The 60,948-nt window shown below is 37.7% G+C and overlaps 1 pseudogene; it reads left to right on the top strand.

The window, feature by feature from the left end:
* The first annotated feature begins 15,927 nt into the window (after positions 1-15,927).
* On the top strand, positions 15,928-40,277 carry LOC143666004 (succinate--CoA ligase [ADP-forming] subunit beta, mitochondrial pseudogene; annotated as a pseudogene).
* Positions 40,278-60,948: the final 20,671 nt, after the last annotated feature.

The following is a 60,948-nucleotide window of genomic DNA, read 5'->3' on the forward strand; positions in this document are numbered from 1 at the left end:
TACCAGGGCAGTTGTTGCATTTCAGCCTCAGGTAATGTCAGCCACCTTTTGATCAATGTTTCAACCAACCATCCAAACAAATTGTCAATACCTTTTCTAACCCCTCAAATTGTAACACTGAATGTGGAATCTCTGCTTAGTGGGCCCATATCAATAAATTCAGCTTGATCCAGCTTTATATTCCTCCCACCATTATCCCACACCTTTAAAATCTATTGCCACATGTATTTCCCTGATTTTTGTCTATATAAATTGGAAAACTCACACAGTTCTTTTGGAGCATAACATACCTCCTCATGTGTGATACTTTGTACCTCACCTTTAGGGGCCTGTTGGGACTTAAGTCTAGTTTTAGTTCTGGAAGAAATGATGGGTGGTGGGGGTGGGTCATGAAAAGAATTAGAAGTATTCCCCCAAGCCATTTGCTTCAGGGCATTCATTTGCAGTTTCATCTGGTGAAACAGGATTAATAACTCTAGGGCTAATCCCTTCAGGTGGAAGTTGGGTGGCCAACTCCTCACAGCAGACTGGAGGTGGGCTGGCTATGTTCTCAGGGCAGACTATTACAGGGTTATCTAGAGAAGACTCAGCATGGCCTAGGGTTTCAACCTCACCCCTGACATCATTATCCATCCATACGTCACAATCCCATTTTTCAGGGTCCCAGTCCTTTCCAATCAATGCCCTCACTTTAACGGCAGACACCATGCAAGACTGAGATTTCAGTTTACGTTGTAAAGTTGCTACTTTAACAATAAGATTCTGAGTCTGATATTCAGAAATCTCAAATCTACGGCTACAGGAAATAACATTTTCCTTCAGGACACTCACAGAAACGTCTGTATCTGTCAGACGGTGCTTAAGCTTCTCGTTTGAAGCCTTAAGCCCATCCCTTGCACTCATTAATGTATACAGTGTATCTAACAACAACCAGCCAACATCTCTATACTTAACTATTTCCACAAAACTACATAAAGGTGTCAAAAACATTATCCCCTGTTGCCTGGCTTTGTGCAAGTGAAACATTAGAAGAATCGAATGGTGATATTTTGACTATCTCTTTTGGCAACTCACTCCATGGATTGGCATGTCATTCCAATTATGGGAATCAAAGCCGTTCGTGCCTTTGAGTCCAGTCAGAGCAGAAAACCATTCATAAAAACCTATTTTTATGATTCTGCTTCTTAAGGACTACTCCTGGTGCCAAGTCATATTAGTTATTAGTTAGGGTTCTTAAGAGAAATAGAATCAACAGGAGCTATTCATAAATGCAAAACTTATAAAAGTGTCTCACATAACCATGGGAACTTAGAGTCCAAAGTCTGCAGGGCAGACTGTGACGCTGACAATTTCAATGGAGGGTCTGGATGAATTCTACAGGAGAGTCTTGCCAGTTGAAGCAAGAAGAGAACCTGTCTCTTCTGAATCCTCCTTAAAAGACCTCCAGTGATTAGATTAAACATCACTCATTAAAGAAGACACTATCCTTGGCTGATTACCAGTGGAATCAGCTATGGATGTAGCCAACATGATCATGATTTAATTCCATGAAATGTTCTCATAGCAAAAGACAGGCCAGCATTTGCCTAACCAGACAAACAGGTACCACCACCTGGCCAAGCTGACACATGAAACTGACCATGACATGCTGCAACATGAGAGAGCCTTGCAAACATGTTCAGTGAAATAAGCAAGATGCCTGAGGAAAAATATTACACAATGTCACTTATAAGAGATGTCTAGAAAAAGTAAATCTGCCAAAACAGAAAGTAGGTTAGTTACCAGGGAATTAGAAGAATGGGAAAAGGGGGGGGAAAAAAACATGGACAAGAATCAAAAGCATATGTCAGCCCTTGACAGATATTTCCACCAACTTTAGTCTTGCAGCGTTTGGATGAAGAAGCACAGTCAGTGGCCTTCAGGCAATGTGCAGTCTGAACTAGAATGGCACAGCTGGAAATGAAATAGGAAGAGATTTTGGCTTATTTTTAGTGCTTGTTTTTTAAATGATAAATGCTACTTTTTTTTTTTTTTGAGATAGCCAAGATCTTCTCCCACCTTCCACAATTGTTCTCATCACACAAACTATCTCTTGTTTAACACGGCCAGGGATAGAGAAGAACGGAGAATGGCAATCACATCCTGGGAAGACGACTTTTCAGATACAACCAACAGAAGTGGAGATGAGAGGGGTCCCAGAAATGAGGCATGCTGGGAAGTATAATTTTTGATGGGTTATACCTGATTAAACAATTGCAGTTTGCCTGGGAATATATGTTATCCCTTTTATAGTAAAGAAACTGAAGAGTTAGAACTGAAGGCCCCACTTCAAAGCTAGATTAAGTTTTCTGAAGTATCAGAAATTGGATTGAGACTGCACACAGTTGAGAGGGTGGTTTTTATCAACACACAAATGAAAGGGAAAATGCCCATGAGCAATCTGTGCAGTGAGGCATTTGCAAACCTAGACCTGGACAGATCTCATGTTATACAAGAGTGAAACGCTGGAAAAAGTAAGATAACTGCAGGATCAGATAAAAGAAAATACTGAAGAAATTTTGAAAACTGTAACTGGATAAAAAATCTGCATTGGAACCAAGGTAGGACAGAATTGATCCCAAACAAATCAATTCAGTGAAGCATGCCAACAGACTTCAAAGTTTTTCCAAGAAAAAAGGGAGACATGATTAAAATGACGTGAGATAATTGATATAAAGAATAGACAGAAGGGACCACAGTATACAGATAAAAACTGTTTTAAAAATAAAACAGAGAGCAAATTATAAATATTTTTTTTGGGGGGGTGGTGGTATAGGGTCTGGGAATTGAGTCCAGGTCTCCTGAATGGAAGGCAAGCATTCTACCACTAAACCACCCATGTACCCAGAGAGCAAGTTAAAGAAAAACTATAATCAAAGATATAATAGAAGTCACAAAAGATCAGAATCCATAGTGTTCCAGGACAAACTAATAAAATATTTTTAATTAAAGGTATAGAGTGTGTACTGTCTATTTGAATGTAAAATTCAAATAGAAAATAGAACAATGTCTATGGAGATCTAAGAGAAAAAGTTGGGGAACCTAGAATCCTAAATCAAGCCAAATTATCATTCATGTATGAATGCAAAATCTTGCAAAAACATACCAATTCTTGCCTTTCTCCTACATGAAAACAAAACAAACCACTCAAAGACCTATTACCCACAAATGGGAATTTAATCATCACAAAGATCTCTAAAATGAGGAGGTACTTGTGCATAAGGGATTGCCATGAAGCAATAAAACTGGTTACAAATATTATTATAGATTTAATAAAACTGTTTTGAGAAAATTCTCAAAATTAAAGTGGAAACCCCCAAATATTCCTGTAACTAAAACTTGGCATTTTTTTTAGGAATTCACGATCAGGATCTAAAATGCCAGATAAATTTAAGGCAAGCAGAGAAAATGGAAATAGGGTTGGATGTGAAATAAGGGAAATGAATACATGTCAAATTCCTGGGTTATAATACTAACTAAAAAGTTATTGTTTTACTCTTGATGTTGACAGTCAAATATCAAATCGAGTGGGTTATTCTATTTTGAGATATTAAGAGGTAATTATTTCTCTATTAAAAATAGGATACCTATCTTCCAAATTGTATAGAAAATGAAAGCAAATAAAACATGAAATGTTACTGTTTTTCTTAGACTGAGAGTACAAGTGAATAAAACCAATGTTCTAAGCTTACAAACTGGGCTTCACAGTATGTTTGATGCTTCCTGGAGTCAGAGTTAGGACTGCAGGCATCAGAGGGTGGACAGCTGGGTGGGCCAGATGTCTGATATCCGTCCTCTGTCTGATGAAGCAGAGGAGTTTTGTTTGGTTTACAACTGGGGCTTCTGGCTTAGCTAGCCATTGTTTTGTGGGTAAAAAATGCTTGAGAAACATTGCTCAAATTACAACTCTGTTGCCCTCTCACTGGCCTAATTAGCAGAAAGAACAGTAGTTCAAAAGCAGGGCAGGCTTCATGGGTGTGTGACCAGGGCAGTCACTAGAACCCCATGCTTGGAATGGCCCCATGTTTGGGATTTAATGCTCTCAGGTCAAGTCTTACAATTCCTAATTTTACTTTGTAACTGAAGTCCAATGGGACAATGGAGCCTGAACTGGGAGCTTGTAACTTTAGCTCAAACAGTCCTGATCACATGCAGTTGACTACTCACTGCCTCCTTACTTGCACTGGATGTGGTCTCAACAGCCCATCCTCTGACCCACGGCATCCCTGCCAGCCTCCTACTCCCCATCCCTGCCCAGGAATCACTGTAACTCTCTGACATCCCCCCCTCCACACACACACACACAATAGCCTGGTGTGGATGATAGGAAGATCCAAGTCCAAAACCACCCTGTAGCATCTCAAATAGACATGGCAGCAGCTGTCCCTGCCCTCGGCTGACAGTGCCATATTGGCTTCCATGGGACATGCAACCATCACTGCAATCCTGTTTGGGAATATGCCCATTGTCCCACACAGTCATTGAATCTAAAAATCTATGAGCAGTCATACAAAACTACAGAAAAATATAAGCACAATCTCTGCTAATGACAGGAAGCAGTCCAGTGGCTGTCTGTGGCCCAGGTAGAAGGGGATTGACTGAGAAGAGCACAAGGAACTTTCAGGGGTGATGGAATCTCCCATATCTTAATTGTGGTGGCAGTTACAGTGTGTTTAGAATTGCAAAAACTCATGGAAATATACACTGACATGGGGTGCATTTTTACAGTAAATTATTTGTCAATAAAGGTGATTAAAATGTGATGAGCATTTTAAACAACAGATTAAAATAATTTTGGAGGAATTAGTGACCTGGATAAACAAGTCCAAGAAAACTATCTTGAATGCATGCAAAAGGACAAAGAAGTGCAAAATAAGAAAGATCAGAGTGATTTAGATCTCATGTGTCCTTCCTCCTGGCATTAAGGCCCTTGTGTAATCCCTTTCCCTTGGATGTGGAGTGGACTGGTGACTTGTGTCTAAGGAATAAAATATGGCAATACTGATGAGAGTTCACTTCCCCAATTAGATTACAAAAGACCATGACTTTCGTCTTGCAATCACACTCTCAGCAGCATTCTCTCTCTTGCCCTCTCACTTGCTTCTGCTGAGGAAACAAGCTGTCCTGCTGTGATGTGCTCTCTGAAGAGTCCCATGCAGTAAATAACCAAGGGAGTTCTCTGCCTAGAGCTTGGAGATAAATGAAGTTTCAGTCCAACAGTCTATGAAGAACCTGCCAACAACCACATGAGTGAGCCAGGAGGCAGATTCTAGCCATAAGTGCCGGAGGACTGCAGCTTTGTGTCAGAACCAGAGTCAGAAGTCCAGGGAAGCCATACCAGATTCTTGGCCCCCAGAAACACTGAGATAGTACGTACGGTAGTTTCAAGCCATTAAGTTTTGGAGTAATTTGTAACAGAGCTACAGGCAACTAATAGAATCAATTAAAGACAGAAAATGAGAAAAGACAGCATTTATCTTTTAGGAACTCCAGAAAGAGAAGTAGTATTTGAAAAGAGAATGACCAATTTGGGTAGAAGCAGTATGTGGAGAGGAAACTATTGAAGTTTTTCAGAATAAAAGAAAAAGTCATGTCCTCAGCTCAAAGAAATGTACTAAGCACCCGGAGAGATAAATAGAAAGGAATTCACAATAGCTGCACCGTGGTGGAAGTGCAGAACATTAAATAACAAGACTTAAAAACAACCAAAGAAAAAAGTACCTTGAAAGGAGCAACAATTTGATTGATAGCAAACTTTTCTTTAGCAACAATAGGAACCAAAAGAATAAAATAATATCTTCAAAAGTTTCAGGGGAAATAACTGTCAACCTAGAATTTTACATGAAGCTAAATCATCAATCTAGAGTACAGGAAAAGAAAGACATTCTCAGGTGATAATATAAGGCTTGCCTTTTATAGAATATAGAATGAACTTTGGAAATCATAGGCTTTTCACAACAATAAAAAGAATCGATGACTTTTACCAGTGCTGGTTCAATAGAGAGGTGATGGTGGAAAACATTGAACTGGCTCAGAAGTGAACAGAAGGACGGGAGTTTAGAGAGTTCTGAACGATGAAGCTCATCTGCTCTCCATATCTTATTGTAGTAGAGTGGGAGAAAATGCCCTTTAAAGAAAGTGCATGATTGTGAACAGAACAGCAAAGTTCCCAATAGCTCTTTAAATGAATAGGGTGGTGAGCTGACTAAAGGCAAGGAAAAGGGTTATGGACAAATGTCAAAAGTCTAGCTGAGAAAGGAAACAATTACAGCCATGAATCCATAACAAATTATCTGGGTAGAAAATATTGCTCCTTAAATTCTATGGAAATGAAATTTAAGAGAAATATTGTTAGGTCTTTTGTGATAGCATTTTTTTAACTCAAGATTTTAAATGATCATTCCAAAGTGTTATTCCATGCATGGCAAGTCATATTTTCAATAGCTTTGCTGTAAGAATCAAGAGGGTAGAGAAAAGGGCAAGAAAGAGTTAAAATATTGATTTGCTTGCCATTCCATTTGGAATGTTTCTTTTGAAAATACTCTTGAATGTTTTCTAGGTAGAAGAATTTTAAAGAAGGTCCTTTTTAATATATAGATAGATAGATAGATAGATAGATAGATAGATAGATAGATAGATAGATAGATAGATAGATAGATAGATAGATAGATAAGTGAGTTTCTGCTCTGTAAGAGACCTGTTTTAAGTACACTGATGAAAACAAATTAAAAACAAATGTTTTCTATCTAGTGGAACATGAAAAGGCATGTCCCAGGATTTCAGTATAACAATTTTGAATGTGCATTTTCCAAGGTCTGTGGCATTTTGGACCTCTTCTATTTCTGAACAGGACCGAACTCATTTTCATTTTTATGGCAATGAAACTGTCATTTCAGGATGCCAAAAGGTACAAATCAAATAAGGGCTTCTCCAGTTCCATTATTTATCAGCAGAAGCTAGTCTCACTCTGCTTCCTGCCCTCTCTTCTTGGAGATGAGACTCTTCTGTGTCCTACTCCTTGTGGGGCCCTTGAACTGGCATTGCTTTCTTAGTGAGTGGCATTGTCCTCACCTTACAGCCCAGATTCATCAAGTGGAACTCATTCCAATAAATGTGGGAGGGTGCACTCAAGCTTTACATTACTTTTTCTCAGGCAGAAACTTGTGGGTCCATGGTGAACTCCAGTTGTAATTTCATTTTGTTCTATTTAGCATAAAAAAGGTTCTAAACAAAAGAGTCCCCTCAATCTAGACAGTTTATCTTTGAAAGAAATATTCAGCAGATTTAGTTCATCTTGATTAAGAATATTAGTCTTAATTATTCTTCTGTAATCTTATAAGAAGAACATATTATAAGAACATCATTACATGGAAGTCTCAGACCCCACTGGGTGATTTTCCTCGGGCTCCTCACAAAGTGCAAAAGGAAACAACACAAAAGATGAACAAAAAGCTAAGATGATCATTTAGTGACTTGTGAAAGTGGTGAAATGTTTGCACATCTGAATCACAGGTAGAAGATTAACAGCTTTGATTTCCATTCAGAGATCTGGAGAAGCAATTACAATATTAGTAGTTATACTAGGTAAACAAGGTTATATATCAGAATTAATTGATCTTAAACTTTGAATTTTAATAGTGAAGAATCCGTTGGTTTTACACTACTCAGGTTTTATTTGGAAATACCCTTTGTCCATTAAAAGGCCTGTCATGTTTTGCTTGGCCATAACATCTATGTGAGTACACACTTAGGTGTCAAGAAATAAGAAAGTGAACTCAGTAGAGAGCATCTCTACTCAGGAACAGGAATAGGAACATTTATTTAGGTATGAGGCAGGGATGTGCATTTCATGACGAAATTAGAAAGCATGAAAACTTGGCATAAACTTGACTAGAAACCCAAATTGAAACTTAAATCCAAGCATAGATAAGTAAAAAAAGATAAGACAGAATCATATAACAGTTACCATCTATTAAGCTCATTTTGAAGTTGAGACTCAGACAGTTTAAGCAAGTGCTTAAATTCACACAGCTGGTAAGCAGTCAGAGCCAGAATTCAAAACCCCACATCTACCTGACCCAAAAATGTTTTCTGCTTAGCTCCCCTACCTGCCATGCCCTGGAAATCACAGAGCCAACCTGAGCAGAAATGTCAAGATCAGCAGGTCCTATATCTGGGTAGGGAGATGTGTCTGGAGAGGCAGGTACTGCTTTGGAGCTTATTCTGTTCACTTTCAGGCAGTGTCAGCCAGTCTCTGATGGATTCACACCTCCATGTCAATGAAAATTCATCTTATTTAATCAAGTTGGAACGTAGCTCCTCACTCTCTCAGAAAGTGAAATCTTCCAATTCAGAATTATCCAATAAGTGTTCTCAGCTTCACCCCTGGACCTCTCTTTTATTACTCAGGATATTCAATTAAATTCAGTTGAGCTGTTAGTAGGTTTTATTCTTGTGTCTCTGAATGTACTAAGTCAATTTTAATTTAATAGTTGTTTTCTTTCCACTGCTACTGTAAATTTTCAGGAAGTACATTTTATTTTGAGAGGAGGTCCACAGCCGCTAATTTAAGGCTCACTGCTCTTTCACTTAGATTTTCAGTGCCCTTTAACTCAAAGTACATTTTAGACAATCTGTGTCCACTGAAAATGCCATACCTTCCCACAAAAGTTTGTTTTGTTTATGATTAGTACATCTGAGATTTGTCTGTTTCTTAGAATTAGCAAGGAATTTCGAAATCACCAATCTACCATCCTCACATTACATGAAAAGAAACAGAGTATTGGAGCAGTTAAACAACTTGGCTGAAGACAACCCCCCGGGAGTCTTGTCAATCAATGAGAGCTCCAGCCTTCGCCCCTTCTGCTGCCAAAACTAGAACTGCTAACATCAGAGAAGCCTCCAGTACCATGCTAATGTTACGTAGATATGTACTTCAGTCACAAATACACCTAATGCTGTATTAAAAAAAAATTCAGTGGAAAATAGGAAAATTCAGAACCATATAATGTAAAATAAACTCTATTCTACTCCTGTCAATCCTATTCATTAGCCAAAATGGCTCACAATTTGACATGTGTCCTAAAGGGCCTACTGTGATACGAGGCTCTCCCTGCTGCATTGAAAGTGGTTGAACCTTCCCCATTCTTAAATCTCTCTCTTCTTTTAGTTACCGTGACTCGATTAACCTTCAGGCCTGAGAAAAACTAGTGTGCATCTCTATCATCTCATTTCCTTGGTGGGCTCTTCTTCAAACCATCTCTTAAAAACTGCTATTCTCCTGGGATCCTTCCTTTACCTTCTGTGGTAGAGTGAATTCTGTATCCCAATTTAGACACGTTCTTATTCTTAAATTGCATTCCTATGGATGTGAACCCACTGTAGACAGGATCTCTTGAAGATGTTATTTTTTTTTAATTTTTTTTATTAATTAAAAAAAATTAACAAAACATTTAGAAATCATTCCATTCTACATGTACAATAGTTAATTCTTAATATCATCACATAATTGCATATTCATCATTTCTTAGTACATTTGCATCGATTTAGAAAAAGAAATAAAAAGACAACAGAATAAGAATTAAAACGATAATAGAGAGAAAAAAAAACCTATACCTCACATGCAGCTTCATTCAATGTTTTAACATAATTGTATTACAATTAGGTAGTATTGTGCTGTCCATTTCTAAGTTTTTATATCCAGTCCTGTTGCACAGTCTGTATCCCTTCAGCTCCAATTACCCCTTCTCTCTCTTTTTTTTTTTTAATTAACGGAAAAAAAGAAATTAACCCAACATTTAGAAATCATATCATTCTACATATGCAATCAGTAATTCTTAACATCATCACATAGATGCATGATCATCGTTTCTTAATACCTTTGCATTGGTTTAAAAGAACTAGCAAAACAACCGAAAAAGATATAGAATGTTAATATAGAGAAAAAAATAAAAGTAATAATAGTAAAAACAAAACAAAACAAAACAAAAACCTATAGCTCAGATGCAGCTTCATTCAGTGTTTTAACATGATTACAATTAGGTATTATTGTGCTGTCCATTTTTGAGTTTTTGTATCTAGTTCTGTTGCACAGTCTGTATCCCTTCAGCTCCAATTGCCCATTATCTTACCCTGTTTCTACGTCCTGCTGGACTCTGTTACCAATGACATATTCCAAATTTATTCTCGAATGTCCGTTCACATCAGTGGGACCATACAGTATTTGTCCTTTAATTTTTGGCTAGACTTACTCAGCATAATGTTCTCTAGGTCCATCCATGTTATTACATGCTTCATAAGTTTATCCTGTCTTAAAGCTGCATAATATTCCATCGTATGTATATACCACAGTTTGTTTAGCCACTCTTCTGTTGATGGAGATTTTGGCTGTTTCCATCTCTTTGCAATTGTAAATAACGCTGCTATAAACATTGGTGTGCAAATGTCCGTTTGTGTCTTTGCCCTTAAGTCCTTTGAGTAGATTCCCAGCAATGGTATTGCTGGGTCGTATGCAATTCTATATTCAGCTTTTTGAGGAACCGCCAAACTGCCTTCCAAAGTGGTTGCACCATTTGACATTCCCACCAACAGTGGATAAGTGTGCCTCTTTCTCCGCATCCTCTCCAGCACTTGTCATTTTCTGTTTTGTTGATAAAGGCCATTCTGGTGGGTGTGAGATGATATCTCATTGTGGTTTTGATTTGCATTTCGCTAATGGCCAGGGACATTGAGCATCTCTTCATGTGCCTTTTGGCCATTTGTATTTCCTCTTCTGGTAGGTGTCTGTTCAAGTCTTTTTCCCATTTTGTGATTGGGTTGGCTGTCTTTTTGTTGTTGAGTTGGACAATCTCTTTATAAATTCTGGATACTAGACCTTTATCTGATATGTCATTTCCAAATATTGTCTCGCATTGTGTAGGCTGTCTTTCTACTTTCTGGATGAAGTTCTTTGATGCACAAAAGTGTTTAATTTTGAGGAGCTCCCATTTATTTATTTCCTTCTTCAGTGTTCTTGCTTTAGGTTTAAGGTCCATAAAACCGCCTCCAGTTGTAAGATTCATAAGATATCTACTACATTTTCCTCTAACTGTTTCATGGTCTTAGACCTAATGTTTAGATCTTTGATCCATTTTGAGTTAACTTTTGTATAGGGTGTGAGATATGGGTCTTCTTTCATTCTTTTGCATATGGATATCCAGTTCTCTAGGCACCATTTATTGAAGAGACTGTTCTGTCCCAGGTGAGTTGGCTTGACTGCCTTATCAAAGATCAAATGTCCATAGATGAGAGGGTCTATATCTGAGCACTCTATTCGATTCCATTGGTCGATATATCTATCTTTATGCCAATACCATGCTGTTTTGACCACTGTGGCTTCATAATATGCCTTAAAGTCAGGCAGCGCGAGACCTCCAGCTTCGTTTTTTTTCCTCAAGATGTTTTTAGCAATTCGGGGCACCCTGCCCTTCCAGATAAATTTGCTTATTGGTTTTTCTATTTCTGAAAAATAAGTTGTTGGGATTTTGATTGGTATTGCATTGAATCTGTAAATCAATTTAGGTAGGATTGACATCTTAACTATAGTTAGTCTTCCAATCCATGAACATGGTATGCCCTTCCATCTATTTAGGTCTCCTGTGATTTCTTTTAGCAGTTTTTTTGTAGTTTTCTTTATATAGGTTTTTTGTCTCTTTAGTTAAATTTATTCCTAGGTATTTTATTCTTTTAGTTGCAATTGTAAATGGGATTCGTTTCTTGATTTCCCCCTCAGCTTGTTCATTACTAGTGTATAGAAATGCTACAGATTTTTGAATGTTGATCTTGTAACCTGCTACTTTGCTGTACTCATTTATTAGCTCTAGTAGTTTTGTTGTGGATTTTTCTGGGTTTTCAACGTATAGTATCATATCGTCTGCAAACAGTGATAGTTTTACTTCTTCCTATCCAATTTTGAAGCCTTGTATTTCTGTTTCTTATCTAATTGCTCTGGCTAGAACCTCCAACACAATGTTGAATAATAGTGGTGATAGTGGGCATCCTTGCCTTGTTCCTGATCTTAGGGGGAAATTTTTCAATTTTTCCCCATTGAGGATGATATTAGCTGTGGGTTTTTCATATATTCCCTCTATCATTTTAAGAAAGTTCCCTTGTATTCCTATCTTTTGAAGTGTTTTCAACAGGAAAGGATGTTGAATCTTGTCAAATGCCTTCTCTGCATCAATTGAGATGATCATGTGATTTTTCTGCTTTGATTTGTTGATATGGTGTATTACATTAATTGATTTTCTTATGTTGAACCATCCTTGCATACCTGGGATGAATCCTACTTGGTCATGATGTATAATTCTTTTAATGTGTTGTTGGATACGATTTGCTAGAATTTTATTGAGGATTTTTGCATCTATATTCATTAGAGAGATTGGTCTGTAGTTTTCTTTTTTTGTAATATCTTTGCCTGGTTTTGGTATGAGGGTGATGTTGGCTTCATAGAATGAATTAGGTAGTTTTCCCTCCACTTCAATTTTTTTGAAGAGTTTGAGGAGAGTTGGTACTAATTCTTTCTGGAATGTTTGGTAGAATTCACATGTGAAGCCATCTGGTCCTGGACTTTTCTTTTTCGGAAGCTTTTGAATGACTAATTCAATTTCTTTACTTGTGATTGGTTTGTTGAGGTCATCTATTTCTTCTTGAGTCAAAGTTGGTTGTTCATGTCTTTCCAGGAACCCGTCCATTTCATCTAAATTGTTGTATTTATTAGCGTAAAGTTGTTCATAGTATCCTGTTATTACCTCCTTTATTTCTGTGAGGTCAGTAGTTATGTCTCCTCTTCCATTTCTGATCTTATTTATTTGCATCCTCTCTCTTCTTCTTTTTGTCAATCTTGATAAGGGCCCATCAATCTTATTGATTTTCTCATAGAACCAACTTCTGGTCTTATTGATTTTCTTTATTGTTTTCATGTTTTCAATTTCATTTATTTCTGCTCTGATCTTTGTTATTTCTTTCCTTTTGCTTGCTTTGGGATTAGTTTGCTGTTCTTTCTCCAGTTCTCCCAAATGGACAGTTAATTCCTGCATTTTTGCCTTTTCTTCTTTTCTGATATAGGCATTTAGAGCAATAAATTTCCCTCTTAGCACTGCCTTTGCTGCATCCCATAAGTTTTGATATGTTGTGTTTTCATTTTCATTCGCCTCGAGGTATTTACTAATTTCTCTTGCAATTTCTTCTTTGACCCACTCATTGTTTAAGAGTGTGTTGTTGAGCCTCCACGTATTTCTGAATTTTCTGGCACTTTGCCTATTGTTGATTTCCAACTTCATTCCTTTATGATCCGAGAAAGTGTTGTGTATGATTTCAATCTTTTTAAATTTGTTAAGACTTGCTTTGTGACCCAGCATATGGTCTATCTTTGAGAATGATCCATGAGCACTTGAGAAAAAGTTGTATCCTGCTGTTGTGGGATGTAATGTCCTATAAATGTCTGTTAAGTCTAGCTCATTTATAGTAATATTCAGATTCTCTATTTCTTTATTGATCCTCTGTCTAGATATTCTGTCCATTGATGAGAGTGAGGAATTGAAGTCTCCAACTATTATGGTATTTGTGTCTATTTCCCTTTTCAGTGTTTGCAGTATATTCCTCACGTATTTTGGGGCATTCTGGTTCGGTGCATAAATATTTATGATTGTTATGTCTTCTTGTTTAATTGTTCCTTTTATTAGTAGATAGTGTCCTTCTTTGTCTCTTTTAACTGTTTTACATTTGAAGTCTAACTTGTTGGATATTAGTATAGCCACTCCTGCTCTTTTCTGGTTGTTATTTGCATGAAATATCTTTTCCCAACCTTTCAATTTCAACCTATGTTTATTTTGGGTCTAAGATGTGTTTCCTGTAGACAGCATACAGAAGGATTCTGTTTTTTAATCCATTCTGCCAGTCTATGTCTTTTGATTGGGGGATTCAGTCCATTAACATTTAGTGTTATTACTGTTTGGATAACATTTTCCTCTACCATTTTGCCTTTTATATTATATATATCATATCTGACTTTCCTTCTTTCTACAGTCTTCTCCATACCTCTCTCTTCTGTCTTTTCGTTTCTGACTCTAGTGCTCCCTTTAGTATTTCTTGCAGAGCTGGTCTCTTGGTCACAAATTCTCTCAGTGACTTTTTGTCTGAGAATGTTTTAATTTCTCCCTCATTTTTGAAGGACAATTTTGCTGGATATAGGAGTCTTGGTTGGCAGTTTTTCTCTTTTAGTAATTTAAATATATCATCCCACTGTCTTCTAGCCTCCATGGTTTCTGCTGAGAAATCTGCACATAGTCTTATTGGGTTTCCCTTGTATGTGATGGATTGTTTTTCTCTTGCTGCTTTCAAGGTCCTCTCTTTCTCTTTGACCTCTGACATTCTAACTAGTAAGTATCTTGGAGAACGCCTATTTGGGTCTAATCTCTTTGGGGTGTGCTGCACTTCTTGGATCTGTAATTTTAGGTCTTTCATAAGAGTTGGGAAATTTTCAGTGAAAATTTCTTCCATTAGTTTTTCTCCTCCTTTTCCCTTCTCTTCTCCTTCTGGGACACCCACAACACGTATATTTGTGCAGTTCATATTGTCCTTGAGTTCCCTGATACCCTGTTCAAATTTTTCCATTCTTTTCCCGATAGTTTCTGTTTCTTTTTGGAATTCAGATGTTCCATCCTCCAAATCACTAATTCTATCTTCTGTCTCTTTGAATCTATCATTGTAGGTATCCATTGTTTTTTCCATCTTTTCTACTTTATCCTTCACTTCCATAAGTTCTGTGATTTGTTTTTTCAGTTTTTCTATTTCTTCTTTATGTTCAGCCCATGTCTTCTTCATGTCCTCCCTCAATTTATCGATTTCGTTTTTGAAGAGGTTTTCCATTTCTGTTCGTATATTCAGCATTAGTTGTCTCAGCTCCTGTATCTCATTTGAACTATTGGTTTGTTCCTTTGACTGGGCCATATTTTCAATTTTTTGAGCGTGATCCGTTGTCTTCCTCTGGCATCTGTGCATTTAGACAGATTTCCCTGGGTGTTGGATCCAAAAGTTTGGAAGATTTTTCTGTGAAATCTCTGGGTTCTGTTTTTCTTATCCTGCCCAGTAGGTGGCGCTCGTGGCACACGTTTTTCTGCGGGTCCCACCAGTAAAAGGTGCTGTGGGTCCTTTAACTTTGGAAAACTCTCGCCGTCCAGGAGTTTCGCTAGCCGAAGCGGCTTGGAAGAGTGCCAGCCAGCCTGGGGTCCGAACGCGGGGAGGGTCGCTGGCCACCGCAGCCCAGGAAAGCGCCCGTCCAAATTTCCTAGTCGGCCTGGGGCGCCAAGCATTGCAGGAGGGCACCAGCCACAGCAGCCCGCCTGGCAGAGTGCACCGTTCCCGGGGAGTCACGGGTTTGGAAGGGCCCCCCCCGTCACCGTTCTCCGCGGCCTGGGGATTTCCAATCCATTTTTCTCAGTTGGTCCGGGGGGCCGCGTGTGGTGTGGGCGCCAGCCACCGCCGTTTGAGGGGACCGCCTGTCCAATTCTCCCAGCCGGCCCGGGAAGGGGGAAGGGAGTGACTCCGGCCGTTTGCCGCCCCGCCCCGTGAAGCCCACGCCCCTCGGCGATCTCACCAGAGTGGGTTCTCTCAGCCAACCAGCCGTTCCAGGATGGGGTACGCTGTCTTTCTTATCTCTGTCGTGGCTTTGGGAGCTGTTCTGTATCGTTTCTACTCCCCTAGTAGCTGTTCTGGAGAAGAAACTAAGATCCGCGCGTCTTACTAAGCCGCCATCTTCTCCGGAAGTCCTTGATCTGTGTTTTGATAGCTTTCCTCATCCACATAATGAAAGAAAATATTACCTCCTCATAATATAGTTCTTACTGAGCGATGCGGTCCAGCCAGGCTTCGGTCAGGGGCGTGGAGAGCCACCGGCTGCTTAGAGCTGGGCGATCTCCGCTCCAGCGCAGCCGGGGCGCCGTTTCCGAGGCCGAGAGGCAAAGTTTCTTTATGTCAATGCAGCACTGGGTTCGGGACCCCCCGGCCCGGGTCCCCTCCCTCTTCGTGCTCTCTGCCCCTCCCGCCTCTTCCTAATCGGCTGAACCAAAACTGGCGCTGGCGGCGGCCGGACTCGGGACTGGGGACTCCGGGTCGCTCCCAGCTGGGAACACCGGGCTCCCCCTCTCGGCCAGAAAGGAGCTCTCCCAGTCTCCGGCTTGCGCACTTCTGGCGCTCTCCTTGGACACTTCCAAACAGGACGCCTGTGTTCCAGCTCACGGACTTTCTTTCTTTAATTTTTGGTGATCGTCTTCTGTGGGTCCACTAGGCCATCCCACGTTTGCACACAAAACCAGGGGCGGGGGGAGAGGCGGGGGGAGGTGAGAAAAACCCAATGGTAGAAGGAGGAGCCGGTCATACCTTAGCCGGTCCTCAGCAGGAGAAGAATGGAAAACAAGATGTTATTTTTAATTAAGGCGTGACCCAACTGAATGAAGGCGAGTCTTAACCCAGACTACTGGAAGCCTTATAAATAGACTAGGGAAGTCACAGAAGTCAGAAAGGAGAGGATATTGCCATGTAACATGAGGCAAGGATTCAAGCCAAACCCCAAGCATTGAGGCAAGACATCACCCAGATGCTGTCAACCCCAGGAGGAAGCAAATCACCTAGCTAATCAAATCTGTGGGACAATGAAATTCCATTGTTTAAACCAACCTCACTGTGTGTCATAACAGCCTGGCAAACTAAGATATTTTCTTTTCTTGTTTTCTATCCGCTCTCTTTGCAAACTCTTTCCAAGTCCAGGGTTTTAATATTCTTAACTATCTTTGATGGAAGAACTTTTCCAGTTCTCCAGAACTCCACTCTGAGCTCCAAAATTATATTAAAAATCATATTCTTGAGATTCTTATCTGAGAATACCTCAAGGAATCTCAAGATGAAATGCTAAAATTTAACTCATTGACTTTCCCTTCAATATCTACTCCTTTTGTATTAACTATTGTCTATCCCAAATGCCCAAGGAGTGAAATTTAGACTTCTCCCTTTCTTCAGCCTTCTTAGCAAGTACAGCAACAGATTTCATAAGGCTTTTGTGGCTTTGTTTATACAACAGGTAGATAAATGAAAAATGGAATCCTAGTAGTCCACATATCAGATTATTTACTTCTTGAATTAAATTTTTATATCTCTACCTTAACTTTTCAGCTTCCATGTCAGTGTTCTCAGTATTTTGATGGGACATTTGTAGATGTTCTTTCTCCTAAATATACTTCCATGATCTAGAAAACCTTTCAGGGAGCATATCCATTGCATGTGGATGTATGCAAATTAACTTTAACCTTTATCTTAAATCAGCTATTGTGGAATAGCTATAGGAAATGGTGACTCATGAGAAATCTATTGACCATGTATGAACACAAGCAAAACTTGAATACTCGCCCAGCCACACAAATTTCCAAATATCCCCCCTAATTTGGCTAATATAAGTGACTTCCGCTTCTTTGCCAATTATAGCTTTAATCTCAGTCCAGTGTTCCTTCCTTCTAGATAAGATATATTAACATATCCAATCATAGAATTAGCTGCACTTCCTGACAGCATCCAATCCAGAGCAAAGGCCTGCTTCCTTAAGCACTTCCCAAAATTACCAAGCACAAGTCCCAATGCCCTTTCTAATATTCTTTTACTGAGACGCCCACAGTTCCCCACAGCACGTGGTTTCCCTTGCAGCAATAAGTAATAAACCCAAGTTGCACAAGTCAGAGGTGTTTCTGGTGGTCTTTGCTGGACAGCCACACACACATACACACATACACACACACACACACACAAATACAAAGAGCAAAGCCCCCAAAAGACATTATGTTTACAAAGCCCCCAGGAGAAGTACATACAGATCCAGACTCCGGTTTTTTTGAAAGTTCCTTTGCTTATCTATCTAAGCCTGAACCTACAGAGTGATTTAGTCATTTTGTGTGAGTAGTCAAGTAAATAATAACTGACTTGATTAATTTTTACTGTCTAATTAACTAGTCATTTGAATCAAATAACCAAATCTGAGTAATACAGACAGCCTAATAAATAATTGGTGCACAATTCCAGGTTACGCTGAAAATATCAGATTATTATTTTTCTTTTCAAAACCCCAGTAGAGTTAAGTACACATGGAGAAGCAGAATGGAAAGGAAGAGATCAATCATGTGAGGAAGTCAGATGCGAGCTGCCTACATGCTCCAGAACTAGTGCTGTTTCTCTCACAGCTCTACAAGTACCCCATGCTGGTTTGAAATGATGTATGCACCCTAGAAAAGCCATGTTTTAATCCTAATCCCATTTTGTAAAGGCAGCCGTTTCTTCTAATCTCTATTCAGTATTGTATGTTTGAAACTGTAATTAGATCATCTCCCTGGAGATGTGATTTAATCAAGAGTGGTTGTTAAATTAGATTAGGGGAGACGTGTCTCCACCCACTGGGGTGGGTCTTGATTAGTTTCTGAAGCCCTATAAAAGAGGAAACATTTTGGAGAATGAGGGAAAGTCAGAGAGAGCAGAGCAGAACGACATAGTCACGAGAAGCAAAGTCCACCAGCCAGTGACCTCTGGAGATGAAGAAGGAAAATGCCTCCTGGGGAGCTTCATGAAACTGGAAGCCAGGAGAAGAAGCTAGAAGATGATGCTGTGTTTGCCATGTGCCCTTCCAGATGAGAGAGGAACCCTGACTGTGTTCACAATGTACCTTTCCAGATGACAGAGAAACTCTGACTGTGTTCACCATGTGCCTTCTCACTTGAGAGAAAAACACTGAACTTTATCAGCCATCTTGAACCAAGGTATCTTTCCCTGGATGCCTTAGAGTGGACATTTCTATAGACTTGCTTTAATTGGAATATTTTCTCAGCTTTAGAACTGTAAACTTGCAACCTATTAAATTCCTCTTTTTAAAAGCCATTCCATACCTGGTATAGTGCATTCCAGCAGTTAGCAAACTAGAATATACCCTAATCAGGTTCTTTCACTCTAACCCCATTGATGCTATAATTTTTCCCTCAAAATTCCTAATTTTCTAGAAGATATTCCTAAAAATGAAGCAGGATCATTACCTTCTCCTGGGATATTTACTATACAGAGCATCAAATTCACAATTTATAAAGTGTTTTTATAATGTTATTAAAACTCATTGATTTTTATTTAATTACATATTTTGATTCCTAACTGATTATCTCATGGTTGGCTATATTTGAGGAACATTGTGCATTAATTATAAATCATCGCAAGTCTTTTTGAGAGGAAGCACAAATAAACACCTGTATTGTATTCAGTTTTTGTTTTCATTATGCTGAGTCCTCAACTAGATTTTTTTATAATTAATATATTGAATAAATGATACTACTTGAGTAATGGACAAACACATGGATTTTCTACTTACAACTATGTTGCAGCATTCCCATTTTATAATTTCCATTTCACAGATGAGGAAACTGAGTCTTCAAATGTGGGTTAGGCAGAGGGCTCACCGAACATGTTGAGGGAAGGAAAGCTGCCTGGTGGAGTGAAAGACAGAGAGCAAGCAGTTAGGAGAGTCTGCCCTGAGGTTACTCAGTTGGGTGTCCTCTCATGCTTTCTTGCCATCCTCTGTAAAATGAGGATGCCTACCTAACCAAATTCTAATGTTCCTTCTCGAGGAAACAGATGAGAATCCAAGTCTCTTGATGGCTAATGTCTTTAACTACACAGCACTGAATATCATCAATATAAAATGAGTAGAAGCCTCTGCTTTCACAAATCTCCTTAAACTGACTGCTGAAGGTCAGCTGAGTGACTTTGAATTTCAGCCAAACATTGGAGAAGAGACAGAAACTATTGGATGATACTTTGCCATCAGTGCCAAATTGCAGTGCTCTGCATGAAATCAATTAATATTCTGAAGGTTTAAGGCAATTTAATCTGAATTTACATGTCTACAGATAACATTAACAATCCCAACTTGGATGACCACAGTTCCTGGCACTACATAAACCTAATAAATGTTATTGAATCACTATGTTGCTCTTTAAACTTTTTTCTTAATATTTGTTATAAAGCTCTCTATTCTTTAGATCAGCTATGCTATTCAACTTTCTTAGAATGGAATCTCTGCAAGTTTATCTTAATCACTAGACGAGTATCAAGCATGAAGGGCCAGAGCTGCATCTGGATGTATTTCTCAAAGTTTAACAGGGGTCAAATGAGTTCAGAAGTCCATCTATAACTTCATGTTAAGTTGTAGACTTTTCCTTTCACTTTGGATTGGCTCAATCTCAATATTTCACTCGTCTGTCCCAATCCCTCTCACTGTTCTGCTTTTCTCAAGGAGGGTCGTTTGGATTTGGTGAAAAGTGGTGATTGTTATGGGAAATACTGGGAGAAGACCCAAGCCAAAAAGCAATACATTTTTCTGCTCTTTTTCCATTTTAAGTGTAAACAAGACATGAAGAGTCACAGATTTTTAATCTACAACCCTTAGGATAATTGTATTTCCATTTTTCCATGTATTTATGTTTAGTTTAAAGAAAAAAATGTACACACATACACATACATATATACAAAGATACAAACATATGTGCTTGTGTATATATTGTGTTTCATCATAGTTCTGCATTTCTTACTGAAATACTAGTTCCTGGTGAAATAAAGTTAAATCCAAATAAGAAAATACCTAGGGTTTGAAATCAGCATCTATTAAAATGTCTTATAAAAATAGTTTTCAATAAAATATTTATTGTTTGAATAAGAAAATGCATAATGGCAAGGTACAATATTGTGTCCTTAAAAGCCATCATCTTTTAGGGAAATTGAAAAACGAGAGTAACAATCTATGTCTTTTAATTTAAAACTATAACATCCTCTGTCTCCTTATTGTCCTATTCCTACTTGTTTAGAGAAACAGAAAATAAATGAGTGAGATATCATGTGGGTCAGAGAACAAGGAATAGGAGAGAAACATAAGCTGATTTCTTGAAGAAAGGAAGGAAGATTGTGGTTTATGAAGAAGGAACACTTCTTAGAAGAGAAGGATAGCTAGAAGAACAAAGCAAAAAAGTTTGGGGCAGAGAGAGGGCTGGGTAGCTATTACACTAAGCTGGCCTTATCTCAACAGTGTTTGGGTGATTCGATCTTAGGAAAGTCTGGTCAGCTGTTTGTTTCTCATTTTTAATACTACTTTAAAGAATACACATGCTAGGAAAAGCTGGTATGGAAATAATTTCATTGAATTGGCATGTCAATTCCCACTCTTTATTTACTTTTTATGGTTTCCATTCCAGTAAAGTGAACTCAGCAAAATTTGCCACTAATGTACAAAGTCTTTGAAAAAATAAATTCCTAATGTCAATAAGTAACATAAGCTGTTTTAAAACAGACTGTCAAAAGAGGAATGATATAGTTCCTAATGCAGACCAGCTGTATTTATCTGATGGGCATAAATTAGAGATTCACACCACATGCCTGCTACATAAAACATGGGCTAAACGTGCTGTGACTGGCGGTTTTTGACAACCACATTTCATTAACTAGAAGACTAATCTGGTTGACTGTGCATACACAGGCCTTTTAAGAAAGCAAACAACAGAGTAGGTATGATATCTGTTGGCCCTTTTTGATGCACAACCTGCTGGGAAAGCACTTCAGATTTATTCAAGGCTAAGTGAAGTATTCATTCACCCTGTCCTTTGTGGAAACTTTTACAGCACGGGCAAGGCAATCCAGAGACAGTGTGTAAAGATAATGAAAAGAGGAAGAAAAGAAAATAACACTGTCAAAAATTCACTGTATGCTGGAGCTGTGATAATGTAAAGAAAATTTAAATGTTTTCACTGGATTAGTAGATCTAGCACAGATTTTGCTGCAACTTTATATGTCCTTCTATACAATAGAGTTCCATATTTGTAAATAGTTTATGTTTTCCACATTCACATTGATCATGGGTAATGAAGATGCTCGTGGATATTACCTTCATGTAACAGATTTCTACTCTGAATTTCCTTTTATCCACAAGTACATTGTCCACATCTTAAGGGACACCTAGAAGTTCCTGAGCCCTGTTCTGCCATTATTTTTTTTCTCTATTCAAAGAGTATCCGATACAAGGTGATTTTACTTTATTTTAATGAGGTAGACAAACTTTTCCTAAATCAATCATTCCACTTCACATTTCTGTACTAATGCTTTCAGGATGCACAATTTGCACAAATGGACTTTATTTCTTTTTATGGACATCCTCTTTTCTAGGAAATGAAAGGAGATTGGGGAAAGAAATGATTCATTCTTTCCTGTGTTGAACAGGAGCTGGATGATCTCCAATGAGTTTCTGAGCCATTTTGACTGCTCAGTGTCCCAAGGCATGTCACATGCTTTGTTTTTTGGTCGTTTTGAGGGGTGGCTTTACTTTGTTCGGTTTTTCTATTAAGTTCTATTTGAAATATAGAGGGTAGCAAAACTTATAGCCATTGTTATAATCCTTTAATAAAATTCCCATTGATTTTAGCCCCATTCTAATTTTACCTACCTCTTTGAGATAATGCTTTATGCAATTTTTAGAATAACAACCATGATTCTGCTAATTCTTTTAAATACACTTCTCATGTAATCATTAAAAATCACCTGATAAAATGGAAGTGCTATATTTTCTTCAGCATCATATTCCCAGAATTTTGTGTAGTGCTTGGCTGGTATTAGGTGTTTCATCAATAATTGCTTCATGATAAAACAAATGATAAAACCAAATGTGTTAGTTAGATTCAGTTGTCAACTTGGCCAGGTGAGCATACCTAATCTTGTTGCTGTGGACATAAGCCAATGGTACGTGAACCTCATCTGTTGCCAATTACATCTGTAGTCAGCTAGGAGGCGTGTCTGCTGCAATGAGTGATGTTTGACTTAATTGGCTGGTGCTTAAATGAGAGAACGCAATATAGCACAGCCTAAGCAGCTCGGCATTTCTCATCTCAGCACTTGCAGCTCAGCCCAGGCCTTTGGAGATGCAGAAAGAAGTCACCCCGGGGAAAGTTGTTGGAACCCAGGGGCCTGGAGAGAAGACCAGCAGAGACCATCCTGTGCCTTCCATGTAAGAAAGAACCTCAGTGGAAAGTTAGCTGCCTTTCCTCTGAAGAACCAACAAAATAAATCCCCTTTTATTAAAAGCCAATCCGTCTCTGGTGTGTTGCATTCCAGCAGCTAGCAAACTAGAACACCAAGACATTGAAAATTTAATTTTTCCGAAGATACACAACCAGTAGGTCCAGGACTAGCAAAGTCTAGCCCAGCTCCATCTGATTTCAAGCCTAAGGGGCAATAACTGCATCGAGTTAATACAAACATATGGCAAGATGCCACATCACACCTTAGATGATGTATTAGTTAGGGTTCTCTAGAGAAACAGAAACAACAGGAAACACTCACAAATATAAAATTTATAAAAGTGTCTCACGTGACCGTGGTAACGCAAAGTCCAAAATCTGCAGGGCAAGCTGTGAAGCTGAAGATTCCAATGGAGGGTCTCAATGAACTCCATAGGAGAGGCTCACCAGCCGAAGCAGGAAGAGAGCTTGTCTCTTCTGAATTCTCCTTAAAAGGCTTCCAGTGATTAGATTCAGCATCACTCATTGCAGAAGACACTCCCCTTGGCTGATTACAAATGGAATCAGCTGTGGATGCAGCTGATGTGATCATGATCTAATTCTGTGAAATGTCCTCATCACAGCAGACAGGCCAGTACTTGCCCAACCAGACAAACAGGTACCACCACTTGGCCAAGTTGACACATGAACCTGACCATGACAGTCCACCCCTTGTCAACTTGGCAGCTATACCTATCACCTTAAACCATACCTAATTTCTAAATAAAAAAACATTAAAACATGCATTTTTTCTTTCACATAACAATACTCAGCTGTCGTGCATATAACTGGAAACACATCAACTCTCTCCAGAATAGGGTGCAAGTCCTTGGGTAATATTCATTCTTAAACTTGATATATTACAACTTAAATAGTACAACAGGAACAAAACAGCATTACAGTCCTCGTTTCTGTAACTGATCATGTGGTCGTAGTTCATATTTATCACTACCTTCTTCCACTACCTATTCCATGTTTCCTTTACCCTCAGCAAATGCTTCAGCTGGCCGTGGTACTTTGCCTTGTGTGATGACCCAAACCTTCATTCCTGAAGTTTCAGATCCATTGGTAGTCCTGCCTGGATTGGGCTGTTGCAGTTTTCCATTGATTTAATCACAGGGCATGGTAGTACTAAAAGATGCCCTAGGGGATCTCCTATATTCCAAGAAAACTTTTTTTTACCTCCACTGTGTAGTTGCAGTCCTATTTCCCCCTGATAGTCAGGGTCAATCACCCCAGACAATAATGCAATCCCCTTCTTGGCTTGTTGATTCAGGGGCATGAGTAGTCCAAAGTGACCAGGTGGCAGTCTTAGATTCCAGTTCAATGGAATCACTGTTGATTCTCCTGGTGGAAGCACTCCCCCTTTTGGAACTAAAACCTGTAGACCAGCAGAGCTCAGGGTCACAGGGACAGGAAGCAAAAATTTTTCTAGTGGATGACTAGGGGTGATAGTGAGTGGTACCACTCCCATTTCCACCCGTTGGTTCCTGGACCCATGGATCCTGGCTTTGGGAGAAAGAGCACCATACAGCAAACACTGATTAAGAGCACATACAGCTTCCTGGAGAACATTACCCCAGCCTTTCAAGGTATTACCACCTAGTTGGCACTGTAATTGAGTTTTCAAAAGGCCGTTCCATCGTTCTATCAATCCAGGTGTTTCTGGATGATGAGGAACATGGTAAGACCAGAGAATTCCATGAGCATGTGCCCATTCCTGCACTTCATTTGCTGTAAAGTGTGTTCCTTGATCAGAAGCAATGTATGTGGAATACCATGATGATAGATAAAGTGCTCTGTAAGCCCATGGATGGTAGTTTTGGCAGAAGAATTGTGTGCAGAGAAAGCAAACCCATATCCAGAGTATGTGTCTATTCCAGTTAGAACATATCTCTGCCCCTTCCATGAAGGGAGTGGTCCAGTGTAATCAACCTGCCACCATTTAGCTGGCTGGACATCTCAGGGAATGGTACCATATGGGGGGCTGAGTGTGGGTTTTTGCTGCTGGCAGATTGGGCACTCAGCAGTGGCTGTAGCCACATCAGTCTTGGTGAGTGGAAGTCCATGTTGCTGAGCCTATGCATAACCTCCATCCCTACCACCATGACCACTTTGTTCATGAGCCCATTGGGCAATGACAGGAGTTGCTGTGGGAAGGGCCTAACTGGTATCCACAGTACGGATCATTTTATCCACTAGATTATTAAAGCTTTCCTCTGCTGAAGTCATATTCTCGTGTGCATTCACATGGGACACAAATATGTTCATGTTTTTAGCCCACTCAGAAAGGTCTATCCACATACTTCTTCCCCAGTCACAAGGGAGTCCCTGACCATCCAGCCTAACCATTAGTAACAGCCCATGATTCAGTATACAAATGCACCTCTGGCCAGTTTTCCTTCAAGCAAAATGAAATTGCTCGAAGTTCTGTGAAGGTACACTGCTCGAAGTTCTGCTGGCCCATGGTTAAATGTTCAGTCTCTACTAAGGCCCAGTAGCAGGCCAATAGCTGTTTCTCAAAAGGAGAGTAGTTTATCTGCAGCAGATGGATAGGCTTTAACCCAAAATCCTAAGGGTCTGTGTTGTGATTCTCCTATAGCAGCCTGCCAAAGACTCCAGACATCATATTTATTTGCCACTGACACTTCCAGCACCATTGGATCTGCTGAATCATATGGCCCAAGTGGCAGAGCAGCTTCAACAGCAGTCTGCACCTGCCATAGATCCTCCTCCTGTTCAGGTCCCCACTCAAAATTAGCAGCATTTCTGGTCACTCGATAAATGGGCCAGAGTAGCACACCCAAATGAGGAATATGTTGTTGCCAAAATCCAAAAAAAAGCAACTAGGCATTGTGCTCTTTTTTGGTCATAGGAGGGGCCAGATGTGGCAATTTATCCTTCACCTTAGAAGGGATATCTTGACATGTCCCACACCACTGGACACCTAGAAATTTCATGGAGGTGGAAGGCAACTGTAATTTTGTTGGATTTATCTCCCATCCTCTGACACACAAATGCCTAACCAGTAAGTCTAGAGTGGTTGCTACTTCTTGAACACTAGGTCCAATCAACATGATATCATCAATATAATGGACCAGTGTGATGTCTTCTGGGAGGGAGAAACGATCAAGTTCCCTGTGGACAAGATTATGACATAGGGCTGGAGGGTTGATAAACCCCTGATTTAAGACAGTGAAAGTATATTGCTGACCTTGCCAGCTGGAAGCAAACCGTTTCTGGTAGTCCTTACTAACAGCTATTGAGAAAAAAAGCATTTGCCAGATCAATAGCTGCATACCAGGTACCAGGTGATATATTGATTTGCTCAAGCAATGATGCCACATCAGGAAGAGTAGCTGCAATTGGAGTTACCACTGGTTGAGCTTACAATAATCCACTGTTATCCTCCAGGACTTATCTGTTTTCTGCACAGGCCAAATAAGAGAGTTGAATGGGAACGTGGTGGGAATCATCACCCCTGCATCCTTCAAGACCTTAAGAGTGGCAGTAAGCTCTGCAATCCCTCCAGGAATCCAGTATTGCTTCTGATTTACTATTTTGCTAGGTAGGGGCAGTTCTAGTGGCTTCCACTTGGCCTTTCCCACCATAATAGCCCCCCCTGCATGAGTTAGAGAACCAACGTGGGGATTCTGCCAGTTATTCAGTATGTCTATACCAATTATACATTCTGGAACTGGGAAAAAAACTACAGAATGGGTCCAGGATCCCACTGGCCCACAGTGAGATGGACCTGAACTAAAACTCCATCAATCACCTGGCCACCATAAGCCTCCACTCTGACTGGTGGACAAGAGTGACAATTGGATCCCCTGGAATTAATGTCACTTCTGAACCAGTGCCTAATAATTCCCCAAATATCAGATCATTTCCTTTTCTCCAATGCACAGTTACCCTGGAAAAAGGCCGTCGGTCTCCTTGGGGAAGGCTTGGAGGAAAATTAACAGTATACATTTGTGGCAGTGTAACAGGGTTCTCCCTCAAAAGGACCTTGCCTCCCCTTCATTCAAGGGGCTCTGGGTCTGTAAACTCAAGTCTGGAAATTGATTAAGGGGCTGTGACTCTGTTTTTGTAATTCAGATTAGACTTCTGTTTACCTGACCTAGAACTCTTTTGTTCATACAGCTCGAACAAGAATTTTGTAGATTACCCTTCTATTGTATTTCTAGGTACCCATGATTTACTAGCCAATGCTGCAAATCTCTGTGAATCATATAATTTTGACTCCTGCTTTGAATTTGCTTTCTGTTATAATAGCCACATCCACTCTATCTTTGGCGATTAAGTCCTGACACCTGGCTTCTGCCAACTCAGGATCTGGTCATCCCCACTGTGTTTAAGGATTCCAGCTAAGTGACAGCAGTTCCCACAGTAATATCTGACCTACAGAGAACTGCAACTACAGAGTTCTTCATGGATGATAGCGCTAGTCTCACAAATTTATTTCTCATTGTTCTGGTAAAAGGTGCATCCTCTGGACATTCTTGGGGTGTAAGGGCAGGTTTTGCATGATAAATCCACTTTAACATTCCAAATTCTCTAAGCCTCTGGATCCCCTCATCTACATTACACCAGGGCAGTTCTTGCATTTCAACTTCAGGTAGTATTGGCCACCTTTTGATCCATGTTTCAACTAACCATCCAAACAAATTGTTAATCCCTTTTCTAACCCCTCAAATTATAACATTGAATGCAGAATCTCTGCTTAGTGGGCCCATATCAATAAATTCAGCCTGATCCAGCCTTATATTCCTCCCACCATTATCCCACACCCTTAAAATCCATTGCCACATGTATTCCCCTGATTTTTGTCTATATAAATTGGAAAACTCACACAGTTCTTTTGGAGTTTAATTTACCTCTTCATGTGTGATACTTTTTACCTCACCTTTAGGGGCCTGTTGGGACTTCAGTCTAGTTATAAGTCTGGAAGAAATGGGGGGAGGGGGCATGAAAATAATTAGAAATATCTTCCAAGCCATTTGCTTCAGGGCATTCATTTGCAGTTTCATCTGGTGAAACAGGATTAATCACTCTAGGGCTAATCTCTTCAGGAGGAGGTTGGGTGGCCAACCCTCAAGGCAGGCTGGAGGTTGGGCAGCTATGTCCTCAGAGCAGACTATTACAGAGTTATCTAGAGAAGACTCAGCATGATCTAGGGTTTCAACTTCACCCTCTGACATCATTATCAATTCATATATCACCATCCCATTTTTCAGGGTCCCACTCTTTTCCAATCAATGCACTCACTTTAATGGCAGACACCATGCAAGATTGAGATTTCAGTTTATGTTGTAATGTTGCTAGTCTAACAATAAGATTCTGAGTCTGATTTTCAGAGATCTCAAGTCCACAGCTATAGGAAATAATATTTTCCTTCAGGATACTCATAGAAGCTTCTACATTTATCAGACAGTACTTAAACTTCTCGTTTGAACCCTTAAGCCCATCCCTTTCACTCCTTAATTTAGCCAGTGTATCATAACAACAGCCAGCCGACATCTCTATACTTACTATTTCCACAAAACTCTGTAAAGGTGTCAAAAACATTATCCCCAGAGCCTGGCTTCATACAAGCGAAACATTAGGAGAATCAAATGGTGATATTTTGACTATCTCTTTTGCTAACTCACTTCATGGAGAGGGAGTGTCATTCTGATTATGGGAATCCAAGTCCCTTAGTACCTTTGAGTCCAGTCAGCATAGAAAACCATTAATAAAAATCCATTTTTAAGAGTGTTTCTTTTTGCTTCCCGGTGCCTGCCCATATGAAGAAAAAAAAAAAAGATTGTTTCTTAAAAACCACTCCTTGTACCAAGTTGTATTAATGAGGGTTCTCTAGAGAAACATAATCAACTGCAAACACTTGCAAATATAAAATTTATAAAAGTGTCTCACATGGCCGCGGGAACACACAGTCCAAAATCCGCAGGGCAGACTGTGAGGTCGACGGTTCCAATGGAAGGTCTAGACGAACTCCACAGGAGAGACTCACCAGCCAAAGCAGGAAGAGAGCCTGTCTCTTCTGAATCCTTCTTAAAAAGCTTCCAGTGATTAGATTCAGCATCACTCATTGCAGAAGACACTCCCCTTGGCTGATTACAAATGGAGTCAGCTGTGGTTGCAGCTGACGTGATCATGATCTAATTCTATGAAATGTCCTCATCACAGCAGACAGGCCAGCACTTGCCCAACCAGATAAACAGGTACGACCACTTGGCCAAGTTGACGCATGAACCTGGCCATGACAGATGATCACTGCAGAATTTTGCTTACCTAAGTCAGGGGAAGCATGTGCTTTTTTGTTTTTCAATCAAAGTTTCTCATGCTACAACTAAAGCTTCTGTACTTCTTCAAGTGGAAATGTAGAAACTCCCACTTCTAGTATTCTTGACTCATTGTCTATCTGAGTGCCAGCAAGTTGTACTTAAACTTGTTCTAGCAATTGAGTCATTGTGATAGAGGACTTTGCTCCCTAGAGTCATCTTTTAGTGAATAATTCCCTGAACAATATAATTGCAAGAGGAGTTTTAAAAAATTCTATGGATAAGACCAAGGTATAAGTATTTTTTTAAAGGTCTCCTGGTGATTTCAATCTGAGGCCAAGTTTGAGAAATGCTAGATAAGAAAGAAGAAACAAACTGCTGCTAATATCTCTTCTCAGGTGAATATATCTTTAACTCAGCAGCCTGTTCCCTCCAATAATCCCCAGTTCCTTATCCTTTACCCCTACACTGTACATTTTGATTTTCCCGTAAGTTGTGCATTTTGACTTTAATTATTTCACTAACTCCTTTTTCTAGCTCTTTGCCAAATGTTTTATATGTAGAAATGAATTAAGAGCAAAACTTTAATAAGGGTCTGACATGTTCCACATATTATTGAAAACTTTGGTGCTTAGAGGCAATATTACTATTCAAGTATTCCTATGTTGTGCTAAATATCATTAATATTTATGAAATAATCATGTTCAGAATTAAACTATCCACCTTACAGAAATAAGACTGAGTGCTATAGGCTTCCACGAAACCACAGTTTACTGAAGATGCTTTTCCTCCTCTGATATCAGGGCAATCACCCTTCCATCAAGGTGGTACAGCTCACTGATCACCTGGATTCCAAACTTACAAATGCAGAGTTAGGTAAAGAGCACAAGGACCATCGATTCTAAAGAGCTGGGTACAGTGTTCTTTATTTATCTAAAGTCATACTAGACCGTGTTATGAAGTAGTTTCCAATATTGATCTTATTTTACTTTTGTCTGAATCTTGGATTATTCAGGCTGACCTCCTCCTCATGGTTGGCATGAAAGTAATTTTAAGTGAGTTTACAATGTAGAATGAGAATGGGAGCACTATGATTGCCAACTCTTTATTGCTATGTGAAAAGTTTCATCTTTCTCTAAATCCAAATTTTAAATGGTTAAAAAATAGCTTAAGATATTCATTGCTTAGTAATGCCAACATACACACACACACACACACACACACACATATATAGATGCACACACTATGAACAACAAAAAAATACTGGATAAATTTTTTCTTAAACTGAAGAGCTTAAAATGTATGAAGATCATGAAGCCAAAAGTTATGAGGACATAAGAACACAGGAAGTCAAGAATGGTGCTCAAAGCCTATTTTGGCCCTGAAACACTTTGACCAACCAAGATCAAATGAATTGTGACACTGGCCTATGATTTTCATTAATTTGTGAAGCAAAAAGTTAATAGGTAGAAGCAAGAGGATAGAAATCTTAGCTAAGGGCCTCCTAAAGTTGGAGTGCCTAATAGATCTCCCATTCTAAAGCTGGCAAAGAATGGTATCATTACAGGTTCTGACTCTACTTTCAGAATAAGGAAGAACTAAAAATAAGACACTCCCATCTCCCTGCCAAACTCTGAGACTTCCAAGAAATTTACTCTGGTCCTTAGCATATTCAATGTAAATTTTATATTAAGGAAAGTATTTTGAGATGCTGTAACCATGGGCTAGTATGTCTTCAACCCACTTGGAACATCATCAGATATTCCAAGAAATGACAAACTGTAAATTTAAAATAATATTGAGCTAATAGTGCTCCTACATACCTGAGAGAAACAATCACAAATCTCTAGAAGAAGATATGTATATCCTAAGACTCGTAAACTCTACATAAACCATTTCAAGGACATGTGTGGCATATGATTAAAGATAACCATTCATACAAGGGAATAATTGCCATAAGAAATAAGCAAAAAATAATACACAGAAGAATGACTATAAGCATTGCTTTTATCAGATACTTTATAAAACAAGGATGCTAACTATACATAAAAGAAACAATAGCGAAACTTAAAGCTATATACATGATGTAAGAAATTATAAGAGATAACAGAAAATTGGAAAAGAATGAAGAAAAATTAAAGAACGGAAGGATAATAGCCACTATTAAGTGCTTGTTATATTATATGGGTTTATTTTTTAATGCAGTTTTATTGAGATATATTCACATACCAAATAATCACCCAAAGTATACAATCAATGGTTCACAGTATTATCATATACTTGCATACAATAGATTTTTTTAACATTTTCATTATTTCATAAACAATAAAAATAAGAATAAAAATAAAAGTAAAGATGAATACCCAAAACATCCCATATCCCTCTATCTCCCTCTATTGTTTATTTATTTTTGTCTTTATTTTCTTACTTATTTGTACATACACTGGATAAAGGGAGTGTCAGTCACAAGGTTTTTATGATCACAGTGATCACACCACAAAAGCTATATAGTTATATAATCATCTTCAAGAATCAAGCATACTGAGTTACAGTCCAATGGTTTCAGGGATTTCCCTCTAGCTACTCCAATACACCAAAAACTGAATATCTATATAATGCATAAGAATAACCTCCAGAATGACCTCTCAACTCTGTTTGAAATCTCTCAGTCACTGGAACTTTATTTTGCTTCCTTTCTCTTCTACTGTTTGGTCAAGAAGGTTTTCTCAATCCCACGATGCCAGGGCCAGGCTCATCACTGGGAATTCCACATTTCCAGGGAGAGTTAAACCCTTGGGAATCATGTCCCACTTAAGGGAGAAGGCAGTGAGTTTATCTGCAGATTTGGCTTAGAGAGAGAGACCACTTCTGAGCAAAAAGGAGGTTCTCTGGGGTGACACTTAGGCATAATTATAAGTAGACTCAGCTTCTGTTTTTCAGGAATAAATTTCATAAGCATAAGTCCCAAGATCGAGGTGTTGGCCTATTAAATTGGTAGTCCCCAGTGCTTGCAAGAATTTCAGGTATTCCTCAGGTGGAGACATTCAATATTTCCCCAGTTCCTCAAGGGGACTTTTCATATACTTTCTTATCTTCTGCCCAGATTACTCTGGCATGTATCAGGGCATCACACCAACCTGTACAAACCAACAAGATCTCACTCCCTATTCAAGTTTATATGCAATTATGGTGTTTGAATACAAGTTAAATTAGACAGTGTGCTACACAAAATTTAAATTTTGCTCCAGATAAACGTATCTTCCTTTGGTCTCACACAGAAGTTGAAGTTTTAAGATATAGTCAATATCATCCTGTACCCTTTAGTCTGATTTACTTTAGTCCCAACCAGATCAGTTTTATTCATATCTCTAATTGAAGTCTGATCTCTTTTCAGCTTTTTAAACAGTTGCTGTATGGAATAATGCTAACTTTCATACATGCAAGACTCTAGCTCTGAGACTCAGGTGTCACATAGATACACAAAATTCCAAGGAAAAAACAGGTTACACACAGAGTGCAGCATCACAGAATTTAGAAATAACATTTGCAGCTGAATAGCTGTGACTGCTGTAAGAACCTACAATCTAGGAACCTTTACACTAAGCTTTCCCCTGATAACCTATGCTCTCAAATTCAATTCTCAGTTTGAACATTGTAGTTAGTCAGTATTAGTGAGACATTGTAATATCTGTCCTTTTGTTCCTGGCTTATTTCACTCAACATATTGTCCTCAAGTTTCATTCACCTAGTTGTATGCCTCACCACTTCATTCTTTCTTGCACCCACTCAATATTCCACTCTATGTAAACACCACAGATCACCTTTCCTTTCATTAGGCCACGTCTGTCTTTTGCAAATCATGAATACTGCCACCATAAATACTGATGTGCAAATATTCATTCGTGTATCTGTCTTCAGTTCCTCCAAGTATATATCTAATAATTGGATTGCATGATCATATTGCAGCCCTATACTTAGCCTCCTGTGGTACTACTACACTGCCCTCCAGAGGGGCTGCACCATCCTACTTCCCTATCAACAGTGGATAGGTCCATCTCTCTCTCCACATTTTCTCCAGCACTTGTGTCTTTCTGCTTTCAAACAGTTTTATTCACACACCATACAATCCACTTAGTAAACAGTGGTTCCTGGTATAATCACACAGTTATGCATGTGCCACACAATCTATATGAAAACATGTTGATTTCTTCCACAAAGAAAGATAAAGAAGAAAAAGTAAAGAATAGAAAACTAAAATAAAACAAAAATGAGAAACAACAACAGCACCAATAATCCCCTACCCCTCCCTTATACCCCCTTATTGACATTTAGCTTTGGTATATTGTCTCTGTTACACTTAATGGATGCAATATTACAATGTTACTTTTAACTATAGATATCAATCTGCATTGATTGTATTTTTTTCATATAGTATCCCATTTTCAACACCTTGCAATGTTGATGTTCATCTGTTCTCTCTCATGTAGAAACATTCTTATATTTGAACATTTAATCGTCATGATTATCTACTGCAGTATTTTCTAAGTTATACAGTCTCAGTCTTTGTCTTCTATTTTTCCTTCTGGTGTCACACATGCCCCTAGCCTTCCTGTCTCAACCATACTTACACTCAGCTCTGTTCAGCATCCTTGCAATATTGTGCTACCAGCAAACAGTATTGTGCTATCCATTTCTGGATCTTTACAGTCAATCCTGCTGAACATTCTGTGCTCCTTCAGATTCAAATGCCCAATCCCTACCCCCTTTCTATCTACTGATAACCTGTATTCCCAACTCTAACTCTCCAAGTTTATTTGTTGATGTTAGTTCCTATTAGTGAGACTGTACAGTATTTTTCCTTTTATTACTGCTAACTTCACTCAACATAATATCTTTAAGGTGCATCCATGGTGTCGCATTGCCACAGCTTTATTCTGATATATCATATCCTATTTTTCTTTCAGATCTATCTTAACTCTACTCTTGCCAGGGTCAGGACTGACAATCGAAAATGCCTAAGGCTTTCTATAGTGAGGCATTTAGAATGCTTTTTTAAGAAGAAATTTAAAAAGAAGAAGAAGAAGAAGAAGAAGAAAATAATAATAAAATAAAATCCCTTTTCAGAACCAGTCTCCCCAGTCTCCAGGTTTTGCCAGTCAAGAGCCAGAGTTATTATCTGGCTTTTTTGAAGCATGCCCATTTCCAGTATTCTGAGCTCAGCTGACTCCAAAAGCCTCCATTTTCTTTTCTCCTTTGTCAGCCCCATCTCCTTTCTGCTGGGAGAGACCTCAGGGTTACTTTCTTGTTTTCCCTGGGTTTATCTGTGCTCAGAGCTTTTATTCAGCAGCCCATATTTGTTAATTAAAACTTCAGTTGGAGCTTGGTTGCACTACCTTCCTTTGCTCCTGGTAGAGACTGCTTCTTTTTTCCCATAGGGAAGTGTCTCTAACAGCCTGCTGTGTCAGTGGGGGGAAGATCACCATCCTCTGCAGTTTGGGAGTTTTACTCACAGTTCTGTGCTAGGATCTTGGGCCTTCCACCTGGACCAGACTGGTATACAATCTATGTCCAATCACAGATGTCTCCCAAACCTATGGGCTTATTTTTTTTTTTACATGGGCAGGCACCAGGAATCGAACCCGGGTCCTTGGGCATGGCAGGCAAGCACTCTTACCTGCTGAGCCACCGTGGCCTGCCTTCTATGGGCTTATTTTTGAAAAATAAAATAAAATGTAGTAAAACAGAAACACTAATACTCTATTAGTGGGAATGAAAATTGAACCAACTACATTGGAAAACAGTTGCCATTATTGTGCATGATGGTGTCCATTAAAGATACATAGACCCTACAACACAGTAATTCCACTTCCAGGTATATGACCTAGAGTACAAATATTAGGACACATGTAAAAAATGTTTATAGCAGCATTGCTTAACATTACAGAAGTGAAAGCAATCAAAACAATAACCTACAAAAGAATGGGTAAATAATTACAGCATACACATATAGTAAAACTGTACAGAGGGCTTCCAGTTGACAAAGAGGGCAATGTCAGATGCTCCAGGGTTCTGTCCCCCTGCAGAATCTCTAAGCAACCAGCATAAAATGGCAGAGCATCTTCTTCCAAGGCTGTGGAAAAGAACTGTAGGGTTACAGTAACAAGGCAAGCATCAAATCAAGAAATTGCAGCATAAAGTCATAAGAAAAGCTTATGGTGCACTTGTTGGTCCTTCCCTCATATGCTCTTTGTGGGTGGAGCAGGTCTGCAGGCTCATTGTGGACCCCTGTCCATTTCAAATGGAGCATAGTAACTCCTATGAACATACTGATGAATCTGTATGTTGACGCCAATCTATTGGGTGGTAAACTGAGGTACTAAACCAGGATACCATTCTCTGACTCACTTCTTAGAAATTGCCCGGCAGGTAGAAGTAGCTTGTCAATAGCTAAAGCAGTATAATAGACAATCAAGACTAAATGACCTGGGGCAAAAGAATACCTACATCAAGGTATTCAATAAAGCACCCAGGATGGGGGTGGGGTAGGGATATATATATATCAAACGGAATCCAAGGGGGATTCAGATCTCTGTAAATAAGGGAATTCCTAAGGCCAGGTGTGTATGCCCAGGACAAGGCACACATCAATAAAGGTGGTGAGTTTCTTGCATTTTCACCTCAGGTCAATCCTCTAAACAGGTGGTATAAACTCTGAAAGAGAGTACCAGTCAACACAGAGTAAATTTGCAAAGACTATGAAAATCATTTTTTTGCTTTTTTTTTTTTTAGCAGTGGATGTTTCTTGATAGTTTTTTGATAGGTCAAGGATAATTATGTCATATAACTATCTGGATAGAAACTTAAGGAAGAGACACTGAGGTACTAAATCCCAGAGTTAAAGCATTAAAATGTGGAATGTGCAATAACAAATTGCAAGACAAAAAGAGAAACAAAAACTGATGGACCATCCAAAGGAACAAGATAAAATTTCAGAAACCATCAAAGAAGAATTTCAAGCCTTGAACATACCAGACAAAAACCTTTTAGAATGATCAATATTGTCAAGGAGATAAAGGAAAAAGCAGTTAAAGAACTAAAGGATATCAGGAAAACAATAAATGAACAAAATAAGATTTTCAATAAAGAGATAGAAATGATAAAATGGAAACAAAAGGAGATACTGAAAGTGAAGATCACAATAACTGAAATAAAACATTCTTTAGAGGGATTCAACATCACATTAGAGCTAACAGAAGAAACAATCAATGAAATCAAAGACAAGACTACTGAAATGATTCTGGTAAGGAGCAAAAGAAGAAAGAATGAAAAAGATAATCAGAGACTAGGAGACTTATGGGGCACCATCTCACATGCCAATATATACATTATGAGAGTAATAGAAGGAAAAGAAAAAGAGAAAGGGGAGAAGAAATATTTAAAGAAATAATGTCAGAGAACTTCCCAAATTAAAAAAAAAAATGAGTATTAACATTCAAGAAGCCCAATGAACACTAAACAAGATAAACCCTGATAGAAGCATGACCAGACCCGTTCTGGTCAAAATGCCCAATGACAAGGACAAGGAAAGAATTTTGAGCACTTCAAGACAAAAGCATGTAAAAGGGAACCCTATAAGATTATGTGCCAATTTCCCATCAGAGACCATAGAAGCAAGCAGAGAGTGGGATGAAATATTAAAAGTGATGAAGGATCAATAGCCAAACAAATATTTCATATTCAGCAAGATTATCTTTCATAAATGAGGGTGAGATTAAGCCATTCCAAGATAAGCAAAAGCTGTGTCGTCATTAGACCTGCCCTAGAAGCAATGCTAAAGGGGATTCCTCAGACTTAAAGGAAAGGAAACTAGGTAGTAGATCAAAGATCTCCAGTAAAGATAACTGTGATGGTTTGAAGCTGTATGTACCCCAGAAAAGATTATATGTTCTTTTCAATCCATTCCTGTGGGTGTAGACCTACTGCGGGTTGGACCTTTTGATTAGGTTATTTCAGTTGAAGCATGGATCTTAATCCTCTAACTGGAATCTTTTTAAGAGGATGAAAGACTGAGAGAAGAAACAGAAAAACCACCAGAGAAGCTAAGAGATGAAATTCAGAGAAGAAATCCCAAAAGAAGCTGAGACAGAAGCTAAGCTCAGAAACAAAGCCACAATCAGAATTGCTAGAAACTGAAAGCAATGAAACCTGGTAGAAATGGACCAGCAGCTATCACCATGTGTCTTCCCAAGTGGCAGAGTCCCAGAGTGCCAGCAGCCTTTCTTCAGGAAGAAAGTCTGTCCTGCTGATGCTTTGATTTAAGCATTTTTTCACGGCCTCAGAATTGTAAACTTTTAAGTTAATAAACCTTCATAGTAAAAGTCAAATTATTTCTGGTATACTGCATTTCAGATCAGTTTTAGCAGGCCAAAACAATAACCATATGGGTAACTATAAAAGCCAGTATTATTGCATTGTAGTTTTGGCATGCAACTCCACTTTTTATTTCTTAAATTTTCTAAAATGCAAAGGCATACAAGGTAATGATAAACTATAGTTTTGGACATATGATGTATAAAGATATGATTTATATCAAGTAAAAAAGGTGGGATGATGAAGGGATACAGTAACATACTTTGTACATGCTACTAAAGTTAAGTCTGGCATAAAATTAAACATGATTTTTATAGATTTAGGATCCTAAATTTAAGCTTCATGGTAACCACAAGCAAAATATCTGAAAAACATCAAAAGGAGGAAAGAAGAAAGGACTCAAAATGATTTACTGCAAAAGATAAAAAAATATGACAGTAGCCAATGATAGAAGAATTTAAGGCCAAAACAGATATGAAATATGAAACCAAATAGCAAATTGTCAGAAGAAATTCCAGCATTATCAGTAGTTACTTCAAATTTAAATGAATTAAACTTTCCAGACAAAAGGCAGAAAATGGCAAAAAGGATAAAAAAGTATGACAGCATATCCAATTTAAAAGAGACTCACCTTAAATTCAAAGACACAAGTAAGTTGAATATGAATGGATAGAAAAATATTCCATGTAAATAGTAACCAAAACAGAGCTTGGATAGCTATACTAATATCAGATAAAATAGACTTCAAGTAAAAAACTGTTACAAGGGACAAAGAAAGACACAAAATATAATATGTATTTTTTCTAACCAAAATGGAATGAAGCTGGAAATCAATATCAGAAGGAGAACTGGAAAAGTCACAAATAAGTAGAAATTGAAAAGCATAGTTGTGATGGTTAGATTCTGGTGTCATCTTAGCCAAGTGCTTATTCCCAATTGTCTGGTCAGGCAAGCACTAGTCTAAACTTTACTGATATTTTGTGGCTGGTTGATAAACTGGAAGGCTGGCTTATTAAATCATCAGTCAGTTGATTTCAGCTGTGACTGAGTAGATTTGTGATCAACTAAGGATGTGCATCCCTCAAATGAAATAATCCAATCAGTTGAAGACTTTTGAGGGAGAAGAGAAACTTTTCACTGCTTTTTCAGTCAATGAGCCTTTCCTGTGGAGTTCATCCAGACTTTTCATTGGAGTCACAGCTTCACAACCTTTCCTACTGATTTTGGCTGTTCCCAATGGACAATTAGTAAAGTCAACAGATGAAGCTTATTCAATTGCAAAAAAAAGAAAAAAAAAATTAGTTCTGAAAGATATTATGATAAAGGCACAGATTTTAGTTGGTGGTAGAAGAAAAAGGACATTTGAAAGTGGCCTAAAAAGAGAAGGAAAGATAGTTTTATCCGCAGAGCAAGCAAAAGCTGTTTTCTCACAAATAATTGGGAAAAAGCTGATTACCAAGCAAGCAGGAAAAAGGGCAGAATATACAATTAGGTATTGGTCTATGAGCAATGAAATTCCAAGAAAGACTACTAATTTGCAGTAACCATGGAAAGGTCATTTCAAAGTCTTGTATTAATAGAAAGTTCTCAAGGTGGTGTGAACTTTGAAGATGCTGCTGAGACTCCAGAGGCAATAGTTAAAGAACCCATTGGTATTGTAGAAGGCTTTAAAAGGAACATGTTGTAAGACTTCTACAGAAGATGGAATGTCCTTCTAATATTGTAGATACTGCAGCAGAAAACAATTATCAAGCTTTACAACCTTTCTTTAAAGTGAAATATGATGCAAGCATGGTAGAAATAAATCCAATAGTAGAAGAAGCAGATGGGTCTGTGCTGTAAATGGATGCAAAAGCCAATTTTGATTCTAATTCAACCTATCACCAGAAGAAAATCTTTTTAACCTATGTGACTGGACTTAGAGAGATAAAAGAGCTAAAGATGCCACTAAGGCAGATATCAACTACATTTGCCTAGATGTAAAGATAGGCCATCATGTAAATGGTGTTGGTTTGGCTGTGACCATAATGGATATAGTAAAACTTTATGGAGGAACTCCAGCCAAGTTTCTTGATGTTGGTGGTGGTGGCACAGTTAAACAAGCAACATAAGCATTTAAGCTTATCATGTCAAATAAAAAGGTACAAGCTATTTTGATCAGCATTTTTGGAGGAATCATGCAGTGTAATGCTATTGCACAGTGTGTAATCATGGCAGTAAAGGAACTGGAAATTAAAATATTTATTGTAGTGTGGATTCAATGTATAGGTAACCATGTTGATGTTAAGGCACTGATATGGACAGTGGACTTAAAATTCTTGCTTGTGATGACTTGGATGAAGTTGCTAAAATTGTTATAAAGTCCTCTAAAATAGTGTCATTAGCCAAACAAGCAGAGGTAAATGTGAGATTTCATTTGCCAATCTGATCTGAGAACTCTGTAGATAGCTGAAGGTGTTATAATTGTTAAAATACTCTTTTGCTTCTTTTCTTTTTAGTGTGTGGAGATTGTAATTACCATCTAGGCACAGAAACTTTTGAAAGCCTTTGGTCTGCACTTAATTCTACCCTTCAGAATGGGCTGTTTGCATAAAGAAAGTATAATGCAGTTGTCTAGTTCCTTTTGTTGAAGGTTTCTTTTATGCTTTTCCTACAGAATGTAACTCACAATATGCTTGTTTATTATTACTGTATACAAAGTTCTTCATGGCTGAGTCTTACAAATAAAATCATCTGAAGATAAAGTTTATTTTTTCAATAAATCAGAGATCACTGGCACCAGTTTTCTGAGAGAAGGCATTGTCTTGATGACACCTTGATTTTGTCATTCTCCTAGCCTCAAAGCCATGAGTCAATAAATTTCTGTTGTTTAAGCCAACCCATTCCACTGTATTTGTTTTTGAAGACACGAAGCTAAAGTACACACAAACTAACTACGCTAACTCAGGAAGAAAAGAAGCCAAATAACAAGTAGAGAGAGTAAATCCTTACAAAAAAATCTTCCAACAAAGAAAAGTTGAAGAATCATATGGTTTCACTCATGAATATTACCAAATATTTAAGGAAGCTATAATAATAATCCTGTTCAAACACTTCCAAAAAATTGAAGAGGAAAGAATATTTCAGAACTTATTCTATAAAGCATCACTCTAATACCAAAGTGAGATAAAATAATCAAAATAATAGAAATTACATACCGATATCCTTCATGAATATAGAGGTAAGCATCCTCAACAAAATACTATCAAACTAAATCCAACAGCTAATTAAAAGAATTATACACCATCATCAAGTGAGATTTATCCTTGTAACACAAAGGTGGTTCAAGATAAAATCATTTCATGTAATATATATATATTAATGTAATAAAGGAAAAGAAAAAAACACATGATAATCTTAACTAATGCATAAAAGATATTCAGCAAAATCTAGGACCCATTCTTGATAAAAATACATGGAAAATTAGCAATAAAAGGGAACATTATTAATATGAAAAAGGTGTGCATGAAAATCTCACAGCTAATATCATACTCAATAGTATAAAACTGAAAGCTTTCCCTGTAAGGCCAGGAATAAAACAAGTATGTTCATAGTCACCATTGTTATTCAACAGTTCACTGGAAGTTCCAGCCAGAACAATGAGGCAAGAAAAATAAATAAAAGACTCCAGATTGGAAAGGAAGAACTAAAATGTTTCTTATTTGACGATGACATGACAAATCCGCAACAAAGCTACTTACTGATCTAATAAACGAATGCAGCAAATTATCAGTGTTCGAGACCAACATGCAAAAAACAGTAGTGTTTCTAAATACTAGTAATGGAAAATCTAAAGAAGACATCAAGAAAAATTCCATTTAAAATGGCAATTAAAATAATCAAATATCTAGGAATATATCAAACCAAGGAAGTAAAGAACTTACTTGTACACAGAAAACTATACAACATTGCCAAAATAAATCAAAAAAGACCTAAGTCGATGGAAAAATACTCTGTGTTCATGAACTAAAAGACAATAATGTTAAGATGTCAATTCTACCAAAAGTAATTCACAGATTAAACACAAGGAAATCCAAAACCACAACAGCCTTTTTTTTTGTAGAAATGAAAAACCAATCATCAAACTTGTATGGAAGGATAAAGGCCCCAAATAGCTAAAGCCATCTTCAAAAAGAAGAGTAAAGTTGGAGGACTCACTCTTCCTGATCCTAAAACTTATTACAAAGCCGCAGTAATAAAAACATCAGAGTGCCAGCATAAGGACAACATATAGGCCAGTGGAATTGAATGGAGAGTACAGAGAAATATACTCTCATGGTTAATTGATTTTTAATTTATGCCAAGTTTATTCAATGGAGAAAGAACAGTCTCTTTAATAAATGGTGCTGGGAAGATTAGATAATCATATGCAAAATAATGAAGGTAGACCTATCTCACATCATACACAAAAATCAATTCAAATTGAACACAAGACCTAAATATAAGAAGCAAAACTAAAATTCTCTTAGAAGAAAGCAAAAGGAATCATCTTCAGAACCTGTGTTAGGCCATGGTTTCTTAGACTTTAAACCAAAATTATGAGCAACAAAGAAAAAAATATATAAGTGAGACTTACCAGTGGGATTCACTAGATTAAAAAGTTTGAAGCATCAAAGGAATTTATCAAGAAAATCAAAAGATAACCCACAGAATGGGAGAAAATGTTTGAAAATATTTTATTTGATAAGGGTTTAATATCCAGAATATATAATGAAATCCTACAACACAACAGGAAAAGGCAATTAACCAATTAGAAAATGGGCAAATGACTTGAATAACAGACATTTCCCCAAAGACATAGAAATGGCAAATAAGTGCATGAAAAGATACTCAACATCATTAGCCACTAGGGAAACACAAATCAAAACCACAATGAGATACCACTTCGCATTGACAAGAATGTGTGCTATTCAAAAAAAAAAAAAGGCAAATAAGTTTTGGATAGGATGTGGAGAAATAGAAACACTCACAAATCATTAGCAAGCATGTAAAATGACGTAGCTGCTATGGAAATAGTCTTTTGTTTCCTCTGAAAGCTAAATATAGTATTACCATATGACCTGGTAACACAATTCTAGGCATAGACCCAAGCAAGAATTGAAAGCAGAGGCTCTAACAGATATTTGTGCGTTGATGTATGTAGAGGCATTATTGACACTTCCCGAAAGGTGGAAGCAACCTAAGTATTCATAAACAGATGAATGGATAAACAAAATGTGGTATATATACACAATAGAATATAATTTAGCCAAGAGAAGGAGTGAAGTTCTGATACGTGCTACAAAACATGGATGAATCTTTAAAACATGTTGAGTGAAATAAGTGAGACATAAAAGGACAAAGATTGTATGACCACATTAATATGAAATAATTAGAATATGCAAATTCATAGATTCATAAACCAGAATACGGTTTACTAAGGTCCAGGATAGGAATGAAGAATGGGGAGTTAACCCTTAATTGGCACAGACTTTGGCATTTGGGGTGATGAAAAAGTTTTGGTGTTAATGGTAGTGATGGTAGCACAATATTGTAAATAAAATCAATACTACTGAACTGTATCTTTGAATGTGGTTAAACTGGGAAAGTTAGTCTGTATATATATTACCAGGATAAAAATAACAACTACAAGGTTGCCTTAATAGTTTAGAGATAGAATTCTTGCCTGCCATGCAGGAAACCCGGTTCAATTCCAAGCCCACGCACCCCCTCAAAACAAAAACAAAAACATTGTTAATGAAATTTCCTATGATACACACTATCTGCCTTTGTGCATTTTTGTATAAATATATCAATACATATATGTAGGGAGTAAAAAAAAAATCACTATAGAACAGTACAACACAAACAGTGAACCCTAATATAAACTCTGGATTATACTTAAGAATATAAAATTTTATAGTAATATTGTTTCAATTATAACAAGTTTACCACATCAATGAAAAATATTAATAAAAGGAAAACTCTGTGCATGTGTGTGTGTGTGGTGATGGCAGAGCTAAATGTGAACTCTACACTTCCTGCATGACATTTCTGTAAACCTACTGATGCTTTAATTAAAAAAAATCCTATACTGATTTAAAAGGAGTAGACTACAACAGAACTACTATATCGAAGAACATGGATAAATCTCACAGCTATTATATTGAGTGAAATAAGCAAGACAGAAAAGAATACGAAACTATCCATTGGGTTTGACCCAGGGTTCCTGTGTCTACTTCCAAAATTCATGAAAGAATGGTTGGCAAATATGTTAATTTCAAGTAGAGTAAACTCTCATTCCTTCACAGTTCTCCACAGGAAGGTCATGGGATCCAAGGCAAAGGATATTTGGATCATCTAAAGCTACTTTAAGTATGCTCTTCAAACAGTAACAAATGGCCTGGGTCACTTTTTAAACATTGTATAAATTTTATATGCTTTTTTAGTTTATTAATGGTGCCAGTATGCAAGATACAAGAAATGCAACAGCATTAAAAAGGGAATTTATTCAGTTATGGGTTTAAAGTTCTAAGACCATAGAAATGTCCAAACTAAGGCATTCAGAAGAAGATACCTTGACTCAAGAAAGGCTGATGTCTGCCACATGGGAAGGCAAATGGCTGGTATCTGCTGGTCTTTGTCCCCAGTTCCATTGCTTCCAGATTTTGATGGTTTTCTCTCTAGGCATCTGTGGGTCTTCACTTAGCTCCTCCAAGATGAAAGTCTGGCTTCTGGTTTGCTTAGCATCTTATGGGAAGGCACATGGTGATGTTGTTGGGCTCTGCATCTCCAGCATCTGTAAATAAGTGTCTGCTCTCTTGGTGAGCACTCCAAACATCTCCAAAGGTCTGTGTTCATGTCAGTTCTGTGTTTTCTCCAAAATATCTCCTCTTGTAAAGGCCTCCAGTAAACTAATCAAGATCCACTTTGAATGGGCAAAGTCACATCTCAATCTATTCAAAAGTCCACAGTTGAGTGGGTCAGTCTCCATGGAAACAATCCAATCAAAGGTTTTTCCACCCTACAATATTGAATCAGGATTAAAGTACATGGCTTTTCTGAGGTACACAACACTTTCAAACCAGCACATATTTCTTATATAATTTAATCCTCATGGATGTTATTATGATTCTTATTTTACATCTGAACCACATGAAAGCAATTTAACTAAGATCTGGCATTGATAAATGGTGGAGAATAGATTCAAATCTGAGCTTGCAAGCCTGATCACAGAGCTGGAGTGTCTCTTTTCCATGCTAGCCTTTCTCAAATTGTAGACTGATGCCAATGCATGATGAGAGTTTAGAAAGTGAAAAAGAAGAAGTGTTTATGAAGTAAAAGAGAAAAAAAATGAGCTTTTTCATACAACAGAATATATTCAATTTAAATGGATAGACTTTATTCTGAAATTTAGTTCTTCCTTCATAGGGTGTTTCAGTTTGCTAAGGCTGCTGGAATGCAGTATACCAGAAATGAATTGCCTTTTACAAAGGGAATTTATTAGGTTACAAATTTTCAGTTCTAAGGCCATGAAAATGTTTGAATTTAAGGCATCAACATGATGATACCTGGACTGTGAAGAAAGGCTGTCAGCATCTAGAAAAACCTCTGTTAGCTGGAAAGGCATATGGCTCAAATCTGCTGGTCCTTGCTCATGGTTCATTGCTTTCAGTTTCTGATTCCAGTGGCTTTCTCTCTGTGTCCTGTGGGTCATCTCTTAGTGTCTCTGGGGTGTTTTTATCTTCAAGTGTCTGCCGGTCCTTTCTTAGTATCTCTAAGGCAAACTCTGGTTTTCATTTCTTGGCTTTTCCTGGCTCTCTCTTGGTTCTGGGTCCTTCAAGTTCTATGGGTCCTTCCTTTGTGTCGCCCAGGGCATTTCTCTCCATTCTCTCTCCAAAACGTCTCACTCTTAAAGGACTCCACTAAGTGGATTAAGACACATCATGAATGGCCACAGTTATATTTCCATATAAAACAACCTAATCAGAAGGTCCCACGAGATTGGATCAGAAGAGCATAGCTTTTCTAGAATACATAACAATTTCAAACCAGCACAGAGGGCAAGAGTATTTTCCTCTTTTAGTAAAAGAAATGCAAGTGATAGAAAGTTGTAGTTTTGTTTTCAGATTTATTTAATATCTTCCCATGGCAACACAAATGGCTAACATGACTATATTAGCCCTTTAATTTTTCTTTCATTATTTGGTATCCCAAATTATTAGAACCATGAGTTATAATTTATACTCTGAATAAGTGTAATTGTTGAGAACTTACTGCCTCTTTTTTGTTATTAGATCAGTTGTAAGTTTACAGAAAAGTCATACAGAAAATAAAGAATTCCCATAATCCCCCCCTTATTAAAACCTTTCATTTGTTACAATTGATGAAAGAACATTTTCCATAGTCCATGGTTTATATTAGAGTTATCTGTTTGTGTTGTACAGTCCTATTTTTAAAAAATTTATTCTAGTAACATAAATAAGACCTAAAATCTCCCCTTTTAGTCTAATTAAAATGTATAACTTAGTGCTGTTAATTATGTTCACAATGGTGTTCTATCATCACTGCCATTCATCACCAAAACTTTTAAATCACCCCAGTTAGAAACACTGTACAATTTATACAGAAACTCCTTAATTCCCCTCTCCCTTCCTTGTCCCTGGTAGCCTAAATTCTAGTTTCTGACCCTATGTGTTTGCTTACTCTAATTATTTCATGTCAGTGAAATCACACAATATTTTTCCTTTTGTGTTTGGCTTATTTTACTCAATATGAAGTCTTCAGGGTTCATCACATTGTCACATGCATCAGAAATTCATTTCTTTTTATGGCTGAATAATATTCTATTTAACATATATACCACATTTTGTTTCTTCATTAATCTGTTGATGGACAGTTGGGTTGCTTCCATCTTTAAAAATTGTAAGTTATGCTGTTAGGAAGAACAGTGTTCAGATAACTGTTCAAGTCACTGTTTTCAATTCTTTGAGTAGGTACCTAGAAATGGATTGCCCATATGGTAATTCCATATTTAACTATCTGAGGACCCACCAAATTGTCTTCCGCTGCAGTTGCACCATTTTATATTTCCACTAACAATGAAAGAATGTTCTTATTTCCCCATAACCTCTCCAGTGCTTGTAATTTTCTGATTTTTTTTTTTGCAGTAGCCATTCTAGGAAGTGTGAAATGACATCTCATTGTGGGTTTGATTTTAATATCCTCAATGGAAAATCAGGTTGAACATTTTTTATGTGTTTTATGGCCACTTGTGCATCTTCATTGGAGAAATGAATATTTCATCTTTTGTCCATTTTTAAAATGGATTTTTTAATTGGTGAATTATAGTATTTCCTTATGTGTTCTCAATATTAAATTCTTATCAGATAAATGGTGTTCTACTTTGAAAGCTTCCAGAATGGGATATATCAGAAATGGAATGGCTTTTAAAAAGGGGAATTTAATAAGTTGCAGGGTTGCAGTTCTAAGGCCATGAAAATGTCCAAATTAAAGCAAGGCTATAGAAATGTCTCATCTAAGGCATCCAGGGAATGATAACTTGGTTCAAGAATGACAACGACATTCAGAGTTTCTCTTTGAACTGGAAAGATACATGGCAAACATGGCAATGTCTGCTAGCTTTCTCTCCAGACTGCTTGTTTCATGAAGCTCCTCCAGGGTTGTCTTTCTTCTTCATCTCCAAATGTCTCAGGCACCGTGGGCTCTAAAGCTTTTTTAAAAATGTTCCCTTCTTAAAGGGCTACAGTAAGCAACCCAACCCTGAATGGCGGGGAAGCATCTCCATGGAAATCGTCTAATCAAAAGTTACTACCCACAATTGGGTGAGTCACATGTCCATAGCCACAATTAAAAAGCTCCCACCCAAATGATGGCTCAGTGGCAGAATTCTCATCTGCCATGCTGGACACCTGGGTTTGATTCCTGGTGCCTGCTCATGAAAAAAAATAAAAAGCTCCCACCCAGCAATATTGAATGAAGATTAAAGGGCATGGCTTCTGGGGTCCACAATAGATTCAAACCAGCTCAAATGGTTTCTAAATATTTTCTCCCATTCTGTAGGTTGTCTTTTTACTTTCTTGATTAAGTCTTTTCATGCACCAAATTTTTTTAATTTGATGAGTCCCATTTATCTATATTTTTCTTCTGTTTCTTGTGCTTTTGGTGTAAAGTTAAAGAAACCACAAAGTCCTGAAGATGTTTCCCTATGTTTTCTTCTAGGGTTTTATAGTCCTGGCTCTTACATTTAGGTATTTGATGCCTTTTGAGAGTGTGGTTTGAAATACAGAGCCTACCTTCATTTTATTTAATATATGGTTACCCAGTTCATTTTTTTGAAGATGTTATTTTTTTTTCCCAATTGAGTGAACTTGGCATCCTTTCAAAAGCAACTGGTCATAGATGTTGAATGTGCATTTCTTGACTCTTAATTAATTCCATTGGGGTGATGTCATCAACATGCGATGTAAACAGGTAATGAAAATCTCTCTCCAAATATTCAGCAAAAAAAGGACAATTCTCACTTGTTCAGAACTCTGGAGGAAGGTATAGACTGTGGAAGGATCCCGCAAAGGCTGAAAAGAAGAAAGAAATATCAGGTAGGAAACTTCCATTCTGGACTGGCCAGTCCTCTCCACTCCTCACCACTTTGACCAGTGTAGCCCAGTCCAGAGGCAGTAGCTGGGATCCATCCCATCTGACTAGGAACACAGACTATGAAATTTTTCACACAGTGAGACAGATCCCCACCTGTATCCACTAACAAAGACCCAAGCCCAAAAGGACCCACAGTAGGACTTAAGCCATGGGGGAGGGAAGAAAATAAAAGGGCAGCAAGGAAGAGCTCCCAGATCGGAGGATCATGGGGGAAACTGCAAAATCATCACTAAAAGCAGCAAGTAGCCAGGCAGAAACTACCCAAATCAACTGTTTTGGTGACCCAGGGGATAGGACAGGGCATTTCAAGGCCCAGGTCAGTAAGTGGTGAAGAGAGATTGTGTTATCAGCCCTGGGTCCTGATGCCCATCCTTCACCTTTGAGAAAAACAGCAATGGACAGCCCGATACTTGCCTGGGGTGGCTGCAGACATGGGTTCATGGAGGGAATCCTCTGCCACAAGTAAAGTGGAGGACACGGTCCCATGTTGAGCCAGATTTTGGCCAACAAAGCGAGGGTAGAGGAACCCTGCAGTTTCAGCACTGTACAGTCAGATACTGCCTGGGCTCTAGGAGGCAAATAGCTTCTGAAAGTGATTAAGTCACTGAACACCGCCATCTGTTGGACAGGCCAGAAAGTGCAGGGGAACCGCAAGGCTTTTCAGAGCTTCTCCAGGCCCTTTGCCAGGATCCTTGGAGCTGGTCTGCACCCCCTGCACAGGTACCTGACCCTTTCTTGACTGGGAAATACTGATGACCCAACTGTCAAAGCAGGGCTGTCATACAAACCCAGGCAACAACTAAACCCTAGAAAAGAGAGAGAAATTGACCTTCAGAATAGACCCATCAAGATAATCAGATGACCAGATATCAGCAAAATAATCACAAGGCATACTAAAACTCAAAACTATATGCCCCCCAATATATATATGGCCCAGTCATAGGAACAAATCAAAAGTCAGAGGAGATACAGAAACTAGAACAACTAAACAAAGATGTGCAAACAAACTTCCTGAATCAATTGAAGGAAATGAAGGCAAATATATCTAAGAAATGAAGGATATCAAGAAGACACTAGAAAAGCATAAAGAAGAATTTGAAAGTATACATAAAAAAAGATATTATGGAAATAAAAGACAATGGAGATGACATTTAAAAATACTGAAGACAGTTCGGTTGTAGAATGCTTGCCTTGCATGTGGGAGACCTGGGTTCGATTCTCAGACCATGCTTCCCCCCTAAAAAGAAAGTACTGAAGACACATAACAGAAGATTAAAAGAGGCAGATGAGAGACTCAGTGACCTAGAGGATAGATCAACTGAATTTGAACAGAAAAAAAAAATGTAAAAACAAATGGAAAAATTTGAGCAGTGTCTCAGGGAAATGATTGACAGCTCAAAGTGCACAAATATATGTATTATGAGTGTCCCACAAGGTAAAGAAAAGGGAAAACAGCCAGGAAGAATATTTGAAGAAATAATGGTTGAAAGTTTCCCAACCTTTATAAAAGACATAAGTACATGAATTCAAGAAGCCCAGTGTAATCCAAACAGAATAAATCCAAATGATAATCAGAAGGTCAAATGCCAAAGAAAGAGAAAGATCAATATGTAAAAATCAATGGTGTTTCTCTACACTAGCAATGAGCTATCCAAGGAGGTAATCAAGAAAATATTCTATTTACAGTAGCACCTAAAAGAATCAAATATCTAGGAATAAACCTAACCAAGGATGTAAAGAACTTGTACACAGAAAACTATATAACACTTCTTAAAGAAATCAAAGAAGACCTGAATATGTAGAAAGGAACTGCATGTTCATTGTTTGAATGGCTAAATGTCATTAAGTTGTCATTTCTGCCCAAATTGATCTACAGATTCAATGCAATACCAATCAAAATTCCAACAGACTACTTTGCAGAAATTGAGAAGCTAATTGTCAATTTATTTGGAAGGGTGAGGGGCATGAATAGCCAAAAACATCTTTAATAAGAAGAATGAAGTGAAAGTTATCAAGATTATGACTTTAAAGTGTATTATAAAGCCACAGAGGTCAAAACAGCATGATGATGGCATAAAGATAGACATATTGATCAATGGAATCAAATTGAGAGCTCAGAAATAGACCCTTAGATCTATGGTCAATTGATTTTCAGTGAGACTCCCAATGTTACTCAGCTGGGATAGAATAGTATCTTCAGTAAATGATTTTGGAAGAATGGAGATCCATTGCCACAAGAATGAAAGAGGATACAGATCTCACACCCTATTCAAAAATTAACACAAAATAATCTAGAGACTAGTCTGGAGGTCACTCTTACAAGCTTCAGTTAGACAATGCTACTTACCATAACTTGTCAAACCCCAACCAAAACCATTCCTGCCAATCCTAAAGAATATCGGGGTGTTATATAAGATTTACAAAGGTTCCATGCACTAGGGTAACTTCCCAGAAACCTACAGTGTCCAGATAGATCCCTCAACCGAAAAGTCCTGAAATTCAGAGGGGCCATCCTCTCCAGTACATCAATTAGTTCCATCCTCCTATCCCATATTATCGACAGCCCCTTCCAACATCAAAAAATTAGAATGGGCATAACTACTCAGGATATATCTGGAAGATCTGAAAGCAGGGATGGAAACAGACATTTTCACATTGATGTTTACAGTGGCATTATTCACAATTGCCAAAAGACAGAAACAACCCAAGTGGCATCAATAGATGAATGGATAAACAAAATGTGGTATAGAAAAACAATGGAATATTATTTAGCAGTAAGAAGCAATGAAGCCCTGAAGCACGCAACAACATGGATGAACCTTGAGGACATTATGTTAAGACACAAAAGGACAAATATTTTATGATCTCTTATGAAATAATTATAATATGTAAATTCATAGACATAAAATATAGAATATAGGTTACCGGGATACAGAATGAGGCTAAAGAATGGGGAGTGGTTGCTTAATATGTGCAGAATGTTTAACTAGAGTGAACTTAAATGTTTGGAAATGGACAGAAGTGATGGTAGCATGTTATTGTGAGACTAATTAGTAATGCTGAATGGTGTTTGAGTGTGGTAGAAAGGGTAAGTTTAGAGTCATGTGTCACCAGAAGGAAAGTTGGAGGTTAAAACATGAGAATGTTTAACACAGTGTTTAACACAGTGAATCTTGTGGTGGGTAATGTCTGAGATTAACTGTACAAATATAAAAAGTTATTTTATGAACTAAAGAAGATGTATGTCATGGTCAGTTTCATGTGTCAACTTGGCCAAGTGGTGGTACCTGTTTGTCTGGTTGGGCAAGTGCTGGCCTGTCTGTTGCAATGAGGACACTTCATAGAATTAGATCATGATCACGTCAGCTGTGTCCACAGCTGATTCCATTTGTAATCAGCCAAGGGGGGTGTCTTTTGCAAGGAGTGATGCTTAATCTAATCACTGATAGCCTTATAAGGAGGATTCAGAAAAGACAGCCTCTTCCTGTCTCAGCTGGTGAGCCTCTCCTGTGGAGTTCATCCAGACCCTCCATCAGAATCGTCCGCTTCACAGCCTGCCCTGTGGATTTTGGACTCTGTGTTCACGTGGTCACGTGAGACCCTTTTATAAATATTATATTTGCGAGTGTTCCCTGTTGATCCTGTTTCTCTAGAGAACCCTAACTAATACAATGCATGACATTATTATAATGTTTTAATAATAGAGGGTTTTGGAAAAATAGGTTTTGGAAAAAATGTACCTATTGCAAACTATGGGCCACAGTTAACAGTGATGTTTTAGTACTCTTTCATCAACAGTAATAAATGTACCATACCAGTACTATGGGTCAATAATATAGGGGCGTAAGAAGTATGGGAGGATTAGGGTTTTCTTTTTAATTTTTATTTTTTTACCAGAGTAATGAAAATATTCTAAATTTTACCATGGGGCTGAATGCATAACTATGTGAAGATTGATTGTATACTTTGGATGTTTTCTATGCTGTGTGAATATATCTCAATAAAATTGCATTACAAAACCTTAAAAAGTAAATAAATACTGAGTTGAAAGTGTTAAAAAAATTCCATTGATCTGTATGTCAGTCCCAATAACCTGCTGTTTTGATTACTGTGGCTGTCTATTTAGGACAAATAGACTTTTTCTTCTATGTAAGTTTGGTGATTAGTTTTTCATTTCTACAAGAAAAAGGTTGTTGCGATTTTTAATTTGATTGCACGAATCTAAGTTGCATTGGGTAGAATTGACATATTAACATTATTGGCTTTCAATTCATGAACACAGAATATCTTTCCATCTATTTAGATCATCTTTGATTTCTTTCAGCAATGTTGTGTAGTTTTCTGTGCACAAGTAAGTCCTTTGCATCCTTAGTTTAATATATTGCTAGATATTTGATTCCTTTGGTTACTATTGCACATGGAAACTTTTCTTGATTTCCTCTTCAGAGTTTTCATTACTAGTGTATAGAAACTACATTTTTTTGCATGTTGGTCTTAAACAATGATACTTTGCTGAATTTATTAGATCTAATAGCTTTGTTGTAGATTTTTCAGAATTTTTTGCATATAGTGTCATGTCATCTGCAAATAGGGAAGATTTTATTTCCTTTTGAATCTGAATGCCTTTTATTTGTTTTTCTTGCCTAATTGTTCTGGCTAAAACTACCAGTAGATTGTTGAATAACTGCAGAGACAGTGGCCTTTCTTGTCTCGGTATAGATCTTAAAAAGAAAACTTTCTGTCCTTCTATTCCTAGATTTCTTCATAATTTTATAAAAAGAGCTCTGAATTTTATAAAATTCCTTTTCTGCATCAGTTGTGATGATCATATTTTTCTTTCATGCTATAATATGACGTGGGAACCCCTCTTGCATGTCTGGGATAAATTCCACATGGTCATAGTATATGATTATTTTAAAGTGCTTTAAAAGTGCTCAGTTTGGCAGTATTTTGTTGACAATTTTTGCATATATATTCATAGGGTTTGCAATTCTCTTTTATTTTGGTAACTTCAAAAATATTTTAGTCAGTATAGGTAGTTTGTGGGTTTCTAAGAATTTATCCATTTCATCTAGGTTACCTATTTGTTGCTCATAGAATCCTCTTAAAATCTTTTTGATTTCTATGTAGTAGATAGAAATGCCCATTGCCATTTCATTTCTAATTTTAGTTGTTTGAGCCCTCTCTCTTTTTTTTTCTTTAACAGTTTAGCTAAAGGTATGTCAATTTTATCAATCTTTTCACATAAACAATTTTTTGTGCTGTCAGCTTTCTCTATTTTTTTATTCTCCGTTTCATTTGTCTCAGCTCTGACTTTGGTATTTCCTCCCTTCATCTCTTTTGTGTTTAGATTGCTCTTCTTTTATAGATTCTCAATTTGTGAAGTTACGTCTCTGATTTGCGGTATTTTTATTTTTAATGTAACAGTTTCTTACTTAACATATGGTCTATGCTGGAGAATGACCCATGCACTTGAGAGGAATGTGTACCCTGCTGCTCTCCGGTGACCTGTTCTGTATATATATCAGTTTGTTCTATTTTGTTTAGAGTATTGTCCATGTCTTCTGTTTATTTCCTGATCTTCTGTCTAGAATTTCTATCTATTATTTAAAGTGATATATTGAGGATTCTTACTCATTACTGTGAAACCATCTGTTACTCCCTTTGAATCTGTCAAAATTTGCTTCATTTATTTTGAGTCATTGTATGTCTTCTTGTTGAATTGACCACTTGCTCTTTATTTAGCAACCTTCTCTGTCCCTTATAGCAGTTCTTGCATGCAGTCTATTTTATCTCATATTACTGTAGTCAACTCAGCTTTTCTTTGCTTACTATTTGCATGGTATTTATTTTTTCATCATTTCACTTTTCAGCCTACATGTGCCTTTGTCTTTGGCATTGGACAGGTGGATTACTATGTGTCTGGATATGGTTTTTTTAGTTTATCCTGTGAATTCTTTGAGATTCTTGAATGTTTATATTCATCCTTTTCATAAAAATTTGGGAAATTTTCTGCTATCATTTCTCTGAATATTCCTTCTGCTCTTTCTTTCTTGTCCTTCTCAAACTCCCATAGTGTGTTTATTGGCATGTTTGATGCTGTCCTACAGATCTCTTAGGTTCTGCTCACTTTCTTTCACCCTTTTTTATTTTTACTCTTCAGCAAGAATCATTTCAATTGTCTTAACTTTGAGATCACTTTGTCCTTCCACCTTCAATCTTCTGCTGAAACCCTCTTTCATTTCAGTTATGTGTTCTTCAACTCCAGAATTTCTGTTTGGTTATATTTCAACATTTTCCTCATATCATTTACTTCCTCCTCCATGTTTTCCTTCATCTCCTTGACCATAATGAGGTTCACTTTTTAAGCCTTTGGGTGTAGCCAAAGTCTGTTCCTTTGCGTTGATGGTTCCTGAATATTTATCTTCTTCTTTTGGATTAGCTATACTTTCCTGTTTCTTTTCATTTTTTCGTCTTGTAATCTTTTATTACATACTATGTATTTTAATATTTTATAGTTTAACTCTTGGATTTAGTCCCTGAGCTGGCTGTTCCTTAAGTTTGTATACAACTAATGATATGACAGTGATTTCCTTGAGGACCAGGAACTGACAAAAATAAACAGAGCAAAGCAAAACACATCTTTCGCAGTCTTTGCAAATCGGTTCTGCTTTGGCAGGTGGTTTCCTTCAGAATTTAGCCCTCGGCTCAAGAAGTTCAGCCTGAGGCAAATGCAAAGTGCAGGGTCCTCTTTGTCTTATCTGAGCCTGAGTGTAGCTATGGATCCTGCTTTTTTCCTAGGCTTCTGCTTGCTCATTGTCTCAGCAATTCTCCTGTTTACAGGAGTTTGAACGTATTCTCTACTCCCTTTGAAACAGGCATTCACTGTGTACTAGTTTGAGACTGTTGTGTATCCCAGAAAAGCCATGTTTTTTCCAATCCTTAGTCACACTTGTGGGGGCAGACATATTGTTTGGATGGGATTTTTTTTGATTAAGTTGTTTCCATGGGGATGTGACCCACCCAGTTGTGGGTGGGGTCTTTTGATTAAGTGATTTATATGGGGATGTGTCTCTACCCACTCAAGGTGGGTCTAAATCTGCTTACTGGAGTCCTTTAAGAGGGAATCATTTTGGAAAAAGCTCAGAGCTGACACAGACAGAGATGTTTGGAGATGCAGAAAGAAAAAATCCTGGGGAAAACTGTTTGAAACCAGAAACCAAAGTACCAGCAGATGCCAGCCATATGCCTTTCCAGTTGACAGAGGTGTTTTGGATACCATCGGCCTTTCTTGAGTCAAGGTGACTTTCTCTGGATGCCTTAGTTTGAACATTTTTATGGCCATAGGACTGTAAGCTTGAAATTTAATGAATCCCTTTTATTAAAGCTGTTCCATTTCTGGTATATTGCATTCTGTCAGTATTAGCAAACTAAAACACACTCCCTCCTGAATGCTCTATTGTATGAATTAAAGTAAGTTGTCTTGTGCCCCAGACCTCTTTGACTCAATTGTTTCTTATCCTGCTTTAGCCTTCTGTCTTTAGAACTAATTCTTGAGGAAGAAACCCAAGAACACTTTCTGATTCAGTTTTTCAGGCTTCTACTGATAGAGGTACTGAGATACAGGCATCCCAGTACATGCACAGAAGTTACTCTGCTACCTCCAGAACAGGACAAGGAACTCAAAACAAGAGTAAAGTTTGGCTCCATACTGTACCCAAAAGGGGAAAGGACACAAGGAGTTTCATCTATCATTTTTCAAGTTACTTTTTCTTGATTTGGCACTTGCCCAGTTACTATAACACCTTAACTATTTTCCAGAGTTTTGAGGAAGATGCTTCTGTTTTTTTTCCCCCTAATTCTTCAAAGATTATGCAACTTGAGAGATTTGACACCTAGAGCATTTTATGCCACCATCTTGGTCAACTGGAAGCCACTTACTGCTTTTTTCTTTTTCCCTTGGGCAGGCACTGGGAATTGAACTCGGATCTCTGGCATGGCAGGCAAGAACTCTGCCTGCTGAGCCACCATGGTCTGCCCTTATTGCTTCTTGAATAGGCTGATAATCCAGTTTATGTCTCTAGTGTGGTATTGTCAGTTTGTTGGTGAATAGGTGTGCTTGAGTTTGTGGAGAACAGGCACATGTATCTTGAACTATCTTTGGAAGACTGAACAAAGGGCTTTCTTTGTGATCTTTCTTTGTTAACTTTATAATATTTGGTATCTCAAATATTATAAACATGACAGGTACTGAGTAAATATTTGGTGAATGAATGAATAAGTGAATAAAATGTGAATGGATACATCAATGAGGTTCTTTATTGTTTTGGAAATTCAAGGGTATGTGTAATTGAACAGCCCTACTCCTTTCATATGGACAAACTGTGGTCCAGGCTACCATCCTGTTCCTCAAAGATGAAATAAGAAATAAGTGGTGCTCATCTCCTGATATGGAGGTTAGTGACATTTTTTCCCCCATGGGATAACCTACTCAGAGTAGCAAGTAATATATCAATTTCTGAAAAATTACCTTAAATTATGAAAGAATAAGCAAGTGTATTAATTATGCTTGCCCTATTAAATGAAGCAGTGGCTGCATTTTAGTGCTATGAAAGAAAAGAGACATTTTGGATATTTTATGGTTGTTGCTGTTTTACAATTTTCCTTTACATTGCTTGCAGCATCTTTAAATTATTTTCTAATTCTAGCCATTTAAAAATAATTCCAAATTTTTTGTCACAAAATTTATTCAAGTGCATTGAAAAGATATTTCAGTGTATTGATTTGAAATGATTATTAAATTGGCTGAATTTGAGAACTGATATGTCACTGCATCTGAGACCTTTGGAAAAGTAGAGTGACCAGCATCTTTCTTTCTTAAAATTGCATATGGTCATTAGTCTTCTTTTTTTTTAAAATGATTTCATTTTCCTTTAAGCTGTCTCAGAACTGGTGATTAACAGATAATTTTTGTATAAACAGGGAGCCCTTTATTCCCTACTATTTTTCTCCCTGCAGACCAATTTGGTTAGTGTTTTCAATATCATAGTTCATCACCATGGAAATAACTGTTATGCAATAAGTTTTGGGGCAAATTAAATGGGAAAAGTCTGATTAGAAAGGAAGCAGGCTTGTAGCTGAAAATAGTATCTGAACAATACACAGTGCTTATAATCTCTCACGCACCTCCTAGGTGATTCTCTTTGTAACATACGTATTTCAGTCATTCACAGTAAATATGTCCAGTAGCATTCCACTTTAGATAAACTTTCATGGTTTGCTGTCTTTTTTATAGACAGATTGCTTTCGTAAGTCTTTTTTATACATTCTATGATTTTAATTGCTTTCCTTAATATAATTTTTATATAATCTATATACAGAGCAATTATTTGGCATTCAAGAGTGAAGCTATGAATACTTCACACCCTGCTGAGTCAGTAAAAGGAATAGCTGAAAAGATAAATAATATGGGTTTTACTCTTGGCTCTACCACTAAGAGTCCTCAATTTCTTTACCTCTGCAAGTCTCAAAAAAAACAACTACTTTAAATATCCCTCAGGGATTTAGCAAGAACTAAATAAGATAATATATGAAAAAAAAAAACTTTGGTAAACAAACTTCAGTGTAAAATGCTATACAGTAACCTGAAAAAACAATTCATCTATAATGTGCTCATTCACATCCATCGGTCCTTGGCAAATCATGATATGCTCATTACAAACCTGTCTTTTAACTACATCATTGTAAAGTATAATGATAGACCAGTTTTCCCAGAGAATGTATAACCTTGATGCTTTAAAACATGAACTGCACAAGAAAAAGAGCACTACACAAAGAAAAGTGCTAAAATTAATTTGGCTTTGGCAGAGAGATATACTGTATGGATGACTGAATAGGGCTTTCTCATCTTTCATTTCCAAGGTAGTAGAAACAATAACATCCCAGCACCAAGCTATCATATGTCCTACAATGTTCAACTGAGCTAATTCAATCAGGAGCGTGAACAGTGTTACTTCTGGCTATGGGTTCTACATATGAACAAAAAAACAATCCTCCTTTACTAGGAAACAAATGATCCAATTAAAATCTCCTGTAGGTTTAAAATGGCAGAAGCAATGCAGTTTTAAAGGGACTCTAAAGACACATTTCTCTTCAGTGAGTGGACCTATGATATAGGTAAACATTAAACTCATAAACTAGCCATAATTGGAAAGATAGTTCAATGGATTAAAGCTCTGTAGTCAACTCAGTCCTGAACAAGGAAGCTTTGAGAGGGTCTGCAAACGAGTGTTGGTGTATGTGATTTTCCTCCTTGCCCCCTTTCTGTTCTGTACCCCTCTCCTTCCTTGCTTTCCTTTTCCTTTTTGTACATTTTCCTTTCCTTGCCCTGCATTATCCAAATTGATCACTCAGACTATCCCAGTCCCATTTGTGCAGACAAGTGTGCTATTTGTTTGATTCCAAATTATCAAAGTTTTCTTCTTAACCTGACTTAAATTCATTAGATAATTTTACCCCACCATTTCACTGTTGCTTTTTAGATTTGGACTGTAAGTTTTATTTTTTTGAAGCATGTATTTATACCATCACACACTTTTTCCCCAGGACATACAGTTTGTAGACCAATCCATGAATTACTGGAATTTTCCTCAGCCCTTTTGGAATAAGTCACATTCCAATGTCTTTTATTATGCTGACATTTGGGCAACGAAAAGGCGCAAACAAATTTTTTTGAAAATCCAATTGATTGCTAGAACAGGTCAAAATTTGACAGCTCCCAAACTCTTTAAGCAAAAGGAAATGAAAATAAATCATTACTGCTATTTTGATCCAAACTATCCAATGACTTCCTTAATTTGGTCCTAGAGCATTTTCAGATTGAATTTAGGGTTTTTACTGATTAAATGGAGACACAAAGAAGGTTGATGTAGATATTTGACTGATAAAGAAAAAAGAGCATTTTTTTTAAGTAACCAAGGTTCTATTTAATTATTATGAAATACAATATATATACAAAATAAAAGCAATAAATTTCAAAGTACATTCTAACAAGTGGTTATGAAACAGATTTCAGCATTTGGTATGGGTTACAAAGGGGTTACAGTTTCACAATTTCAGGCTTTTCGTTCTAGTTGCTTCAAGACGCTGGAGACTAAAAGAAATATCAACATAATGATTCAACAGTCATACTCATTTGCTAAATCCTATCTTCTATGTTATAACTCCTCCTTCTCCTTTGATCCGTCTCCCAATCTTTAGGGGTGTTCTAACTTTTTCATGTTGGAAAGGGGTGTCGATCATATGGGATGGGGGCGATGGAACTAGTTGATGTTCTGGGAAAGACTGAGCATTGGTTTCTGAGTCACAGATTTTATTGTTATTATTTTCAATCTTAGCTTGGAGCCATAGTAGGTATAGGACTTTAGTTATATAACTTCATCTCTGAAATGACAGTTTTCTCTAACACAGACATGGCACACAGGCAATGCACCTTAAAGTCTGGGTATTATTCAATGGAGATTTCCTTTCCTGGATACTAAAGCATCTCTATGTGGCAGGGTATTGCTGTATTTCAAGCCCATTGTGCTAGATGTTTTACAAGAAGGAAATTTTACTTTCAAGTGATATGAAAAATGTCTATTTACTTAATAACCCAAATCACAACTATGACACTTAGAAAGCCTTTTTTTTTATATTGGTGCTCCCTGAGAATTTACATTATTCAAAGCCAAGGAATAAATAATACTGGTCAGGACTTATAAAGCAAACTGTGGAGAGTATGGTATAACCTTAGATAATTTAGAGATCTATGCCGAACCTAAAATTAAGCTTCACAAGCTCCTGAAACTCACTGTGAGGTTGTATTTTATAGTTTGTTATAGATAAAGCCAAGTCAACATTATGGGTGAAAATACAGTTTATAATGGGAGCTTGGTAAAGATCAAATTCTTAAGGCTTTTGTGCTTAGAGAAACCTATAAATTGTAGCTGGAAGTCTTATTTTAAGAAGGATTAACCAGTGGAAAGTGAAAGAAAATCTGTGGGACACTTCTGCTCCACAGGGAGGACCAGAATGTTACAGTGCAAAGAGCCATGGACAGGGCTGCTGAGTGTCCCAGGCAATGCATTAAACATGTACCAAAATCAGTCTGCATAATGCCCCCTAGGACAAATCATTATCCCTATTTTTATGGTTGAAGAAACGAAGTAACTCTAAGTCATCTGTCAAAGTCACAAACCACACCTGGGAGTGATTGATCCCACAGCCCACAGACCCCGCTAACAGAGCCAGACTTCTTGTTCAGACACTATTCCTGACAAGCTGCGTGGCCTTGAATAATTCACTCTGTCCATCTGGATCATAGTATCCTCCTCTGGAAAGCTGCTATTTTAGAATCAATGACT

The sequence above is a fragment of the Tamandua tetradactyla genome, chromosome 22 (assembly GCF_023851605.1).
Source record: "Tamandua tetradactyla isolate mTamTet1 chromosome 22, mTamTet1.pri, whole genome shotgun sequence".
Taxonomy (NCBI): Eukaryota; Metazoa; Chordata; class Mammalia; order Pilosa; family Myrmecophagidae; genus Tamandua; species Tamandua tetradactyla.